The following is a 72,089-nucleotide window of genomic DNA, read 5'->3' as shown; positions in this document are numbered from 1 at the left end:
TTTTAACTCTGAAAATTAATTTAATGAAACATATTTTTTTGTTTTAATTAATCAACTCATCCTTATCCTGTATTCTCGATGGGTGTATGAATATATTTTGCGTGTGTGTGTGTAGAACGTATATCTTTTATATAACTATGTTATAAGCTTAATGTCTTAAAATGTTGGATTGAAATGAGATGACATCGGTAAAGCTTGGACTTTGTGAAATTAAAGTCCTAGTTAAATGAATCGTGCGTGCAGGGTCTAAAATCTAAAAGGATATATAATTCAAGCCATTTGACAGCATTGGATTCTCTAGATTCACGATGCGTACCAAATTAGGGCCTTGAGTCCTATATCAGTAATTTTTTTTTTTCTTTTCTTTAAATAAGTACGGGATGGGACATTGCAGCTACGTCTTAATTTTTTCCCCCAAGTTGAATCACAATAAATGAAAGAAGTCAAGATGAAAAACCAATAAAAATTAATCTCATTGCCAATGTGACTACATTATTCATAAGCAATATGTAAGTATCATTATAAGTATTTTTTAAATTTGGATGCATGCTATTGCTCTAGTAATTTCTGAAATTTAACTCACATAAACTTTTTATTATTAAAAAAAAGTCAAGGGAGAATTAAAAAAGATGGGAAAAGCGTCATATTTTATTAATATAAAGAGCTTATAATATATAAATAAATCTAATAATAACTAATAAATATCTTTATACTATCTAATAAATACAAAATATTTTCTAAATATATAAAAAAAATCTGGTTGAGAGAGAAATATAGAAGGCTGGAAAAATATTATATTGTATTGATATGAAGAGCTTATAATATACTTCATTAATAAATATAAGACATTTTTAACTGAATCACATTCTCAATAATGTAGTTAATTATATTCAAACTAAAACTATATTTCTATATTTATCCCTAATTAGTAAGGTGGTTTCATTTTTTTAAAAAATAATGTGATTTATTTATTATGTGCACTTTTGAATAAAACACATCAATTACATTTTAAAAATATCTTATATTTTTAAATATATAACTTCTTAAAAATACTTTATATTTTTTAACAAATGAAGTATAGCTGAACATAATAATAACTAATAAATATTTTAATAATATATAATGAATACAAAATATTCGTATGAAAGAAGTAAAGAGAAAAATAAAAGAGACCAAAAAAAGTGCCGTCTTTTATTGATATGAAGAACTTATAATATATAGATAAATTTAATAACAAATAATAAATATCCTAATAATATTTAAGGAATATAAAATATTGTCTAAATATAAACAAAATAAATTTTAATAGATATAATGAATCTAAACAAATTAAATTTTTATAAATAATATATGCTAACAACATGAATGCAATAACCTGTCTGGTTAACACACACACACACACACACACAGAAATGTCCAAATGTGCAGAGTGAATTCAGATTAAAAAAAAAGCATTCATCCTCTAAAAAAAAAACAGAAACAAGAAGAAGCAATTCATTTCTTTTACCAGCCAGCAGCAGTCCATTTTTTAAAAATGTAATGTACTGGATGGATAGAAAAAAAGGATAAATTAACGTGAAAATGATAGATAGATTTTTTTAAAAAAACTATATGTAAATGACAATGAAATTTTTAAAATATCAAAATTCTTCTCAAATATTTAAAAATATTCCAGAAATTAATTATATTTGGTGAAATTATTAAAATACCCCAGCTAAAAAAATTCTATTTGGAAAGTTGTAATTACTTGCTTTGTTTTAATTATTGTAAGAAAAAAAATAGTCACAAATATTTAAAACCCTTAAATTTTGTGAATCAAAATTTTGTATAGAGAAAGTTATAATTGCTTGAAGAAATTAGTCATTATTTAAATTAAAATAGTTATGGATATTTACAACATTTGAATTTCGATAAATAAAAAATTTATAAATAGAAAGTTATAATTTCTTGTTTCTAGTCATTGTCAAAAAAAAATAGTCATTATTCAAACTAAAGTAATCACAAATACTTACAACACTTAAAATTTAAAAAAATAAAAGATTTACACATAAAAAGTTGTAATTGATATTGCTGTTACCTTTTTTTATTTTAAATTATGAGAATTTTAATCATTTCATAAAAAATTATTAATGTTAAAAAGATATTTAGGAATTTGAGAAGAATTACAACATTTTATAGGACCTCATTATCATTTGTATATTTTATGAGGATCTTTTTGTCATTGTTCCTAAATTAATAAGGAAGATTAATTAATTTTATTTTTGTTGATTATACTGATAGCTAGAGATAATATATGAAATATGATCAATGATTTTGAAAATTGTGACGGTTAATGTAACGTGTCAAACGCTACACAACAATGATATCTTACAAGGTGCGCCGCCATTAGATCTAATTCATGCTGGAATTTGTTGATTTGATCTAGACATCTAGCCTGTTGTCATGAGCCACACATAATTTGGGATTGATAAGTTTAAAAAGTTCTCCTGCCCAATCAACTAATCTTTTAAAATGAAAAGTTGGATTTATGATTTCAAAAGACTTTTCCATCAAACATGTTAATATTTTAAGACGTGTCTACGCTTTAAACTTGCTCATAACATAATCATGTAATTTCAGGACAAAAGATTAAAAAAAATCTAGTCAAGTAACTTGTTTGAAAGAAACAAGTACTTTTCAAAATGTTTAACATATATCTGATGAGATATGAACGTCAAACCTTACAAAATTAAAAATAGATTCAAATGATCAAGTTGAATTAATGTTGTAGGTAGCTTCACGTTATATAAAGTTGACTTTTGTTAAAAATGCCTTCTTTTTTCCTCCTGGGGTGTTGCCTTTTCGTTGTTGGAAATTTTTTTTTTCCTTTGAAATAATGGTTGGCTCGTGTCAATCATGATCTCAGTAGCAATTAGTTGTACGGAATTCCCGATGGGCTGCGCAATCCGGAAGATATTAGCAATTAGTTTTGAAATATGACCGGCCAATGAAGACAACGTTTAGCTTAACGTAACAAGAAAAATAAGAGGATTTGATTTCATCTGCTTCATATAACTTGAACGTTCTCTTATGCCAAACCAGTATTTCTCCATTTTGGTCTTCACTCATATCGACCGTACAAATTTTTATTTAGATTACTAAATTTGGACAATTGAATTTTCATATATTTATTCAATTTTTATTATTTTTTAAATAATTTAATAGTTAATTAATTTTTTTTATATTTTTCCATTTCTTCTAAGATATTAAAAAGCATTAAGATGCGATGAAATCATATATAAAAAATATCTTTGGGAAACTTGCCCAAAAAGACTTTACCATGATGTTTATTGTTGCAAAAAACTTGGGATATTAGGTCCTTGACTGTCAATAATTTTAAGATTTAAGCAAGGTCATTTACTGTTAATATGTCACACAAGGTCATTTGGTGATAATTTATCGAGCATTAAAGCACAAGATCCTTTAGTGTTAATATGTCAAACAAGGTCTTTTAATGTTAATATATCATAAGGTCCTTTAATGTCAATATATTTGCACCTAATGTGTGCCCACAAAAGTTTATTGCATATCACATAAGAAACATTGAATGTCATGGAAGAAATCTACATCTGCAGAAGAATGTTGCATATGAAGAGAGAGGGTTGCATATCATAAAAGAAAATTGCATTTGCAAGAGAGTATTGTGTATATGGGAAAGTGTTGCATATGATAAAAGAAACGTTGCATATCGTGGAAGAAATCTACATTTGTGGGAGTGTGTTGCATATTATGGGAGAGTGTTGGTTATACAAGAGAGTGGTTGCATATAACAGAAGAAACATTGCATATCTTGAAAGAAATTTACATCGACAAGAGAGTTTTGCATATACAGAAGAGTGGTGCACATAATGAGAGAGTGTTGCTTAAAAGGGAGAGTGATTGTATATAATGAAAAAAATGTTGTATATTGTGAAAGAAATTTGAATATGTGAAAGAGCATTGCATATGATGGTAGAAATCTTGCATATCATGAAAGCTTATTACATATAGCTAAAGACATTATACATTAACAAAAGAACCTTGCATATCATGGAAGATTTTTAAATATGGTGGAACAAAACTTCCACCTAATGATAGAGTTATGTATTTTAAGGAAGAAATCTTACACCAGTTGAAGAAATATGCATCCAATGGGAGAGTTTTGTATATGGCAAAAAAATTGCATATAACTGAAAACATTATGCACTAGGAAGGACCTTGTATTCTATGAAAGATTCTTACACATTGAGAAAGAAAAGTTACACCTAGCTAAACCGTGGGAAAATATCAGTTTTCTTGAAATCTAATTGTTAATTATATCCTAAAAAACAAGTTTAACTCATATATAAGAGTCTTTTTTTTTCATTTTTCATGAAAACATATTTAAATAAATATACTCATAAGCAAAAAAGGAATTATAGTCTCTGATTGTATCATTTTTTATGAAAAATTATATATGACAAATATACTCATACAAATTTAGAACAATTTATTGAAATGGCAACATAACATTATGGAGCATTTTTTTTTTGGTATTGAACATTGAGTCTAACAGAAGTGTATATCATAATTTATAAACTTAAGAGCATTTAAGTTGTGCATCTTTGGAGGATCCTTCTTTTTCTTTGAACATGTTAATCAGTTTTACCCACTCAAACAAGGATAAATCTTTATTGACTATACCTGTCTTAAGTTCCTAGTTCTCAAAAGTACTCCCTTTCAATTTCTTCAGCAAACCTTCAACAACAACATTCAAAGAGCATTTCTCCTCCTTATTATTTTTATGTCCATTAATATGATTATGGTCACATGAATTTTGATTGCATTCAGATATAAATGCTGCTTTTATCTCACATGTACTTTGATCAAAGACTAGCTAGCATAGTGATGTAATATCTTTCTTATTACCTCAATTACTTAAACAAAACAACCATAATAATCATGGGGCAAACCCAAATGGATTATCATATTACCATATAATAGTTAATTGCAATTAAAAGGAATTTACCATAATAGAAGGAAAATGGGTTTGCAATAAAGATCTATTATGGTCTAACCCTTTAAAACTAAAAATATTGAAAAATCAATATTCACTACCATAGTAAAATAGTTCAAAACTAAAAATATTAAATCATTTGGAAAACCAAATAAACAACCTCATCTTTTCAAACACAAAATATAAAATGGGATCCCAAGCTTTGATACCTAAAACACTTTAAATTAAAGCATAAATAAGTTTAAATTAGAGTAATAATGTATATGGAAGCATGAGATACTAATTTAGTCTTTAAACAATTGCGAATAGATTGAAACAAAATGAAATGGTCTTTGTTGTGGTTGAAAGGAGTGCACCACAACTAATTCCTTTCTATGCCATGCCTCGTGATGCACTATTACACAATAAATGATAACAGAAGTTGTTAGTTTGATAGCTCTAGGAATAAACTTTCAATGTGCTCCAAATCTCCTTTCGACGTCCTATTGAGGTGATTTATTTGTCTATAGAAAACTCCTTCCATAAACTAGTTAATGTTACTAGTTTTAGTCCAAAATTATTTCATACTAAAAGGTAAGAAATCCAAATGTGTTTAAACCATATTTTCACTCTAAACATAGTTAGGGTGTCACAAACCCAACAAATGTGCCAAAAGCTCAATTTGACACTTAAATTACATTCAAAAAACTTAGAACAATTAGTGTAACACATCACAACATTCATAACACGCATTATATCTCATTTTCAAACCCTTGACCCCTTAATTCCAAAAATGATAGGGGAAGGTTATTAACATTAAATGGTAACATAATTCAAATGCAAACATCTATTTATTCAATGTCATATTTTCATAAGTAGTTTGGCCTTGAACAATCTACTCAATCATATTACATATGACCTGAGGGTCAAAATAGAATCAATCAAAATAAACATTCTGTAACATCCCTGTTTTTAATTTTCTAATTTACTAAGATTAATAAGGACAATTAAGTAGGTTGACGTGGCGTGTGGTTAGAGGAGAATAATAAGTATTTTTAGTTAAAATTTCAGGTATAATATGAGTCTAAAATGAAATTGGGTTATTTTAGGACCAAAAAGTTGAGAAAAACAAGCTAAAAAGCCTCTGTGCCATATGTCACGGCGCGTGTGCGGTGCGCCGTGACGCACGAGGCCATCAGACAAGAACTTCCTTCTCTATATCACATGTTGTGGCATGTGGGGATAGGCGCTACGGCGCACGATGTGAATTTTACAAAATTAATACGCAATCTGATACGACAAACAGAAGGGAAGAAAAGGAAAATGGAGGAGACACATATTTTCTTTGCTAGAGCATGATCTAGGGAAGGATTTGAGAAGGTTTAAAGATCCAAATCATCCAAGGTAAGGTTCCTAAACCCTTTTTCTCCTTTTCTCTTCCATTTTCTCAAGGATTTGAGTTAGGGTTTAGATGTGGATAGTGATTTCGGTTCATATAGGATATGGGTTTAAACGCATTGACTCAAATAGAGTTAATGAGAGTTGTTTAAAATATTTAAATCTAATATAAATGATTTTAGTGGTTATTGGATGATAGGCTCCATTAATGTCCAAAAATGGACATTAAATTTGTTATTATTATGGTTGTTGAGGTATTAATGGCAATTTAGTTGTTCAATGAAGTTATATGATATTATAGATAAATAATGAATCCAATGGATAGGTTCTAACTTATGTAAAGTGAACATTGGGCAATTTAAAAGTACAGGATTAAGGGTTTAATACTCGAATTGATAATGTTGATAAAATTCAACTTAGTTGATTATAGTTTTTAGCGTCACCTATTTGGCTTGAGAATTCAAGCTTGAAAGCTCTTGTACTGAGGGTAAACCGTTGACCTATCAAAGGTTTGAGATAACCTAGGGAAACCTTACTTTGGATAGTTATATGTTAATTTATTATAAATTGACTTCTAAATGTGAATGTTGTATGCATGGGTTGATTTTCAATGTGAAAGCCTATGTTAGTTTCAATGAGTGTATGAAAATTTAATGTGCCTAATGTTATTGTGGTTTGAAATGAAAATGCCAAATCAAGATATTTTTAAACTATGAATATGTATATGTCTTTAGAAAGATGAATGTGATGATGTGTTGTAAATGAGTAGTGAGTGATTGATTTGGTAAAGATAAGAAATTAAATGGGTGTATGTGATATAAGTGAAAGATAAGAAATTAATGTACACTTGGGTAGTAATTGGTCGTGAGCCTAATATATTAATTTTGATAATGAGAAAGAAAAAAGTGAAATAAGTGAGTATTGATTATGGTATGATCAGCAGGGGGAGCTTACCTAGGGATTGGGAGTAGAGAAAAATTTATATGATATTTAGGTTGCCCTTTAGTGCATGAGGGTATAGCCTTGTCCCATAATTTGTCAAGGGACTTGTCCCAAAGTTTGTCGAGAGACTAGAATCTAGTTATCTCCATCGGTTCAATAAGGAGAATAGTCTAGGGTATGCGACACCTTAGATATTCGAGAATGAGGAAAGCTGTGATCCGAGAGTGAGTCATATGATCTTTGGTCGGGTCACACCTCACGATTGTAAGCTTGGGTATTCCAGTCACACTAACGAAGCTCTAATCAATGTTATAACCCACGATTTTAGTTTGAGGAAATAAGAAGGGTATAAGTTTAGTTGATCATTGCCTAAGTAAACATATGACGTGTCACATGAGATAAGTTATGGCAAGTCACGTGAATAATGGATCATGATCACATATTTGAGAATATGATTATAATACGCCTAGTACATGTTAGATAAAGAAGTTATTAAATGATAAATGACAAGTTATGATATGTGTGAGTATGTTTCACTTACTTGGTTTCTTATGCATGTATTTGGTTTATAATTAATATATAACTATATAGGGTAGGTTTAAGCTTAGTTACTGAGTGGCTAGCCTCACCCTTTTCATTTAATACTTTTCAGGCTCTAACTCTGGTGCAGAGAGGGAGAAGGCTTAAGAGGCTAGGAATTAGCATATTTCTTTTTGTATGCCTTTAGCTTAGTTTATTTTGTGTAATAGTATATAATTGCCTATTCTATATTGCATGTTTTTGCATTTGCACTATTTTTGTTGATACAAATGTTAGATTTGTATTTTGGATCCTAAGTATTTATGTATGTTGAGTTATATATGGTTATAGGGCTAAAGTACTAATGCAAGTATAAAAATGATGATTTGAACATGTGTGGATTTAATTGAATTCAAAGTAATGACAATTTACCTCCCCCTCTGTTTTTGATAAAATGGGGTTGAGGAGTGAATTTTTGTTATATTTGGTTTAAATGTGGGTGACATGTTGTACTGATAGTTCTAAGTTTAATAGACATAGTTTAGGTGTTAGGAAAGGCTTTTGGCACAGGTTGAGAGTTTTGGTCACCCATTTTAAATAAAAGTTGTTAAAAATGGTCAAATTATATTTAGGTATCCAATTTCTTGGTGTGACTTAATTTGAAAGTGAAACCTGTACTACTAGTTAGTTCATGTTAGGAGCTTTTCGTAGACACCTAGATCTCATCATTCGAGCGTCAAATGAAGAATCAAGGTGTATTGGAAGTTCCCTAACTCTACTGTCAAATGACAGCAGAATCAGCTAAATTTTCTTCCAACATGTCGTGGCGCATGGCACTTAAGCCGCGGTGCGTGGCATAGAGAGTAACACACCGTGGTGCAGTGTGCATGAGTCGCGACGCATTGCTTTATCACATATTAAAGAGTTATCTTTTTTACTTGTTTTTGATTTCTTTCACTCTTCTGAAGTATCCCGAGCTTTTGAAACTTGTTTTTACTCTGATATAAAGAATTTTGATTAATTTAAATTCATTGATATTTAAAAATTTGAGATCCCTTGAATTTGAACTAAAACTTAGTAATCATCTTTTTGAGTTAAATCTTTGATTACCATAAGTCTTCATGTTAATTGTATTTAATTAATTTGATTACCAATTAATTATGTTAATTGTCACATATTAAAGAGTTATCTTTTTCACTTGTTAATTGTATCTAGTGGAGTGAAATTCTATACATTCAAATGGTGCAAGTAACGCCAAAATGAATTCTTTGTTAGCAATATCAATTTAATTACACATATAGGAAACAAAGACATTGAAGGTGACAACTCGAAGGATAAAACCACAGCAGGGATGAACTCACGAATACAGAAAGTGAATGAGGAACTTGGAAACAAAATGAATAAGGAAAATGGAGAGGATAGCAACACAGTGGCGAACAAAAAAAAGGAAGAATGAAATTTCCAAGCAAAGTTATACAAAAATTGAGACGAACAACAAATAATGAGTGTTAATAAAATCAACAAATTGCAATCTAAACAGAAAAATCAAACCAATTATTCATAAATCAAAACCAAATCAATCGACTAATGCATTAAAAAAGAAAAACACATTAGGATTCACCCTTTTTTTTTTACAGTGGTGGCATGATTTTTGTCAACGAAGAACTCAGGTTTTGGTCTTGAAACTGAGGGAGCATCGACTTATAAGATTGAGGAAGGACGAGGGTGATTGGTAATGTGAGGAATACTAGGGGTGTTCAATCTGGACCCATCCCGATTGGCCCGGTATCGTCCCGATCATATCGAGACGGGTCTTGTCCCGGCCCGAAAATAATCAGGACAGGACTTTACGGGACGGGAAAGGAAAGGGGTTCGGGATGGGACGGGACACGAGATTACCATCGGGACGTCCCGTCCCATCCCGAATATTATATATATTATTTTTTATTTTAAATATATTAATTATATTAATATAATTTATACTTATATTAATTTTATCAATTATAATTTTAATACTTACAATTCTTATTTAAAACTAAAGTTTTTTTATATTGATAATTTTAATGGCATAGAGTAAACATAGCGATATCTTTTTTATAATATATTAATTATATTAATATAATTTATTCTTATATTTATCTATTTAATAACTTTTATTTATAACATACTTCTTGCTTATTTTTAGAAGAGTAATTAGCTTAGTATATCTTCACTAAAGTAAAAGAACAATTATTTGATGTTATATTTGACTTGCCTGTTGTTGTTAATTTTATAGCATAAAGATCACTTGTATTTTTTATTATAATATGTAGTTGTGATTAATATAATTCAATAATTGATTTTAAATTATTGTTATTTATGTACTTATGTTATTTTGATTTTAAACTTAATAATTTATATAATTTAAAATTTTAATGAACATTATTATCCGAATCTTTTTTCGATATTATTTCATTTATCGGGACGGCGGGACATCCCGATCTTGTCCCGGTCCCGTCCCGACTCTTAACGAGACGAGACGACTTTCGAGACGGGACGAGACATGAGACCAAAATTCAGTCCCGATCTTTTTTTCGGGACGGGACAAGGGACAGGGGTATCCTGGTCCCGTCCCGTCCTGTGAACACCCCTAAGGAATACGGCGAGAGCAATGATTGTTGCTGTGAAGGAAGAAGAGCATTTTGATATTTTGCTTGTCTCATTTTTTACTAGTGAAGTACCTCATATTTAGAGTTGGAAATTCAGGCAGGCCGGGCCTATTCGAACTTGGCCTAAATAATCTCGACTCGAACAGGCTCAACTCTCTAAAAAGCCTGAATAGCCAAGCCCAGCCTGAATTCTTTTAGGTTTCGAGCAGCCTGAATACCCAAATTTATATTTTTAAAATTATTTTTAATTAATTTTTTCAAAAAATTAATTATTTTATTTTATAAAAAATATAAAATATATTTTTTAAAACTTAAATGATGTATAGGACTCAAAATATGATATTTGAGTATAAAATAATCTAAAACTTAATTAATTAATAAATATTTATCATATTTAATATATTTTGTAAAAATAAAATATTTTTATTTGGGTATTTGGGCGAATAGGCCCAAACATAAAAAAAATTTATATTTTTTCTAAGTCCAATCCTAATTTTTTTTGAGTAGGTTTAAATTAATCCGTTGGGCTCAATTCGAATTACCAGTTCTATTCACGTTAGAAAAGTTTTCAAATTCTTCTCTACAATTAAATTTGTAATGAGATCTTTTTTAACAATTTTTTAAAGATTTTTTCCATATCAAATTTAAAAAGTAGTGTGGGTCATGTGTTGTATTGCTAAAAGGTCCATGGGCCCCTCCTCTGAATATTTTATATTTTTTGACCGGACCTCTGAATAGATTGATATCTTGCATTCCTGTGTTAATCTCAGGAATGGTCAAATGTCAATGTTCATCTTTAAAAAAAAAAATTGAATTTATTGAATTTAATTATAATAATCTATATATGTTTGAAACTTTTATTTTTATTTTTAATACAAATATTATTATTTATGAAATTAATTGTTTATTTGCCTCGTACTATTTTTTTATAAGTGCCTCGTACTTTTTTATTCAGGTCGGAAGCTTTTAATTATCCTCTTTTTGGCAGACTTGCACTTCGATTGCATCCATTGTGTTATATTTGCTTAATGGTTCTGCTAGCTGGTCGCTTATACTGATATAACTTTGCTAGTCGTCATCGACGTGTCTCGCTTTGATTCTAGATACATATATAACGCACATTATTGTATCGTCATTCTTTGATAATTTATGATATGATGAGTTCATACTCTGACTAACTGGACATTCATGTTTGCAGTCAAATTGCTCCACCCTCTCATTTCCCTTGCATTGTCCAAAATCTCTCTATATATAACACGCATATCACAGCAGGCATGCTTCACCAACAATCAAAGTTCACAAACAAAAGCCAATTTTCAACCATGAAAATGCTTAAATCCGTTCTCATCGTCTTCTTCTTGGTTTTCTTGAATGGGGCATTTTCTTCTCCTCCACCTGATCCCATCAAGTGCAAATCCGGCAACACAGATTGCACCATCACAAACGCCTACGGCACCTTCCCTGACCGGAGCACCTGCCGAGCATCCCGAGTGCTGTACCCAACCACCGAGCAAGAGCTTATTTCCATGGTGGCTTCAGCATCAAAATCCAACACCAAAGTGAAAGCAGCCACCAGACATTCCCACAGCATCCCCAAGCTTGCTTGCCCTGGAGGCCAAAATGGGATCATCATAAGCACCAAAAAGCTCAACCACGTCGTGAAGGTCGATGTGGAGAGCAGAAGGATGACGGTAGAGAGCGGCATTCTTGTGAGAGACCTGATAAATGAGGCGGCGAGGAATGGGTTGGCTCTGCCGCATACGCCGTACTGGTGGGGATTAACGGTGGCGGGACTGTTGGCGACGGGGGCTCATGGGAGCTCGCTGTGGGGAAAGGGAGGCGCGGTTCATGAGTATGTGGTGTCGATGAGGATTGTGACGCCTGCGACGGCTGAAGAAGGGTATGCCAAGGTGAGGAGCCTATCCGAGTCTGACGAAGAACTCAATGCCGCCAAGGTTTCCATTGGGGTTCTCGGGGTTGTTTCTCAGGTACTGCTTCCATTCCACGCTTATCATGCAACGAACTTTTAGTGCTCTTCACGCTGATCTTACCAATTAGTGTGATGAGGTGTGAATCATCCAAATTTAAAATGTTACTTTATATTTTAATTTTATTTTGATTAAAAAAATTTATAAAATTTTTTATTATCAATATGCTTTAAATTTAATTTAAGAGATTCAATTTAATATTAATAAAAATATAAAGTAATATTTTAAATTTAGATCATTCAAATTAAAATTCAAAGCCCAAATTTAGATCATACTTATTATATTAATATTTAGATATATATCAACACATATAACTCTCAATTATTAATATTTTAATAATTGATAAGTCTCAATTATTACAAAGAAGTAATATTTTAATTTGCAGGTAACCTTACAATTAGAACCATTGTTTAAAAGATCCATTACGTACGTGATGAAGAAGGATTCAAATTTGGGAGAGGAAGTGCTTAGATTTGGGAAAGAGCACGAGTTTGGTGACGTGTCGTGGTATCCTACGCAAAAGATGGCAGTGTACAGAATTGATGATCGAGTGCCCGTTGATAAATACGGAAATGGTCTCTACGATTCCATCGAATTTCGTCCCACTCCCTCTGCTCAATTAGCTAAAAGCAGAGTCACAGGTTAGTTAATTGCGTACCTTCCCTTTTCATTTTCCTACAGATTCGAGTCAAGCTGTACAAGGACTGGGGTTCATCAACAGCCCGAAGCCCGGTTTGAGTTTGATCTTGTCTTGCCTCAGGTTCAGTCTCTGAATCTAAGACCCGGTCTAACTCGGGGACCATCTGGTACAAGACTAGACCGGGTTGAACCGATTTCTGTCATAAGGGGTTGGGGGAAAAAAACGGTAGAACAATCCATAACTAGTTGAAGTCAAAGAGAGAAAAAAAAAAACAGATCAACCCAAACCCATATGCTTATCAGACTGGAATCCATCCCAAACCCACAACACGGTCGTTGAGACTGCAGACAGAAGAGGCAGCCACGTGAGGAAACAAGCTAGTTTTAAACTTTTAGTTTACCAACAAATGTTACTCTAATTAATAAAGGTTTGATCTATAAGTTATAAGGTTGTAAGTTTAAGTTTTATTACCGAGATGAAAATTTTATTGATGGACGGTATGTAAATATATTTGTAAACACTTTTTGAGCCTTGGCCTTGACAAACCTCAAAGCTTGACTTACTTAAATTTTTTTTTTTTGGTAAAAAAAAAATAGAGAGGAGTCGAGCAGCCACGAGCGCATTTTATACATATATAATAAAACCATTTGGTTGGGTTAGACCATTTGTTCCGATGCCTTCCAAACAGAGGAACTAACGAGAAGTCGAATTGTCTATAACAGAGGAACTTCAAGAAGCAACAAGGGATGCTAAAGGAAAATGCGTGGATGCAGAGTCAGTGACTATGACGGATTTTACATCTGCTTATGGTTTGACTAACAACGGTAATCATTCTTTTTCTCACTTTCTGCTCACACATTTTGACAAACACCTTCATGAATATTTTTTGGTCCGCCCCGACTTGATTCAACCGACATTAATATCATAACTTACTAGTTTCTGTATGCATAAATAGGTACAATCTTTACTGGGTACCCCGTGATTGGACAGAACAATCGCATGCAGTCGAGTGGGACATGCCTAGATAGTAAAGAAGACGCATTGCTCACCATATGCCCCTTTGATTCCAGACTCAAACTTCGGTTCTTTCATGAAACAGCCTTCACCATTTCCTTGTCCAATGTTCCAAGCTTCATTAAAGATGTGGAGAAGCTACTTGAATTAGAGCCACAGGCACTCTGTGGATTAGAGCTCTACGGTGGCTTCCTCATGCGCTATATCAAAGCTTCAAGTGCTTACCTGGGAAGAACAGAGGATTCTCTGGATTTTGATTTCCTCTACTATAAAAGCAAGGACCCGTTAAATCCTAGGCTTTTCGAGAACATTTTTGAGGAGATTGAGCAGATAGGGCTGTTCAAATATGGAGCGTTACCCCACTGGGGAAAGAATAGGAATGTAGCATTCAAGGGAGTGATCAAGAAGTATCCAAATGCTGACAAGTTTTTAAGTGTGAAAAGAAAGTATGACCCACAAGGGATTTTCTCTAACGAGTGGACAGATCAGATTCTAGGGTCAAAAGAAGGCGTAATGATATTGAAAGATGGGTGTGCTCTTGAAGGTTTGTGCATTTGCTCAGAAGATCGTCATTGTGCTCCAGCCAAGAAATATTATTGCAAGCCTGGCAAGGTTTATAAGGAAGCTAGAGTCTGCACTTTCGAAGTCTGAGACTGATGTAAAGGAAAAGCTTTGATGGAAGGATGCTTCAAATCAAAGGGCTTTTCATTGTGTGATATTTCATATTTGAGATATTTCTGATCATCTTTTGTTGTGGAATAATGCAATGTGGTTTCTAATATTGCGTGTTAATTCAATAAGAGAACTATACATGATTCTCTGTAATTTGCAATGCGACATAATTATTGCTTCTTTTTATGGTATTTTCTTAATTTTAGTCCCTAAATAAAAGTTGCAATTGCAACGTATAAAAAATAATGTAGGTTTTTTTTAAATGAAATTGTGAATGTGCTGCATTAGTCCTTAATATAAAACAAGGTTAACAAGTGCTGCATTTATTAAGCAATATTATTTATAACCTTGAAATTGGAAGAATGAGTGTAACTTTTCAATTTTTCTTTTCTTTGTAATTAATAATTATAATAAGTAATTCTTTAAAAATTCAAATGACAATAAATAAATAAATAATGGAGGTAAAAAATTAATTACTATGACCTCGTCTTATATTTAAAATCAAAGAAACTTTCAAACTTTATCTTATATTAAAAACTGAAGTAGTATTTCTCATTTTAAAATTTAAATAAACTCTGCAAATTTTTCAAGTACTTAAAAATATGAAAACTTTTTGTAATGAATTTATTATTAACATTAATACTATTGCGTGCTTTTTTTCATCCCATACTTATGATACACCCCAAAATTATAATTAGTGATGGAGCCAAGGCCTGGAGGCAAGACTGCAAAATAGTTTAATTTAAAATTTAATCATTATTTTAAAATAATAATTACACCAAGACTAAAATTACAATAATATAAATAGATTGATTATTATTTTCTTAAAAAAATTATATTAAACGGATTGATATGAACTTTTATGTAAATATATTCTTTATATTTTATTTTGATCATTAAAATATTATATGTTTAATAAGTTTGAGTTTAAATACTTTTATATAATCCAGAGGATACAAAGTATTAAAAGTAGGGTTGCAAAATTACAAACTTACATACCTTACATGCAAACTTTTCCAAAAGTGAGGGGTCGCTGTAATGTGATTCCGCCATTAATTATAATAATTATGTATGGGGTTAAAGATTATTTGACAGAAACCATAAAATTATGGATTATTTGAAATTGTCATTATTCATGTTCCCTAAAGCTTTAGCATGCTAGGACAGCTGCACAACAAGCAGACGTCTTGATTCTCGACCGAACCTCGTGGACGGGGAAGGTTTTGAATCTTAGACATGTTCCGTTCCGAACTTGAGGGGGAGTGTAGTGTGTGGAGTGATGAATTTAGTTCAAGATTGGATTATTTTGATTTAGTTCTAATTTTGTGTTATTGATTATGACACACAGTGTTTGTGTCTGTCGTTGAGCCTTCATGAGAGTTGGGCCCAGATAAGCCTATTAGCAGCAGGGCGTGAATTGATGTGTCCGTTGAACCCATCTTTTATGAAACAATAGAATGTTTATCATCAAAATTAAATGATAATTGAAACTTTGAATTGACAAGGAATGGTGCAGTGCAAAGCGATAAAGATAGACATTTAAAGGCAAATAAAGCTCCACACCTCATGAAAGTCCAAATTAAACGCATCATATCATGGATGGATATTACCCTGCTGGCTTTTGTGTTTTGTGGTTCATTGCTTCACATTGAACTACTTAGATACAGGTTCAAATGCTGGTAGACCCCAAAAAAAAAAAAAAGAATATTGAACTCAAGCTGTTTGATAAAAATGGATATTTTAGAAATTCAAAATCCATCGTATCAAAGATAAACGTTCCAGGAATATCCGTTCTCAATTCCGTTGTTTACCCTCCAGAATAATTCTTTTTAAAATAATTAAATTAATACGGCCAGGGACTTTGTACTTTTGTAGGCAAGAGGGTGTGCTTGCCAGCTTGTCAATGTCTTTTATTCTCTTTATATATATATATATATATATATATTTGTTGTTATTCATCTATTGGTGATTTAGTATCGATGACTTTTCTTTATATTTTATATTTGAGGAGACACAAACTCGAAACCTTGCCGGACTAAAAGATGGATTCGAATGATCAAGCTGACCATGAATGTTGTAGCTTGCTGTAACTTCAGGTAATAGAAAGTTTGACCTTTGTTAAAAATTCCTTCTTGCTTCTTTCTGGGGTGCTTTTCATGGTTAAAAATTATAATAATTTTTTTGGAATGCTTGTTAAAAATACCATGTAAGAGAGTGTATCATTTGTATCCTGCAAGGAAGAAAATAAGAATGATCTACTTCCGTCGACTTCAAATCCTAAATTTGCAGAGCAATATTTATTTCTTCAGATTTGATTTCACTGATCTGTACCGTACAGATTTTATAAAATTATTAAATCTGAACAATTGAAATTTTATATTTATTATCATTTATAAATACTTGATAACTAGATTTATTACGGGAATATTTCTATATTTGAAAAATAAAAATTTTGAAGAATTTATTTTTTTATTTTTTGATAAGATGATTTATTTTAATCTACTAATAATTTATTATCTTATGTAAATTAAAATTTAAATAAGAAATTATTTTATTTTAAAATTTACTTTGTTCATGGATATTAAATATATAAACAAAATGACTTACTTTTTATTAGAATGTGTTGCCCTAGCAATGCTGACTGGCCCTTATACTTGTATTCTTTCTTCGATTAACATGAGGGGAGATTTTAAAATCGTGTTAAAAATAAACTTAATATTAAATTATAATTAATTAAAAAAATTAATCCACAATAAATATTTATGGATTCATCAATTGTTGCCCATATAAAATCAAAATTTAAGTATCAACTTTTATTATGTGATGTGTTACTATTACATTTAATTTATGCATATTATAAATTAAAAATTATTTTTATTTTTAAATTTTCTTACTTCCTACAGATTTAAATACAATTATCTGATTTTCTTTTAAAAATTTGTGCTCAAGCATCACCTTAAAAATGAAATATGTATTATAATAAAGCATATACTGTTTTATAATTTAGTATTAGTTATTATCCTTATATTTTATTCTATAATTTATTGGCTTGCGTACACACAAAATAAAAGTAATAAAATATAGGTCTCATGTTTATTATTACTATTTTAAAGCAACAAACGATGACCTTATATTGTATACCTACTTTATTATGAATCTCACACTTACCACGATTTTTTATTGATAATTTTATAGTTATTTTTACAATGGGCCTCACATGTCTTTTTCAGGTGTAGATATTTTAAAAAATTAAATAAAATATCATTTTATTGTTCATCCAATTATAGGTGAGCAATAAGTTAATTTACTTTATTATATAGTGAGATAATATAAGAAGTAAGACAAGAGAAGATTAAGAAATTATTTTTATTCCATTTTTATTTCTTTTTTAAATTTTAAAAATATTATAGAGTAAGAGAATTATGTAAAATATATGTCTCTTCTCAAATCAAATATAGATCATGTGTATTTTCTTAAAATCATAGTATAAGGCATCTTTTAAAAATCTTACCTGATCTAAAATATAGGGCATTTAATAATTTTTATATTCATTTTTTAACTATACCTCTACTTTATTAATTACTCTTTTTAAAAATTTATACTTTAAATTTTTAATTATTATTATCAAGAATCTTATATAGAATATTTAATAAGAGTATAAATAAAAAATATTGATATTTTTAAAATTTTAAGATTTTAATTAAATTTTTTTATAAACTGTAAATTATTTAACTATAATTTAAATTATAATTCGAAGGTAGTATTTAGGAAAAATTAATCTTTTAATTCTTCAAGTTTTAACTTAATTATAATTTAATCCCTCAATTATAAATTGCATATGACTCAGTCTCTCTATTTTTGACTCACTTTTAATTCAATTCCTCAATTTTTATTAGCTCTATTTTTTATGTTAGTTTAGATCCCACATTAAATATTTTAAAGCAAAATATGAATATTTTTTTATTTCTTTTATTTGATATGAAATTTTTTTTAAAAAATAAAAAATAAATATTAAATTATAAATGAGATAAAAATTGAAGAATTGAACCACAGTAAATTATAATTAAAAAATTAAATTATAGGTGAATTAAAAATTAGAGGATTAAAATATTAATTTTTTTAATATTTATTATTGAAAGCAGCGAAAGATCCTAAACTGAACATCACAAGAAGTTGAAATTTTTACATGACATGTTGCGGTGCGCTTCTGTTTCTATAGCATTACAGCTGGCTAGGTAGACCACTATGAATGGACTGAACTCCTGTGGCAACTTCAAGAAGAAGCACATGCGTTACTGTTCGACTTTAAATTGAAACTTGAACAGTTTAAATTAAACTTTAATAGTTTATGTATATATTGAATTGTATTTTTTTACTTTAAATATTAATGTTTAAAAAATTAAAAATTTCAATTAAGAAAAAATATAATAAAGCAAGGAAATTAATATTTTAAAATTAAATTTATGGATATTATAAAATCCTTTTTTGACAAAGAAGAATTTATAGATGAAATTGTAAAATAAAAAAAATCTTGTTTTACTAATTTAAATTTTTACAGAACAGATTTCTGAGTACACGTTTTCCATATTAATAAATAGATGAGCCCCGCATTTAATTAATCGTTCGAGCACTCAAATAGCCTGGCCCCGCCGAGAGAACTGCGACCATTTGCTTTATCAATTCTTTTAATTTTAAAATGAAACTCTAAATGACTAAATCCTATTAAAAAAAAGTGTCATATTTAGTGTCAATTATATTTCGAATACAATTAATTTTAATAAAAATATACTTATGAATGACAAAAAAATTATGTTATTCTTTAAAAAATTAAATAACAGTTAACATAATTAAAAATTAATTATTTTTTTATCTATCTTTATTTAATAAGCTAACTTAATTACAAATAAATATGAAAATATCATTAATTTTAAATGTTACTATTTAAATTTATTTTTATATTACATTTTGTGTCCTTTTTTCTCAAATAATAGATATATAATTAAAAATAAAAGGAAATTATTATTATTATTGGTTTAATCACAGTTCAAACTTAAACTATTAATTCTTGAACCAATATTTAGACTAATTTTATCATGTGTCCAATTTTTAATGCCTAATCATTCACATCGGTTTTAATTATATTTCTGTTTCGGGTCTTGCACTTTGTCGGCATTATTATACTAATTAAAAAACTTTGCTAATCAACGCGTGCAGTAGGCTGGCTTTGATTCTTGATAATTATTAAGTATATGCTCTTTCAGCCTTACTATTTTATTAGACATGTGTTTTTATAAAAATGAAAACACGAATAAAATCAATGAAATAGATTTTGAATGTTATTTTTTTAAAATATAAAATTTTAAAAATAATCTTCAGTCTAATAAAAGATACTAGAGAAAAAAGGATATTAATTAAAGAAGTGAAAAAAAATCAGAGATAATATAATTTTGAAATAAATTTCATTAATGAATTATGGGTAAAGGGGTAAATACTTATAAAATGATCATCAATCTGGAACACCTAATATCCTAAAGCAAAGAAAAAGGCAAAAATATCAATAACGTTACATGAGTCAGTACAAAAGTAATCAAATTATTAACTTTAACATAACGTCGTTAATTTTAACTATTAAATGCTAACTGTACATGTCATGAGTCAACCTTTATTGACCTGGACTAATAAAAGAATAAAAATACCTATAAAATCATCGGCTAGGAGCAAAAATACTCATAATATTACTAAAATTGTGCAAAAATGATCAATTCATCAAATCTCTTAAATATTGACTATTTAATTGATACCTAAGCAAAAGTTGACCATTTTTCGCTGACACAAACAAAAAATATTTTCAGATGAAATTCTTTGGAGGTTAATTAATCATTATATGAATATCATGTGAGAAAATGTCGTCTTGACCGAATATTAAATTAAATTACTTTTTTTTCAGCAGTGGCAAAAAATCATTTAAATTTTTTGAATATATCATAAATAAAATTACTTACAATTGTGACAATATTCTTAAGGTAACATGGTATAGGAGATGTATTTAGTCTTGATATTCGAATGTATATAACCTATCTTAATATGTTGAATATCAGGTTTTGCAAATAAAAAAATGAATGAAAAGGGAAAAAGGAAAGGGGCGGGATATGTGGCGATAAAAAGAAATCATATTACATGAATTTTAATTGATTGGTCACTAATTATGGACACTTATATGATGATTGATTAACATCCGTAAAAATTCATCTAGGAATATTTTTGGTTTACATAAGCAAAAAAACAATTAACTTCTGCTTAAATGTCAGTTAAATAGTTAACATTTAAGGGATTTGATAAATTGATCACTTTTGTATAAACTCTAGTAACGTTATGAATATTTTTACTCTTAGTCGATGACTTCATAATTATTTTTGTCCCTTTATTAGTTTACGTTACCAAAGGCTGATACGTAGTATGCACAATCAACATTTAACAATTAAAATTAACGGTTTAATTACTTTTGTATCTACTTATGTAATGTTATGAGTAGTTTTACTTTTTTTTCTTATTTTAAAATATTTAATGGCCCTAACTGATCATTTTGTAAGTATATTTACCTATTTACTTTTAAATTATTATTTTAAAGTATGTGCCTTGTGAAGTATCAAATCAATCATAAAGACATGTTATAAGATCAGGTGAGGAAGTGTGTGTGTATATAAACGGATTATTAAATTGATGCCAGTTGTGGATTATGCGTAGCCATCAAGAATTAAACATGCACTCATCTTTATCGTCAAAGGCTCCAACTACAATCTATCATAGCCGCGCCAGTTGCCATTGCGTATGATCTTGTACTGTCACGCAACTGGCTAGGCCATATGTGTTTCAAGCCAAATCTCACCACCCAATAATTTCTCCTATCAGGGCGGGATCAGCATTAAAAAAAATGTATATTTATTTTTTTAAAAAATAATTTTATCAGTTAGAATATATTATTATACGATAATTATTCATAAGTACAATTATATATATGTATTTCAAGAAAATTGAAAAAAAATACAAGATACCATATATCTATATATTAATTTAAAGAAAAATTTATATAAAATATATAAAAATGCTTATATTATTTTATTGATACCTTTTCATTACATTGATGTTTTGAAAAAAAATTAGGATAGAAAATAATAAAATTTTATGAAAAAAATAAACCAATACATGCATTAAAAATTAAATGTTTCAAAAATTTAAATTATTATTAATTGATATTGTGTTCAACTTGAATAATAAAAATATTTTTTTGACTGAAATAAAAAATTAAATATATACTCATAGAAATAGAAAATTTTTATGATGATTAATTCAGTATAATTTAATTAAAAAGACTAACACACACACACGCTATAAATAATTAAATATAGAGCACTTTTCTTTTTATTAATGAAAAGTTAACATTAGTTAACAAATAACAAAATATAATATATATATTATTTTTATTGAAATATACAGATAAAAGAGATGTATGCATATTGTATTATATAAATTTAATATCTATGAATATATTAGAATAAATAATAAAGATGCATCGTGTCATTTTGTTTTTGGAGGGATTGTCTTGGACACTTTTTTTTTTTCGGGTAAAAATATTTGCTTCGACACTACATGGGTATGGGTTTAGATCTTCTTCATAGCCTCTCTCAATACATTTCTCAATACTCAATCTCATCTATTAATTTAATTATTTATTTGATTTAATGATGTCATATTGTTAATTATGGCAGTAAAATAAACAAATTATTCACTATTATCTCTTGAATGCTTTTAAAAAAAGTTTACAATGCTTATGTATGATCATTATTAAATGAATAGTAATTTATTTTAATACCATAATTAACAATATGTCATCATTAAATCAAATGAATAATTAAATGACTGGATATGATTGAATATTGAGAGATGCATTGAGAGAGAGAGTAAGGAAAGGATCTTGATCTACATGGGTACCATATCCATTAGGGCTGTGCAAAAGTCTCGTGGTCTCGTTCGGTCCGGTCCAACCCATGAAAATCCGATCCTGTCCAATCCTGTAAAATGCTGGTCCTATAAGACTAAAAAGACAGGATTGATTTTTCGGGTAAGACCAGACTAGAGACCAAGCATCTGGACTAAGTGGTCCAGTTTGGTCCTATATAATTATTTTAATATAATTAAAATTAATTTATAAATTATTAATTAATAAGCCTTAGAAAAAAAAGTCTTAATCCTGCCTTGCACTTTGCACTCTGATTGAAAAAAAAAACCTCAACACTGTTACTCAACAGCACTTAGCGTCTCAGCCACTCACTCAACTTTGCTCTCATTCTCAATTTCTTCAGTGCGCCAAAGCCCTAACCCCTACCTTGCACTTTGCACTCTGATCTTGATCTGTTCGAACTTTGAAGGAACATGTCTGTGGGCTGATTTTTATTACTTCTGTTCTTATTGATTTTTTTCCTCTAATCTATTTTCGGTCTTTCCTCTAATTTTTTATTGAAGTTATGTATTTAAATCATTTGGAGTTTGGATTGTAACTAAAATATTATTTTCTTGGTGTTAGAAATTATTATGAATTTATTATGATTATAAGTGTTTTTATTATCTTAATTGAATTTGTTAAGTTGAAATAGATTATTGGTCATCACAGAGAAAAAAAAGAAAAAAAAAAGCTAAGTGAGTATTGGACTAATAGGACCAGTCTCCCAGTCTTATGGATCAAGTCCAGTCTTGTTAATTTCCAGATTTTCACAAGACCAGACCGGACTACGGGTTACCTAACCTAGTCCTTTTCATGAAAAAGACCAGACTCTGGGTTAGGCTAAAGTCCAGTCCAGTCCAGTCCCGTCCAATCTTTTATACAGCCCTAATATCCATATAATACTGTTTGTGAGGTATGAGGGGTTAGGCCTCCAAGGACCAACGTGGGTCCGCCCTGTCTCCGATCCCCACGTTAAGCTCCCACCTCTAAAATCAACATGATACTAGGAGTATATATTAATCCCACGCTACTTCACCAGCGAACAAAGTTTCCAGACAAAAGCCAAGTTTCAGCTGTAAGAAAATGCTAAAACCATCCATTCTCATCATCTTCTTAGTTTTCAAGAATGTGGTTTTTTCTTCTCCTCCAGATGACCCCATCAAGTGCACTTCCACCGACACTAACTGCACCATCACAAACTCCTACGGCACCTTCCCCGACCGGAGCACCTGTGGAGCATCCCGAGCACTGTACCCAACCACCGAGCAGGAGCTTATTTCCATGGTCGCTTCGGCATCAAAATCCAACACAAAAGTGAAAGCAGCCACCAGATATTCCCACAGCATTCCCAAGCTTGCATGCCCCGGAGGCCAAGAGGGCATCATAATAAGCACTAACAAGCTCAACCATATAGTGAACGTTGACGTGGAGAACAGAAGGATGACGGTAGAGAGCGGCGTCCTTCTGAGAGACCTCATCAATGAAGCGGCGACTAATGGGCTGGCTTTGCCTCATACGCCGTACTGGTGGGGACTGACGGTGGGGGGACTGTTGGCGACGGGGGCTCATGGTAGCTCTCTGTGGGGAAAGGGAAGTGCGGTTCATGAGCATGTGGTGTCGATGAGGATAGTGACGCCGGCGACGGCAGAAGAAGGGTATGCCAAAGTGAGGTGCCTAAGTGAGTCCGATGAAGATCTCAATGCAGCCAAGGTTTCTCTTGGCGTTCTTGGGGTTGTTTCTCAGGTATGTCTTCATCTTTATCCCGATAATACAATAACAGCATAAAGAGAGTACTACATGAGTAAATAGGAATTGGATAAAATAAAGAATAACGTACGTTCATGCGCTTCTAATTTCGTGTAATATATGGATATTGATCAATATTCAAAACTTTTTCAACCAAAAAAAAAAAAAATACGAACAGTCCCTCATAAACATCATTTGCAGGTAACCTTACAGTTAGAGCCGTTGTTTAAACGAGCGCTAAAGTACGTGATGAAGAATGATTCAGACTTGGGAGAGAAAGTGATTAGATTTGGGAAAGAGCACGAGTTCGGGGATGTCATGTGGTTTCCTGCGCAAAAGAAGGCAGTGTACAGAGTTGACGATCGAGTTTCCAATGATGAGTCTGGAAATGGCGTCTATGATTTCCTGGGATTTCGGTCAACTCCCTCTGCTGTCTTAGCTGCCAGCAGAGCCGCAGGTTACCCGTCTTCCCTGTTCATTTGCTTACATTAATTACAACAGAATTTATAACATTAAGTAGAGGAAAAAAAATTATTCATCACATTTATTCCAAATTTGAAGAAGTATTTATAGGTAAAAATGTAAATTTCAACAACCATTTATTATGTTTTTTTATAATTTTTTCTCATAAATGAATTGCATCGTTAAATTTAAAAAAGGTAAACGCTAATTACAAGAGCAATTTAGTCCAATTTTTTTATTTTAACATGATTATTAGGATTAATTAAATTTTTAAACTATGTGAGTTGGTTATTTTTCTCTTATATTTAAAAATAGAGTAGTTAGTTCAACACACATTTCATTAATGTGCAAACTTCTTAGGTGTGGAGAATCATTAATTTTAAAGTGAAAATATTTAAACAAAAAATAATAAAATTTTGGCTGCCTAGATTAAATCTGATAGATCATATTAAAAGATGCACATATGATCAATTATATTAATCAATGGTTCTCCTTAGCTAGTCCCTCCGTCCAAATGCATAAGATTTTTCTTTTGACAAAATAACACATACTAATGAAATTTATTGAATATATCTTACGATCTCAATTTTTGATAATTTTTCATTAATAAAAGATAGGAATATAACTTTATTTAATGAGTGAAACAATGAGAGGTGATATTGGAAGAGTATTATCATTAATAAAACCTTTTTTTAGAAAAATATTTTAAAATACTAAATTACCTATAAAAATGTCTTATATAATGAGACTAAATAAGATACCGAAACATTATTTGGTCTGGAGACGTCACAGTTTTGGACCAACTTAATGGGCTTGATATTTAATGGGAGGATTCTTTCACGGTCTAGATATTTAATATTCTCTTATTGTAACCACTACTTTGGATTCTTTCATGTCTTAATTTCTTATATGACCAAATAGGTAAACAATTACAACTTCAGCATTCAAGATGGGTAGAAGTATGAAATATACATAGACTATGTACCATTCTTTCCAGAAACAAAGTAAAGGGAAGTTGTATTTTTCTGTAACAGAGGAACTTCAAGAAGCAACAATGGACGCGATTGGAAAATGCCTTAGTGCAAAGTTGGCGACTGGGACGTCGGAGACATTGGCTTACGGTTTGACTAACAATGGTACTTGTGAACGCATTTTAACAAGCACCTTGTGAACACCTTCTTTCTTCATCCATAGTTGATTTAAACAACATTAATATATTCATCGTATAATAAATCATTTGTTTCTTTTTGCATAAATAATAGGCATACTATTTACTGGATACCCCGTGATCGGACAAAATAATCGCATGCAATCATCGGGGACGTGCCTAGGAAGCAAAGAAGACGCATTGATCAACATATGCCCTTGGGATTCCAGGCTCCAACTCCTGTTCTTTCACCAAACAGCATTCAGCATCTCCCTGTCTAAGATTAAAGGCTTCATCAAAGATGTGAAGAACCTAGTTGAATTAGAGCCACAGGCACTGTGTGGATTAGAGTTGAACAATGGCATTCTCATGCGCTATGTAAAAGCTTCGAGTGCTTACCTGGGGAAAACAGAAGATGCTATCGATTTTGACATCACTTACTACAGAAGCAAAGACCCATTATCTCCAAGACTTTTTGAAGACATTCTTGAGGAGATTGAGCAGATAGGGTTGTTCAAATATGGAGGGCTACCTCACTGGGGAAAAAATAGGAATTTAGCATTCAATGAAGTGATTAAAAAGTACCCAAATGTAGATAGGTTTTTAAGTGTGAAAAGTAAGTATGATCCACAAGAGATTTTCTCTAATGAGTGGACAGATCAGGTCCTGGGGTTAAAAGAAGGTGTAACAATACTCAAAGATGGGTGTGCTCTTGAAGGTTTGTGCATATGCTCGGAAGATCGTCACTGTGCACCAAGCAAGAAATATTACTGTAGGCCTGGAAAGGTTTATAAAGAAGCTAGGGTTTGCGCTTTTGAAAGTTGAGACTGATTTGAAGTCAAAGGGCTTTTTTATAGTGTCGCATTTCATGTTTCAGATGTTGCCGTCCCTGGGTTGCAGAAACTCAATTCATTTCCGATATGTGTGATATTAATATAACAGAAGTATATATGTGATCAGTAGTAGTTTGTAGTGTGAAAAATTGTCTTTGAAAGTTAGCATGATCTCCCGAACGTTCATTGTAAAATCTGGATCCATTACACAATTTGATCTTGAAAGAGGACAAAGAATATGGGAATAAGAAAACGAGGAAGATGCTAAACCTTCTGACCAGAATTCTATCGATAAGTCAGAGGTTCTTATATTATCCTCTTCTATGAGAAGAATAGTTGCTGGTTCCTCCGAGAGATCAGTTAACGATTCTACTTATCTACAGTGCATTCCACATGGAGAATCGACAGCTCAATGATGAAATGAATTGATGAATATTTCAATAAAAAAAATATTCATAATCTATATACTTGTTTTATGAATGTTGAAAATTAACTTTTTTATCGAAAGCTTTTAAAAATTGTTATTGTATTTTTTAAAATTAAAATCCAATTTTCTCAATGTTACATGTGTATTTTGCATTTGTAATGACTATACTTTTAGATAGAGTTGAAAAAACGGGTTGGCCTGATCCTATAGGACCGGCCCTTAACGGGCTCGAGCCTAAAAAGGCCAAGTTGTTTAAACTCGAGTTTCCTTTAGAGGGCCTATATTTAGAGCCTGGCCTTAAGTATAACGGGTTTAGGATTGGCCTTGCAAGCTTTGAGTCCTTTTACTTTTTTTTTTTACTTTTTTAAATTAAAAATAATTTATTCATTTTATTATAATATAAAATCTTACTTCAATGTTAAATCACATAAGCAACATTTTAATTCTTAATATCAACAATATATTGATTATACAAAAATTCCCATATTTCAAATAATAAAACATTAAAATTTATAAATTTCTAAATCAAGTCATACAATACAAAATTATATAAATATAAAAATAATCCTTTTATTAAAAAATATAATTAAAAATATTAACACACATACGTAATATGAATCAAATTATTTTCTAGAATCTAATTTAGATCAAATAATTACTTTTTTGTCCAAATATATCATAGTCTAGAATTAAACAAACCAAACTTTATCCAAAAAATATTAAGCCAACCAAAGTATTATGTAAATTTTAATTTAAAAAAATACTATAACAACTAAATATTTGAAAAATTATCAAAAATATCAATAGTATTATCATAATAAATAATATTTTAAAATATAAATAAATAAATGGGCCTAAATGGGCTAGCCCTTGACTCTACAGGGTTAACCCATTTAGGCCTTCGGCCCATTAGGGCTGAGTCTTATAAACTCGAGTTCTATTTTGAAGCTCTAAAACTTAAGTCCGGCCCTAGTAATTATCAAGCTTAAATGAGTTAGTCCTATGAGCTTAGCCCGTTTTCTTGACTTTACTTCTAGACAACTAACCCACTTATGATAAATGAATGCAAATTATATATATTTTTTAAAAAATTTATTTTACTTCTTCTGATCTTATTTATAAGTTACTTCCAGCATATTTTACTAAAATAAAAAAAAATCTTAAACTTTATTAAATTTATCTTAAAATTTAACAAGTTTTCACATTTATCCTTAAAAAATATTTTAAAAACTCATTACTGACATTTTTATTCAAAATATTTAATAAGGACAAAAATGTAAAGAAAAATGTTAAAAATTAACAAGTGTCTTATAAATAAGTCTAAATTTTTTCTTTTCTCTATGCCCTATAAATAGGGCCAGAGAAGTATAATTTTAGAAAAAAAAATTAAAATTATATTCTATTTATAAAATTAAGAAAATTTTCTATTTATAATATTGTTCAGTTTTTTTTTTTGAATTAGTTACATGGTCTTGATATTATTACCCTTAGTTTGGATGGAGAAAAGGACAGGGAAGAAGGAAAGTTAAGAGAGAAAATTTAAAAAAATAGTAAATAAATTTGTTATTTTTGGAAATCCCACTTCCTAGTTTTCTCCCTCCATTTTCTTTCTACCTTTTCCTCTATCCAAGCCAAGCTAAAGGTTCATCCAAGTTGGATCAAGTTATTGACCAGGTTTTTCTTTTTGACTAGAAGTTATTGACCAAGTTAATTGCATGAACAAACCTTAAAAAGTGACAACGTGATCAATGACTTTGAAAAATATAGTTGTTAATGTAACGTGTGGAGAATTACAAAAGGATGATGTAACTTTCTTGTATGGAATATATACATATATATACACAAGCACGTCATTATATTTAATTGATTCTGGAATTCGTTCACATTTTTAATTTGATCCAGATAAATACAATTTGATCTAGCCATCCAACTCGTGTGAAGCAAATATATAGACGAATTTTCAAAATACTCGTGTCTATCTGATGAAATATAAAAGTGAAAGATTGCAAAATTAAAATTTAATATATATTCAAATAATGGTCAAGTTGATCATTAATTTGATATATATACAAAAAATAAAACCGTTTTCGTAGCGACGTAATGTTGTAGCCGCGCAATTGATAGATAGAATATGATTTTGATTTAGTAAGTAACTTAAATTTACTTATTCAATGAGTGTCTCGATTATAATCATTGAATTTTATCAATACTTGAACATTATCAATATATATTTTCATTCAAAAATTTAAAACAATTTCCATGATCAAAACACTTCACATTCAAAAATTTGAGATTAATTTGATGATTTATGAGTATTATATGACAAAATATATTATGACTGTTAGATTTATTTAATCTAACGATTTTTATCATGTCACAAGAGACACTTATTGAATGAATATATTCAAACTATTCACGGAATTCAAATCTAGTTGGAAAGTTGACTGTGTTATAGTTAAAAGTTCCTTGTATGTTATTGCCTTCTGGTGTGTCATTTGGTTGTTGGAAATTTATGTGAAAAAAATGAATTGTGCTAAACCGTGTTCTTCGTAATAAGTTGCGTCGTAGAACGAAATTCAAAACTCAAGTATGAGCGAATGGCCAAGTCATCCAGGAATTTAAGACTAATTAAAACGCAAGTAAAAGGATAAGGGATTAAATTAATTAGAATGAAAGCAATGTTTAATTAGCTAGAAATGAATGCCACAGGAAACACGAGGATTTAAATTAAAATAATGAAACGAATATTTTGATTAATGGAACACCAGAACACCGCGAGGATGATTATTAATTGTGTTCTGATTACTTCGATTATATATATTCTTAATGTTTTCTGGATTTGATATCTAATCTGCCACTGGTGATCTCATCTCAGCATTCAGATTCCATCTACATTAGTAATAAGTTTGTTTGGTTCACATTTATATTTTAATTTGATTATTGATTATTATTATTTGAAAAGTTAAGTTGATAGTTCAGGGATTTTTTAGTTTTTATTTTTTTGAATAAAATACTAAAAATATAAATAAACATTAGAAAAAAATTTCTATCCTGATTAAATCTAAACAGCTAAATTTACTGTTGAAACTTGAAACCAGGTGGCAGATTAACAATGAAGAACCTGTTATATGTTTTTCAGCAATTACAAGTCAAAACAGCTAATTATTTGATCATTAATTATTTGATTATTAATTATTCAGCTAAATTCGATTATTAATTATTTAATCGACCCCCGAGGAGGTTGCGAATAATTGAATATTAAAGAGCAAGCTGTCTTGGTAATCCCTTTCCTCTCTGAATGTATTGATATATGTATATTCATTTAACCTCGTTAAACCTGTTTCCAAGAATAACGTTTAATATGTAGGTATAATTAATATTCCTTCTCCTGAATTATAAAATACTTTTAGATAAAATTTTACGTATTAATAAATCTCATTAAATATACTTAACAATCTTTTTTTTCAAAATAAAATTATAAAATTTCACAAATGCCCTTCATTTAATATCTTGAAAAAAGAGAGGGACAAAAATTAAATAGAGAGAGATAAAAGATAATATTAAAATAAGTTTATTTAATAAAATTTTAATATTCTCAAAGTATTTTATATTTTGAGATATCAATTTTCCTTCAAAAGTGCCTTATAATTTAGACTGAAAGAAGTAATTATTTTTTAAAATATACTGCTTCTAAGTGTAATTAATATATTTGTTTCAAAGCATTTGAGGACTTGAGGTTCAAAATATTGTGGCATCAAATAGAGGCTAAAAATAAAAAGGGAAAACTAAATTTCACATAATAAATAAATTTTGGTACCTCCTCAGTTTATGTTTGTCAATAATAGGACTTGTATTTAGCAACAAAAGAAATATTATTTCCTGGATCTCAAATATAAGACACCAATACCTATGTGCCAATAAATTGTTTTTTGGCCGAACAATAAAATTTATTAAAGTTAGTTAAACATATTAAATTTGTAACAGAACATATTTCTTATATCTACCCCTTAATTAATTATTGGCCTTTCCTGTTTATGAATCCCATATTTCTTTCTCATGTTTTGTTGAATCCCATTTTACCCGCATAAATATAAAGCATTGAGTGCCTGGACACAATAAAGATATAGTAGAAAGAAGAAGAAAATGGATAGTCTAATGAATAATCATGACTTATAAGTGATATTTTTGTAAATAAAGTATTAAATATTAATAAAAAATTTTGTAATATTGTTTCCATTTTGGTAACAAAAGTTTTTTCATTTTTTATAAAAGAAAAATTTTCATCCATTTTATTGCTGGTGGCAACAAGGAAAGAAAACAAAAATATGTGCTGTTTATTTATATAAATGTATACCTAAAAAAAGCTCCCATATATATAAATTTAAAAAATTAAAAAATATTATTTTTAATTCATACCTAATCTACTTTTAATTTTTTTAAAATTTATACCTATGGGAAGCTTTATGTACTTGTTATTTATTATTTATTTTTTTAAGTATATATGAAAGCATTTTTATTTTAAAATGCTCCTATATAGTTAACATACCGGAGCATCTGAACTTAAAAACACTTAAAAACACTTTTTTAAAAAATGTATAATATATTTACTTACAAACGTTCCATTATGAGCGCTTCGATTGCTTATTTTATAGTAGTGTAGTCTATTCATTAAAAAATATTAACAACTGGAATGAAAGTTTTAATTTTTTTTTATATTTAGGGACAAAAGGGGTATATTCATTGCTTGTAATCATGACGAGGCTGCTAATCTTTTGTGGTCCTTGATAGAGACGAGAATGCTAAAAATAGTTATTAAGATTCTTAGGTTCAAATTTCTTGTCTAATTGCGTGTCTATTTTTTCAGCCACTATCAACACATCAACTTTTCCAACCTTCCAACGTGTAGTCATCAATCAAATAGGTCCACGGTGCTTCGATTACGCCACGTGGAAACCGGGGGGAAGTTACAGGATGATTGGACCAAATTTAACGCCGACAGAGACAAGAAGACACGAAACTCGGCTTAGCCGATAGTCTCTCAACTTGATCGCTCGTGTTATTAATTTTTTATCACAATTTTTTATTTCACTTTTTATTAAATATTAGTAAAAAATATTGTTAATATATACGTACACACTAGATTTTACCGTGTGATGCATGAAAATATTAACACTCAATTTTTTTTAAAGAGAATACAAAAGAAGAGAAAATTTTAATGAGTTCAATTTTTTTAAAAAACTAAAAAAAATATATTATAAATTTTTTAGAGAGAAGTCAAAGAAAAAAATATAAATAATCAATTGAAATAATCAACTAAAAATTTTATTTGAAAATTTTATAATAAGTAATAGTTTATAGAAAGTGTGAAATAAAAATTATGTGGATCGTTGCAAATAAATAATTATAATAATAAAGATAACTATATGTTTTTATTGCCTGTAATATTTGTGATTAGAAAATAGAAATAAAAAATAAATTGTTTTATTGTAAAATTTTTTATCTCATGTATAATCAAATATAGATAACAATTTATTTTAATCTATGAATTGTTATATCCATATAAATTAAAATTTTAAAATATATATCTCGTTTTATATTTTTTTCCTTTTTAAAGAATTTTTTTCTTTAAATTGCATGAATATCTTATTTTGCTTTAGCATTGGGCATAATAACAATAGGAGGATAAAAATCAATTCCTATTGCAAGATATACCTACACTTAGTGTCCAACCATGACTTGAATAAGACTGTATCTAATAGAAAAATACATTTAAGAAATGAAAAAATATAAAAAACAATTTGTTTCATTCTTACACAAATTATTTTAAAATATAATATCATGTGCATGTAAAAAATATAAAAAAAATTTTATATGTGATCCCCACATTAACCAAAATTTAAACAACATACTAGTTAAAAATTTATTACTTATTTTATTTAAGGATTTCGTATCCTTATGCACATAAAAGATGTAAATAGTACAATTTTTTTTTTGGATACAGTTATCTCACTAAGTTAGATTTGATTATTGTTCAGTACAATTTAATGTAGCTCTTTTGAAAATGTTTTTTGCATTCATACAATTTTTTATTATACAATGTTTCACCTCATCAACATCTTTCTATTTTATAACTTGTCATTTTGTGTATATTAAAATCATAAATGACATATTTTATAAGCATAATTTATGACCATTTCACTTTGTAATTAAAATTTAAAAATTAAAAACTAAATCAGAACATACATAAATAAAAAATATGTTAAAATACCATCATTCAATATAGACGATAGTTGGTTCTACTTTAAAATTTGTTACGTAATGCATGTGTTAAAAAAGGATGGCAAAACTTTAGTCCCTTAAGTTTGCTTCAGTAGCAATTTAATGTTTCAAGTTTATTGTTTAAAAAAAAATGTAACATATTTCTCCGGTCCTATTTATAGGGCAGTGAAAAAAGAAAAAAATTAATCATATTTATAGAGCACTTGTTAATTTTTAATTTTTTTATTTATATTTTTACTCTAATTAAATACTTTGAAAAAAATGCCAATAATGATATTTGATAATATTTATTAGGGGGTAAAAGTAAAAACTTATTAAATTTTAAAATAAAGTTAATAAAGTTTAAGATTCTTCAAAGAAATATATTGAAAGTGACCTATAAATAGAATTAGAAGGAATACCATTAAAATTTAAAAACATATATAAAAAATATAAAATTGACAGCCACATAAATTTATGATGAAATCAAAATGACTTGACAGCAATTTTTTTTCCATTTAGCCATTTGTAACATATCAAGTCATTAACATACTCTACATGTCAGATTATTTCAAGAGTCCATTTGTGTTTCAAAACCTAAAAGATTAAAGTGACTGTTTAAAAAAATGTAATGAATTAAATTTGATAAAAATTAAACTTAAGAAACTAAATCAATAGCTAAGCAAATTTGAGGGATTAAAAATTTCATTATTCTTTAACAAATAAACAACATATTTTATTTTAAAACTTGTTATCCCATGGATATTAAATATATGAAAACCAACTTATTGTAGTTTAAAATTTATTGTAATGGGTAACAAACTTAAAATACATCTTATGTGTAAATATATGAAATTTATTTTATGAAAATTTCTTTTATCATTTAATTTATTACCTTGTGCAGGTAGATCAAAATTTTTATAATTTGTGAAAAATTAAATTTAATTTTTTTTATAAGTTCCCCGTTTACATTTTTATTATATGTTCGAAATTTACCACTTACTTTTTTATTTTGGTCCCTCATCACATTTTTTAAACCAGCCTCCGCATTCTCTTTTAACATAGAAATTAAAATAAAAAAATTACTGGGTTTTACAGTACCCAAACCACATTTACAATAAAAAGTAGAGACATTAAAACATAATTTTAAAATTATAATTGATTGTACTTGTCTACAATATTTAATGCAGGCAACTTTAATCTTTTAAAATAAAATTTTAAAATTTTACAAAAATAGTTGAATAATGGTAAAATTATAGCAATTTACTTTAGATTTGAATTCAATAAACGGCTTAAATTCACTTATTCAGCAAGTATATTAATTATATCTATTGAATTATATTAATACTTAAAAATTATTAAGATATTTTTTTAAAAAATTTCAAAATAACTCTATAATCAAAACACTTCTCACATATATTGCCCCCTCCAAACATTTAAGATTTATTCATTAAATACATGATAAAATATCTTAAAACAATTCAATTAAATCAAACAATTATTGTCATGTCATGTGTGATACTCATTAAATGAGAAGATTTATGTTACTCATTAAATCTAAATCTAATTTATTTTACAAAATCATTGTAGTTCTATTGCAATACATTGACAAATTTTACTATATATTTCCTCTGTTATTAAATATAACCAAATTTTCATATGCGTTGTTGTTATTTTTGTAAGCAAAGCAATAATTAAAAAAAATTTATGATATATTTCCTTAACTACTCTTCATTAAATGATAGTACCATTAAATTAGGACAAAATAAATTATTAATCAAAAGTATATCTTAATCCATCCCTTTCAATTTTAGACATAATTATTAGGATTAATCATTTTTAAACTATGTAAACGGATTATAATTTGCTCATGTATAAAAAGCGGAGGGAATAAGTTGATTGATTAAAATAATAAAACATTCTATTTATAATTTTCTTTTTAAAATTTTTATATACACTTGATTATCCTATACACATACAAAATACAACCAACAAATGACAAGTCTCCTACCTTTAAAAAAAAAAAAATAGGTCTCATACATATTATTTTCATTAAGAGTCTCATATCTACAAGCATTTTTTACAACTATTTATTATTTATTATTTAAATTTTTATTTTATATTCAATTAATGATCTTATACATATATAAAATATAAGCAACAAATGGAAAGTCTCCTATATTTACAAACAAACAAAAAATAGATCTCATACATATTTTTATTAAGAGTTTCATATCTATAAGCATTTTTTAGTATGGGCCACACACGTATTTTTAAATCTTCATTATAAATCCCACATGAACTATAGATATGCAATGATTAATTTAAAAAAAAAATGATTACTGTTCATACAATATTAAACGAACGGTACCGTGATAAACTTTGCAAATATATAAGAAAAGGTATAAGGTTTGGGTTTTAAAAACTGGGACCTTTTTCTATAAAGTGGTTTTTTTTTTTGCTTTTAAAAAAAGGCTTGGACCATGACCCGTATTTAAAATTTCCCTAAAAAATGAAATGTTTTTAATTTATAAATTAAATTTGGATTTTAGATTTGTATTTTGTATCTTATACTTTTCTTCTAAAAGTGTTAGATGTCCTGTATTAATATATAGTAAAATAAGTAGCACTCTTCGAAAGAAAGTATAGGAAAACAATGCACTTTAACATTAAAATTTAATAAATATTATTAAAATATTTAATATTTTATTAAGAAAATGATTTTTTAACAAAATTAATATCGATTAAGTTTCTTAAATTTTTTATATTATTCTTTATAATTTTTGTTTGTTAACTAATGATTAAATTAACAAGGATTAAAGTGTATTTTTTGCTTATACTTTTTTGAAAATGGTTTAGGAAAAAAAAATACCCCACTTATTACCACATCCTGCTAATCGCTCCTTGAAAAAATATACAGGAAAAGAAATGCACTTTTGCCAAGCGTGGCTTGAGATCGATGCCTGATTTCTTGAGCACAATGGAACCCCCCCCTTTCTTTTCCGGAATTAGTTTGTGTTTTGGCTAGGGACTGGGATAACGCCAGTAGCAATTTAGGCTAGCCTGGTACTGGCTTCGTTTGTATAAAAAAAAAAGAAAGAAAAAAAGAAATGCACTTTAATGTGATTGTGTGGAAGCCATTTGCTTAGTATATGTAGAGAGTGTGACCATGCTCATCCATTTTTTTGACATAATTGGGGAAGCACGCCTGATGTATCACAGAGACTAGGATGCAGTTCTATATCATTAATTTTCTTAGGAAATGTAATATTTATGCCAATTGTTTGCTTACTTTAGGCTTCTTTTTTTTTGTGCTTTTAATCATCTCTGCCTTTTCATCAAGAGGCAGCGAGTGATGAGAGAGATCTGTTGAACTATAAATATTTGTAATTTATTCGACAAGTAAAATAGTTCCATGGACCATACCGTCCCGTTTACTGGCTAATATCATATGGGAGTGTAAAATGGAGGGTTGTGATGGATTTCATTCCCATCTTTTAATGATCATCTTTGGCAGCCTTGTCGTTTTATCTGCCCCTTGTGCTTGTGCTTCTCTCCCTTAGGTTGTGTTTGGTTGGGATTTTTAATCCCCTTTAAATTGGGTTTTCTTTTTTTTCAAGAAGAGCCAAGTATCTTAACTAATTTGACCCCAGTAATTTTCTTATATTCCATAAATACCCATCAGTCAAAAAAAAAAACAAACAAACAAACAAACAAACAAACTCCGTCTCCTGTGCTCGACTTCCCAGCCTCTTGTCATTCTCCATCAAGCTTTCTCCGACGAGTTTCCCTTCATTGTCATTCATGCTGCAGTTGAATCCATCTTAGCTGTTGATATAAGTCAAATCAATGGCAACACCCCTCCCCTATTCTCCTCCATGTAGATGAAGGAGGTCGCCATTGTGTTGCGGTTCAATCTGTACGAGGAGGAGAAAGTGGCCGTCCCTCGTTGCAGACTCTGACTCTAAGCTTTAGTTTGGCCATCAACAGAGTGAATAGAGAATGAGGAAGTCTGCACTTTGCTAGTTTAATTTGGAATTGGAAGTCGGTGGAGGCTAGCTTGAAGGAAGGGCAAAGGCTTGAAGTGGAGTGATTAATTCCTCTGTCCGTGTGGTTCCAGTGATTAGAAACATGCTTTTGAATTTTGGAAAATTCAATAAACACATGGCTGGGAATTTATTTATTTTTTTGTTTATTTAAGAATAATGTTTTTGCATGTATTTTTAATTACTGATCTGATCATCTAAACAATCCAGGTTCAAACGATTGTCTATTACAAAATTCTTTTGTGGTGTAAATTAATTTATATATACAAGATAGAAGTGAAAAAAATAAAAGATAATATATATGTGTGTGTGGGTATAATAGTAAATTAATTATTATGCCTCCTCTCTCCTTTCCTTCTAAAACAAACAGGGATCATTAAAAAATCCTTCCCCTCTTCTACCCTCCTCTCTAATAAAACCAAATAAGTTAATATAAAGACTCTCCCCTCCCCTCCCTGCTCACAGACCAAACACAGCCTTAAGTAAACTAATAAAACTCTCGTAATCGACGTATGTCCGACCTGGCCTTGATACACACAAACACGCACGCACTCACCGAACTTCTTAGGTATCTCGAATATTAAATTGATACAGGTTGAAAAGTCATGGCTTAGAACTAACATTAATTAAGCACGCATTAGTCTTTATTGATAAGTCCGATCATTAGGCCACTGGTGATAAAATATTATATGTAGACATTCGCATCGTCGTTAAGATTTATGGCACGTGATCATGATTTTACACGATCGATCAGGCCAAAATATTCAGCTACTTAATTTGAAGTCAAATTTCCACCACCCTCTCTTTTCTCTCTATATAATGCTGCACGAACAAACAAACTTTACATCGAAAAAGAAGACTTTCAACCATGAAAATGCTTAAGTTATCTCTCATCGTCTTCTTGATAGTTTTCATGAATGGGGTTTTTTCTTCTCCGCCAGATGACCCCGTCGAGTGCGCTTCCGGCAACAAAGACTGCACCATTACCAACTCCTACGGTGTCTTCCCTGATCGGAGCACCTGCCGAGCTTCCCAAGTACTGTACCCAACCACGGAGCAAGAGCTGATATCCATGGTGGTTTCGGCATCAAAATCCAACACAAAAGTGAAAGCAGCCACCAGATATTCCCACAGCATCCCCAAGCTTGCTTGCCCTGGAGGCCAAGACGGGATCTTGATAAGCACAAACAAGCTCAACCATATAGTGAAGGTGGATGCAGAGAGCAGAAGGATGACGGTGGAGAGCGGGGTCCTTCTGAGAGAAGTGATCAGTGAAGCGGCGAAGAAAGGGTTGACTCTGCCGTATACGCCGTACTGGTGGGGAATAACGGTGGGGGGATTGTTAGCGACGGGGGCTCATGGGAGCTCGCTGTGGGGGAAGGGCAGTGCAATTCATGAGTATGTGGTCTCGATGAGGATTGTGACGCCGGCGACGGCGGAAGAAGGGCATGCGAAGGTAAGGAGCCTGAGTGAGTCAGATGAAGAACTGAAAGCAGCCAAGGTTTCTCTTGGGGTTCTCGGGGTTGTTTCTCAGGTATGACTCCGAATAATAATAATAATATATGACTGGCTGAATATATTAGGCCTCAATGAACCGAAATAACCAAGTTCTGCGGTAATTTTTTCAAGCTTCGAATTTACTCGGGTCGGCCCAAATATTTAAATTATCAATTTTTTATTTTAAAATTAATTTTAATTTTAATTTTTACTTTAAAATTAATTATTTTTATTTTATAAAAATATAAACTATATTGTTTGAAATACTTAAACAAGGTAGAATACTCGAACTTTTTAAAAAAATATGCAGGTTTTAAGATTTAAAACAATATTGAAATATATTTTAACTATTAATTTGAAAATTTTATAGATTTTTTCAAAAACAGATTTTTTATATTAAAAATAACAGAAATATTACAATATAAATATTTTAATTTTTTTAAAAATATTTATAATAATATACTCAAATATATATTTTCTTAATATAAAATGTTCTAAAATTTTGAAAATTAATTAATATTTAATATATTTTAAAAAAAAATTTAGTCAGGCCAAGCTCGGAATCAATCAGCTTGACCCAAATTTTTTTAGGTCATTCAGCTTCGTTCAATTAGGTCTGAACATAAAAAATCGTTTTTTTATCAAGATTAGTCTTAAATTTTTTTAGACTAACTTAAATTACCATATTTAATTATAGATGGTCACGTGGGCCATATTGGACTGCTATTATCAAACGTCATTGGCTAGCCTTCCCAATCGTGCCCATTTATTTTTATATACATAGTGATCGATTATATAATCAGTAATTTTTCGTTTAAGAAATTCCAATCAAATCTTTTATGCATAATTTGTCACTCATCGAAACGAAATAATAATTTTTTACCTAAAAAATATTTTTTGTGTTGAATTAAAAATATATATTTTACCAAAAACTAATAAAAAATATGGTTATTATTCAATACTTAAAAACAATTATGAGAATATAGTATGCTACTCCTTCCCATCTTTTTTATAATTTATAGAGAGAAATATTTTTTTATCCGATTTATAAATCAAGGTAATAGTTTTTTTTCACAAGTTTCTCTTTTAACACGTTATTAAAAAATATATATATATTTAATTAATAAAGATAAAATTAAAACTTAATTAAAATTTTTGGCGTTATCCATTTCAAACTGACTTTTTGCTTAATAATTAATAGTCTCTCGTGTCATATTTATAGAATAGAGAGAAAAAATTTTCTTTCTCATTTATAAGTTACATTATTAAATTTTCATAACAATTTTTTTATCCTCTATTGAATATTGGAAAGAAAAAAATATTGTTAAAGTATGCATATTCAATATGAACAAATTTGATAACTAATTATTAAATTTTTAGACAAAGTTAATGTGATTTAAAATTTTTTTTGATACTAATAAAATATATTAAAAGTAACTTATAAATAGGATTAAAATAGTATATACTTATATTGCAGAAAACTTTGAAACTTTTTGATTCGCATATGTACTAAGAATTGATCAAATGGCCGGCATTCTTTTGTTAGAATTCTATGTCATCTTGATTGTCATGCATTCCTTCCTGTCCATAATATAAGTACTTTTCTTTCAGCTAATCTTTGATCAAAATTAAGGAACTTAGTATTTGAAAAAAAATTACTATTTTATCCTTTCTATTTATTAATCTGGATTTTTGTTTCTGTGAATTTATAACCTTCTTTTCACTTATTATAAATTGAAATTAAAGGTTAAAAAGAAAAATAGTATATATTTTACAGAAAATAAGAATTTTATTTGTATGTGAATTTTTGTGAAAAATTGCTTATACTTTGGACAAGAGGGAGCACAAAATATGCCTTATATAGCTTAATTATTACAAAGAAAGTTGACTTTACTAAAATAATGTAACAGTAACAAAAATTCAAATTAAATTTGTGTGGATTATTATATTGACACAACTATATATATATATATATATATATATTAGTTTCCAAGTTGATATGTTCTGTCTTTGGAAAATTTCCCGCGAAGCTACAACTCAATTGAAATAGATTGGGCGAACTATTTTATGTAATAAAAAAATATATTTAAGTTTAATTTAACTGGCCAGCTCGGGACACATTGATTTGGAAGATAGGAAAACATTACATAAAACAACTTGTGTTTTGTTCCTATCCTAAAGTTGTGACATTGACCCTGCAGCTTCTTCGTTGATCCTATTTTCTACACACGTGAAGGCAAAACATGATGAAATATAAAAAAGGAGAATTCCATACAACTCCCTCAGAACATATTTAAATACTAAAAAATCTATTGACAACTTAACAAAACTATATATATATATATGTATGTATGTATGTATATCATAGTATTTAATTGTATTGTGTAAAAGAGTGGTTTTGACTGTATTGTAATAATTATATGCATGTAATCGGTGAATCTGCAGGTGACCCTACAGCTAGAGCCCATGTTTAAACGAGCTCTTACATATGTGGAAAAGGATGATTCAGATTTGGGAGAGGAATTGGTGAGGTTTGGAGAAAAGCACGAGTTTGGTGACGTAGGGTGGTTTCCATCACAGAAGAGGGCATTGTATAGAGTTGACGATCGAGTTTCCTTCAATCACTCTGGAAATGGTCTCTATGATTTCATCCCTTTTCGTCCCACTCTCACTGCTACTTTAGCTGCTACCAGAGGCACTGGTTAGTTTAATTTAGCTTCCATTTTTATCATTTTCTTGCATATTCTTTGACTCTGGTTCGATAATTCACATATTTCACAATGCTTAAAATTGATATGAAATACATAAATTTACTAGCCTTAAAGCAGTCTTCCCAAAGCTAAGCTAGGTAGAACTTGAATCTTTGCATAACAGAGGAGCTTCAAGAAAAAACAAGGGACGCTAATGGCAAATGCGTTGGTGCCAAGCTGGTGACTGGAACGCTCAAGACCGCTGCCTATGGCTTGACTAACAACGGTACTCAATCTTTTTTCATCTACACATTTCAACAAACACTTTTAGAACACTCGTTTCTTCGTTCGTCCTTATATAGTTACCTCGAACCATATTAAAAATCATGACCTTTTGGATTCTTTCTGCTAAAACAGGTATACTCTTTACTGGGTACCCCGTGGTTGGACCAAACAATCGCATGCAATCATCTGGCACCTGCCTAGACAGTTTAGAAGACGGAAAAATCACCATTTGCCCTTGGGATTCTAGACTCCAACTCCAATTCTTCCACCAAACAGCCTTCAGCATCTCCTTGTCTAACATTCCAGGCTTCATCAAAGATGTGCAGAAGCTAGTTGAATTGGAGCCACAAGCACTGTGTGGATTGGAGCTCAACAATGGAATCCTGATGCGCTATGTCAAAGCGTCGAGTGCTTACATGGGGAAAACAGACGACGCTGTTGATTTCGACATCACTTACTTTAGAAGCAAGAATCCTTTATCTCCGAGGCTTTTTGAGGACATTTATGAGGAGATTGAGCAGATAGGGTTGTTCAAATATGGAGGCTTACCCCACTGGGGAAAGAACAGGAACTTAGCATTCGTTGAAGCGATCAAGAAGTACCCAAATGCTGACAAGTTCTTGAGCGTGAAAAACAAGTATGATCCTCAAGGGATTTTCTCTAGCGAATGGACAGATCAGGTTCTAGGGCTGAAAGAAGGCGTGGCAATATTGAAAGATGGATGTGCTCTTGAAGGTTTGTGCATTTGCTCAGAAGATCGTCACTGTGCACCAAGCAAGAAGTATTATTGCCGGCCTGGAAGGGTTTATAAGGAAGCTAGGGTCTGTGCTTTCGACGCTAGTGCTAAGTTGAAGGACGAGCTTTGAAGATAGGATGCTTCGAATCAAAAGAGGGCATTTCATAATGTACTAATAATATTTTGAGACGTGCTGATCTTTTGTCGTAGAAACACTTCCATTTATGGTCTCTGATATTAATTTAATAAAAGGAGTATGATTCTTGTAATAATTTATTTTATGTCAATGCCATTTACTTTTTTCTCACAATCAGAAAGTGAAAAACATGATTTGGATTTTTTCTTGCAAAAATGTAAATTTACTCTTTATAATTTCACTTTAAAATATAATTTTACTAATAAAACTTTTATATATTTTATATCAATTTCCAATCAGCGTCTCTTGATGCTACTTCTTGAAGTTCCTCTGTTACATCAAGATTCAAGATCTGCTTAGCATGATTTCTGGAAAGACTACCTTTTTTATTTTATTTTATTTTTATAAAAGACTACGTGTGTGTTTGGATAGGAATCAATTTTTTCATCCAATTTATCCAAATACTCAAAAAAGCTCGAAAATCAATTATGAGGCAAGACACACGTTTTTCCGTAAGCTCCCTCCACGGCTTTCTGCCAAAAGTTTGTCAAAAAATGTTGGAAAAAATTACAAAGAAAGGCCCACAAAAAAATTACAAATAAAACATATAATTTAATAAAAATAAAATCAAACTCTCTTCTCTTCTCTTTTTTTTTTCTTAATAAAATTTAAATTTTATATCCTCAAAAAATTAATGTTTGGTATTTAAGAATTAAATTATATAGTAATTTATATAGTTAAAATTGATTCTGATTAAATTATTCAAATATTTTCAATTCTGTTAAAATCAATTTTAGAAAAACAGTATCTAAATAGATTGCGTTATAACATAATCAATTATGATTAAAATCTATCACTTAATTAATTATTTTATAATTTATTATACTCAATTAAAATTCAAACAGGTGCTACCTTTATTTTAAATATCAGACAAACTTGTAATTTTTACCAATGTGGTGGATACAGCATTTATAAACGATTGAAACTCAAGGCGATGAATCCAATGACAGACTATATATGTTAGGCTTGTTGGGGGTGAAAAGTGTCATCCTGTTGCTGTTTTTCCACATTGAGTCTGGCCCAATTCAAAATTGTTTTCATAAAGAATAAGACAATATTTTTGTCAAATAAAAGAAAACGAATAAGATCATTTTTATTATTGCACGTGAAAGTTTATCCACACTTTACAGATTTAGGACTGCATTGTTATTTGTGAATTTCATGAGTAAAGATGGAAATATGGCCAACCTAAATAATATAGGTTGATCTCTACAGGTTTGGAAAAATGTGAGATGTGTTGGGTTGAATTGGGTTCAGCCTATTTTCATATGGATTAAAAAATTTCAACTCAATCCAACTCAATTCTTAAAGATTAATGGGTTAACTTGGTAGATATTTTAACTTATTAATTTTTTTTTAAAAAAACATTACTTTTAATCTTTGTACTTTATTTGAGTTTTAATATAAGTTCTTGCACTTTATTTTTAGTATTTTAAGTACTTACACTTTTTTCGTTTGCAACATTGATCCTTTAATTTTCAGAAGGATGTTGACATGGCTCAAATAGTATTAATAATGTAGACATGTCAATTAAAATCATTAATTTTGTGCTTACATGTCAAATTGATGTTGGCATGAAATTTTTTAATAAGCAAAAACTTAAAAAAAATCTACATCAAATGAAAGAAAAAGGCTAACCTAGACTTTTTAAATGATCAACAAAATGTACAAATTTCATGTAGGCTTTTTTTAAAAAAAATGTTATTAAAATTTTCATGTTAGCATCAATTTGAGATGTAAGTACAAAATTAACGTTCTTAATTGACACATCAGTATTATTAACACTGCTTGTACCATATCAATGTCCCTCTAAAAATATAAGGACTAATGTTGTAGATCGAGAAAAGTGTAAAGACTTTGAACACAAAAAACAAACTGTATGAACCTAAACTAAAACCTAAGCAAAGTGCAAGAATAAATGTAGTATTTTCTTTTTTTTAAAAAAAAAAGTTGGGAGAGAATATTACACAAAAAAATGAGAGGGAAAATGATGGAGGGGAGGGGAGGGGAGGGAGGGGCAGGAGAAGGAGGGGATGGGAGGGGAGTTTAGAGGAGGGGCTGGGGAGGAGAAGGATGGATTTCTCCAATTTGGGGGGGGGGAAGGTTTTGGAGGGGATGAAAAATTTTAAAAAATTTTTTTTTTTTTCCCTCCCCTCAACCAAACAGTCCCTTAAGTATTTTTGAACTTATAATTTAAGTATTTAATTGCTTTTTAACCCACTTATCTACTAGCCTATTTTCACTCCTTGAACTAGATCTTTTAATGTGCCCTCACATAACTACAACAAAAAGTATCAGTTATTAAAAATCTAAACCCTCTGAATCAAACATGATAAATCTATGATCAAGGGTGGAATTACTTAGGCCAGTCCCTCCACCAACAAAAACGGCATAAAAATACCCAAATACTGTTCCTTGTGCGGGTACTTTCATATGCATCACGATATTCGCCTGCCAGATTGTGGTTTTGGTACTGTCTCTGTTTTATGTGGACGGTCCATATTTTAAAGTTTTACTTTTATATTTATATTTTATATTTATTATAAAAAAAACTATGAAATTTTAATAAATTTATTTTATCATCAATTTAAATAATACATCTTTAATTTGAATAATTTAATTTAATATTAATTTTTTTATAATTTTTATAAATTAATTATCTATATGTATTATGGACAATTTAAATTTAATAGTAATTTTTTTAAAATTTTCATTAATTTTTATTTTAATAAATTTAATATTAAAAATATAAAAATGAAGATAATTTTCAAACTGACGCTTTAAAAAAATTAAGAAAATTTTACAATTTAAAAATTTTAAATCTAAACTATTCAGAATATATATGGATAATTAATTTATAAAAATTATAAAATATTTAATATTAAATTTGATCATTTAAATTAAATTTTCAGTGTTTAGATTGATGATAGAATAAATTTATTATTATTAATTAAATTTGTAATGTTTAGATTGATGATAAAATAAATTTATTATTATTTAGAAAAAATAAAATGAAACATAACATGATGAGTAAATTTATTATTCCTTCGTTAAAAAATGTATGATATTTTTTGAGGAGTTAGATGTTAAAAATGTAAGACATTTTTAATTTTTTAAGGTATAATTATTATCATTTTTTTAAAGTGCCCCTATTGAATCAAGAAAAAATGACAATAAAATTCTTCTAAAATATATAAATGACAATTTAGTCATTTAAAATGTCATAATTTTTCTGAAGTCCCTAAGCACTTTTCTGTTATTAATAAAGTTATATAAATTACCAAATTACCTTTATTAAAAATAAATGATTCATAATTTTTCTTTTTATATTCGCAACAATAAAACAGCAAATAAGGAATTTAACATACAAAGTTGTGATTTATTATTGTATTATTGTGAATTTAAAAAGAAAAGTTGTGAATTATTTATTTTCAATAAAGATAATTTGGTAATTTATATAAATTTATTAATAATAAAAAAGTCTCTAAGAATTGTAGGAAAATTATGACATTTCGAATGATGAATTGTCATTTATATATTTCAGAAGAATTTTATTAAAAAATTATTATTTTTTCAGGCTCAAGTTTAAATTTTTTAGGCTGGTTTAGTGGGCTCGTCGAACTTGGCACAAATTACTGAATCTACTCCCATCCCGTCTCCATCATTATTATTATCCCTACAATACACACACATTTCAACAGCGACACGTGCGCGCGCGCGCGCAGAGAGGCAATAAGGAGATTTCAATGTTTAGGATTTATTATCAAATACATTAAAGATTATATGAAACTTTTTAAAAATGGGTAAGTATTTTAAATATTTCATTCTATTTGTTTATCTTCTTAGTTTATAAATTCTTGAGGGTAGAAAATTTACAATGCAACCTATTCAGAACTCTTGAAGTCTTTTTATTGATAGATGATTTCTCTAATAATATATCTAAGTCTATTTTGATATTTTAAGTTGTTTAATCTTTAAATAATTATTGTTCATCGTCTTTGAGGACTTTTAGAATAAGGATTTGAGATAAATATTGGCTTAAAATTAATGCATTAGTGTTAAAAAAATTATTAGAGTTATAAATATTAAGAAAATTTTTTATGAAAAAATATGCATTTTTCTTAGATACAAAGGCAAGCAAAAGCTTGAAAGTAAAATAGAAACCAAGTTCCAAACATTAAAAAGCTCAACTAGTGAGTCGTCTTTGGTCTTCAAGGAATCTTTCCAAACGCCAGTATTATTCCAGGCATATTTGAATAAGCATTATTTGCCATATAATCAACACACATAATGGCCTCCCTGTTAGAGTAGTAGAGTGAAACATCTCTAGCATCGTACAATAGCTCACGGATCTCTAGTACAAGATTTCTTAGGGGATGATCTATTAAAGAAACTCGATGTACGAGATTAAGGGGATCCAAAGAATAAAAAATATGCATTTATAAGAGAACTTTGAGTTCTCTAAACTAGCTTCAAGGTCTTAAAATAATTTTAGAGTAATTGTAAAGTAGTTTTAGGATAATCATTTAGCATATTTAAATTGTCTATTAATATTGTTATATGTGTCTGCTTTTGTAGACTCTTTTTAAAAAGTTTTTACTGCTTGGATTGATATGTGACTATTTGTAAGCTAAAGGAGAACAGGTAACTTAGAATTTTCCCACCTATATTTGGTATGGTAATTTATATAAGTTACTTACGTATAATTTTATCTAATTGAATATGATAACTGCAAACTATATATAAAAATATGACAAATTGTTGAGAAATTGTACAAAATGTGATTATAGAATTTAATGAATTACTTTAATCCTACCAAGCGTGATTGTAACTTGTTGCCATTCACTGAGATATTATATTTTTTTTAAAGCTTGCTTGTATATACCATGATCGTTGTATGTGTATGACATGCATCGGTGACAGGCTGAGGAGATGATGATGATGATGATGAGAAGGATGTTGATTTGTACATGATTGTAACCATGTGGTTTGCCTCCATTGCGCGCACAGTGGTTGGCCTTTTCTTTGTAGAGCCCTATTCCTCAATACTTACTTAGTCAGATTTGTAAAGGGAGAATGTGGGATAATGACACCTTCTGGTTAAGTTCCTTAAGGAGGGGAGCTATAGTTTGGAGCTTGGGCTCTATACCTTTAGCTTGATATATTTCAAGCTTCGAAGGTGCTTTGGTTAGTCCAACGAGTAGGCTAGACTATTGATAAGCCGATGGTTTCAATCAATGGTATAAGGTGGGATGAAGCAATAAAGGGCATTTTTTGCATATGATCATATGTTACATATAACTATTATAAATGATAGCCTGTAAATTATTTTGCTCATAATTTAATAAAGATAATGAAATTATATGTATGTATATATTGTTAATTGTGTGTAGTTGTTAGTTTGTACATATATGGTGGAACATTGGGTTACTGAGATGTTAGTGCTTACCCTTCTCTTTAACATTTTAGGTAAACTTAGTGGAACAAAAGGGAAGCGTCTAAAAGCTTGGGTTTAGCTTGAGTAAGCTTTAAATCCTATTTTAATTTGTAGAACAATCATTTACTAGTATAAGACTCATTTGTCATTTGGATTGAATTTTAAAATTGTTTATTATTTATTGATGATAGGAAAGGGTATATTAGTTGAGGCTTAAGGCCATAGAAATTGCTTAATAGATCTATTTAGAGTAAATATTTTAATATAAAATTTTAAATGTCAAGACATTTATTGAAATAAATATTTGAGTATTTATGGTGGAATGTGACGCACATGTTTGTGGGCTTTAGTAAGCCTAGACTTATGTTGAATGAAATATTTATTTTTAGGTTTTTTTTATCTATTATGGTAAACTCTTTTCTACTATGGTAAGGTGTTATTTATAATTTTAAATAGTAAGTCCAAATTTTTATAATTTCTAGCAAGGTTAGATTTTAAATATCTATTTAGTAAATGAAATTTTTGTAACCATAGTAATTCCCTAAAATATAGACTAACTCTTTTCTATCATGATCATCTATTTAAAATAAATTTGAGAATTGGCTTCAAATTTTTATACCATGATAATTATTTTTATTAGTTTAAATCTTTTTATTATCATGATATTTGGTCAAGTTTTTAGTTAGTCAAGTTAAGGTGTTACATAGGCTGGCCCAATTGGTCTTAGCCCTAGGTCGTAGATGTTCTGTATAACGTTGCTTAATGCATCCACTATTACCAACTGATTTCTTGGAAGTGGCTCATTTAGTCTTTTTAGGAGTATCTTTATGCCCCTCAGGCCACCAACAAATAATACAAAGGGTTATTCATAGGGTTAGTGTGTGCAAAAGCATGACGTGTAGGATTGTCCTTTACGTACATGTGACCTTAAGGGCCTATGTCCTTTACATACATGCGACCTTAAGGGCCTATGTTTGGACTGCTTCTTAAAGGTTGCCCCTTGTGCAGCTAAAAAGTTGAGCCTGCTTCTATGGGTCCTCCTTTTAATAATGCAGCTGTGTTTTTTATCCCTTTATGAAGGGCCTACATTGTTACCTACTGACACTCCCTTTTTCTATGTTCAAAAGCTTTGAGAGAGAGCGTATAGAATTTTTGATTTTCCTCTTGCTGTTTTATACATTTGATCCTGAATCCAACTCCATACCTCTGAAACAGGCATGTTAGATACAATAAGAGGATTTATGTTCTTGTTACCAACCTTTGAGTTAGGTCTTGCACTACTATTGCTCATGGTCATCAACACTATGTTCTTGCGATGTGCACTTATCCTAGCATTGTGCACTAATGGTTCTCACATCCTTGTGTGTGCTCACCCTCCTTTTGGTTTCATAAGAACTAAATCCTTTCTTAGCAATCTTTTTGTCTTTGTATGTCTTAGGCATCTTTGTCACACAAGTCCCACTAGGCCTGCTATAAATTATTTTTCACAAGTTGAATGTTGTGTCTGAACAATAAGACCAGAAGTGTCAAAGACGCGAAGTCTAAAAGATAGAGTCAGGAATAAAGGTCGGGCTTAAAGGATTGCTCATTTAAGCCCATTTTTATAAGGTTCAGGCTTGAAAAAATGACATTTTTAAGAAAATTAGGCTTTCAAGCCTGACCCTAATAGGCCTTGAAAAAATGGGCTCGGGCTCGAGCGGCCCTTTATGCCCGTTTTTATTTTTTCTTAAAAAATAAAATATTTTTAATTTTTAAATTGAATTTAAACTTTAGAATATATATTTACACTTTAAAATTAGAATTTCTATTATTTATTTTAAATTTTTAAACATTATAATTTATATTTTTAAAAAATATATGAAATATTATAATTAAAAATTTTAATTTTTAAAAATTTTAAAAAATAAAAAAATAAAAAATAAAGGCTTACGGGCCTAGCCCTAAGCCATTTATATAAGGGTTGAGCTTTAAAAAATGAGATATTTTAAGAAAATCGGGCTTAAGGGCCTAAGCCTTTTGGGCTGGGCCCATATAGGCTGGGCCCGCCTGTTTTCCAACTCTACTCAAAGATGAATGCAAGATCCTTAAGCTCTCTTATCTTAGATCACGCAAATATTAAGATGCAAGGAGATTGATATAAAGGGTGTTTTTGATTAATAGAAACAAAGTACAAAGTTGAAGTAATTACAACTTGTAAACTGAAAATAAACCTAAGGTTAATTGTGGATTACAAGGTAAATGATTTGGAAAAGTAAAACTGAGACTAATTCTGGTGTAGTTTGTGTGTATTTTGTCTGTGCTTGTCTATCTGTCGATTGCATTAGTGAGTCCCTTTTATAATCATAAGCCTTGAGACCATTGTGTCTGAAGAATTCAGAGCTCGTATGCTGATTATCCATGGTCACTCAGCACTGCCCTACAAGATTCATTGTGCATCAAATAACAATCTTATGTCCACTTAGTGCTCTTCAATATTCAGTTATTCTAAGTCTTAAAGGTCATATTAAGTACATGTGTGTCACGACTCCTTCTGAGAATGGGTCAAGCCTTGTCTTCATTTGGGCTTGTCATTTCAATTTTTCTTTTCTTTTTTTAATTTTTGGTTGACACTTGATTTTAGGCTCAAACACCTCTCCAGCAATATTTTCCTTCATATATACCATCCGAGCGTGGGCTATAAGAAAAATCTCAAAAAGAAACACTTCTTCTTCTTCTTCTTCTTCTTTTTTTGGCTACCAATCGATTAGCCAGTATATTTTATTGCTTTTGCTGTCGTATAAATTTACTGATCTTAAGGTAGTCTTCCCAGAAACTAAGCTAAGGATCACTTGAATCTTTGTGGAACAGAGAAACTTCAGGAAGCAACAAGAAACACTGATGGCAAATGCATTGGTGCCAAGGTGTTGACTGGAACGCTGAAGACCGCTGCTTATGGCTTGACCCACAACAATACAGGGTCTTTTTTCAGGTAATCATTTCAATGGACACCTTTCAACACTTGCTTTCTTCCTTTCAACACTTGCTTTCTTCGTCCATGATGACTTTCGAACACATTATAAATAATAATTTTTTTGTTTCTTCTTGCTGAAATAGGTATACTTTTTACTGGGTACCCTGTGATCGGACGAAACAATCGTATGCAATCATTCGGAACGTGCCTTGACAGTTTGATGGAACACAGAAAGATTACCATATGCCCTTGGGATTCCAGACTTCAACTTCAGTTCTTCCACCAAACCGCCTTCAGCATCACCTTGTCTAACATTCCAAGCTTCATCAAAGATATGCAAAAGCTAGTTGAAGTAAAGCCACAAGCAATGTGTGGATTAGAGCTCTACAATGGAATCCTAATGCGCTATGTCAAAGCTTCAAGTGCCTCCTGGGGAAAACAGAAGATGCTGTTGATTTCGACATCACTTACTCCAGAAGCAAGGACCCATTGTCCCCAAGGCTTTTTGAGGAGATTGAGCAGATGGGGCTGTTCAAATACGAGGAGTTATCTCATTGGGGAAAGAACAGGAACTTGGCATTCAATGAAGTGATTAAGAAGTACCCAAACGCTGAGGCTCTTGAGTGTGAAAAATAAATACGATCCACAAGAGATTTTTTCTAGCGAGTGGACAGATCATGCTTTAGGATTGAAAAAAGGTGGGGCAATATTGAAGGATGGGTGTGCTCTTGAAGGTTTGTGCATCTGCTCAGAAGATAGTCACTGTGCACCAAGCAAGAAGTATTACTGTAGGCCTGGGAAGGTTTATAAAGAAGCTAGAGTTTGGGCTTTCGAAGCTGAGACTAATTTGAAGGATGAGCTTTGATAGAAGGATGCTTGAGTTCAAATCAATGATATTTGAGAGTGCTGATCCTTCGTTATAGAAACACAATTCCATTTATGAAATTTTAATATTACCAATTTATTTAATTAAAGAAGTATGATTCTCATAATCGGTTGTGTGATAAGTTGTTTAAAGGGAGAATTGTACCTAGGATTATCAGATGAAGATAATTATTTTTAAGACTCCATACAATCTATAATATTTTAGAAAGCTGAGATCTCATCTGCAATTAATTTCAAAGCTCAAAAACTCAAGGGCTTTTATATATATAGTCAATGTTATAAAATTCAATTAAATAAATAGCTTAATATTTATTACATTTTACATTGTGATCAATTTATTATATTTGTTAATAATATACTATTATATATTAATAAAAAAACTCTTTGTAAATTTTTTAATTTTCAAAGATACATTATTTAGACATTAATAATAAATTTTTTATATATCAATATGAGTCGACTATACTCTCAAATTTTTAAAAATTGATCCATATTTCTTGGGAATTAGATTTTTTTTGGGCCTGAGTTAATTTATCCAAAACTCAATTACCCCTGGAGGGGGTTGGAAAAACCATTTTCTCCCTCTCTTGAACTGGCTGGTTCATCAATGCAATAAACAAAAAAGGGTTGATCAAAACACAAGATTGTGTTGAGGCAAACGTCAAATAAATGTAGGTATCGTGCATCCTAGTTGGGAAATTATATTTTATTTTTTATTGTCGTCCAATTTGCATGCATTTTCAAGGACAGTGAAGTGAAAATCTAGGCATTAGACCATCAAATTTGCAGCAACGATGATGCTAAACTTGCTCAAAGACACCTTTCATGATGGCTACTTTTGGAGGCTTGCTTCATGTATTTTTCTAATTCTCTTTGCTTTCGGAGTGTAAGAGGCAGATTCATGAACTGGATATGTCCTTTTTGTTCAAATTGCTTTCTCTTAGCTTTCCGATCAAGCACTTCCCCAAACCCCAATATGCTCGTACTTCCATGCTCCCCCTTGCTTTGCCGCACCTGCCACAACATCCTCAATCCCTTTTGCATCGGCAATTTCGCTACCGAGATCTGGATACTTTTGCTTTCAGCGCAACCACTTCCCTCGTCAGTATGCTTCCATCTCCTATGAAAACATTCTAATGCCGTCCTTCTGGTTCCTCAAGTGCTCACCGCTCCTACCGGTGCTCGCTAAGGCATATGGTTCCTGATTCTTGTGAGATCCTCTTGGCATCCACGGTGCTCACATTCCCACATTGATACGAGCCCTTGTTGGGTGAGGTTGGTAGGGAATTGAGTCTTGGATCGGAGGAGAAGAAGCAGAGGCGCGATGGCACGGCAAAAATGGTGAATGACAGAGATGGAAGATCAGGTACAAGAATGAGGCCCGACCACGTTGAGTGTTGGCGGTGGGTTCGTGAAGCTCGCGCTGGGGTTCCATTTTCCAGATCAGGGGAAATTGAGTCTTTTGAGCTTTAAAATTAATTGCAGATGAGATCTTGTGCTATTGGGTCTTCAAAATAATTATCTTCTATTTGAGGGCCCTGCATGTGCCCCTGCCTGCTCTGCCGCCTTACTCCATCCATTGAGAGGAGAGAGGATTGTCACATATAAAATCCAATTAAAAAAAAAACATAAAGAAGCAAATTTCAGAAATCTTCATCTATACGGCCGATATGCAAATTGCAAAGTCACCCCTTTTCTCCATCCTCGATGCCTCTCTTTCATTTCTTTTGGGTGGGTGGAGGGGCAACTTTCTAATTTTGTCCCATTTGTTATTTTCCCTCTTTGTTAGGATTTATTTCTAAGAATCATCACAGCTGAAATTGACCCCTTCTAGCAAAAACAAAGTAAGAAAAATCTTTTCGGTGGGTCACCTTTACCGGTTCTTGTTCTGCGTTCGACTCGTTTCCGTGTCATGTCTATGTCTTAATATATTTTTGGAGTTTTTGTCGCATATTTCCAGATGATAAATTTAATTTAAATTTTGAAGGGAGATTCTCTATGGCATATTAATGTCTGGATACTTTTCCAGGTTACTTAAACGGTTTGTTTTCAAGTACTCATCAGTCTCCTTTGACAGTCCTCGTTTGATTGTTGGGACTCGGTGAAATAAAAATGAAATGTTGGATGTGAAAAATTGCTAGATTTGACAGTGTGCCGATTCAGTTTTTCAATGACCAAATGTGCCATGTGGGGATGTCGTTGGGTGTTCTCTGTAATGACTTCGTGTTTAACAGTTTAAGGTCTTAGTGGGACTTTTTATTTCCTATGCATCCCGGTTCTCAGTACCCCATGAAGTATATTTTCTTTTGTTCTTATTTGCAGCTTTTAACTTGACCATGATTGTACCTGACTTTGCTGATTTATTGAAGTATTCAGTACCCATTCAAAAAAAAAAAAAAAAGGTTCAAGACGTCCATTGGTGCATTGCATCGCTATTGACCGTGTAGACTCCTTAGGGCTCCATTCAGCATTCTTGATTCTTGTGTGAAACCCGCAGTTATTAATAACAAAGCCCAGGTTCTACGACAATAAAGTCAGAAGGTGCAGAAATTGATGAAAAGGTGGACCTTGATGGGGAAAATTACACGGAGAAGATGGATGATGGTGTTAACGAACGTGTGGAGTTAGTGATGAAAAATTAGAAGGGAATTATTCCAAAGGGCATGAAGATGAAGACCCTGCTGCAGCAGAGGCTAGTGGGAAAGGTCAAATGCATGAAGCAGATCATAGAAGTAGCAATGTGATTGAATACATAGAAGAAGAGGAAACAAAAGCTATATCTCTCATTATTGATGATGATGATGATGACGCGAGGAATAAACACGATGAACTTCTTGCCCTTCCTCCTCGTGGTTCTGAAATCTTTCTTGGTGGACTTCCTTGGGATGCCTGTGAAGATGATTGGAGGGAGATGTGTGAGCAAATGGGTTATATTCTTGAAGTAACAACTAACAAGTATGACATCTTGCATTAATAATATTTGTCTATTATTAATAATTTTAAGGTGGGGAGTTAGTGTAGCACAGATTACAATTAAGAATTTGGTTATATTCTGTTCCCTTGTAGGTGAGGTTGATTAAAGATAGGGACACTGGAGGAGGTAAAGGTTATGCTTTTGTGGCATTGAAATTTAAGATCAAAGGAAATTGCTCAAAAAACTATTGAAAGATTACATAATTGTGGGTTTCAGAACATTCAGCTTTAAGCCAATAAATTAGGCCTATTTACAGGAATAAATCTCACAGCTAAGGTCATAATTCATCTAATAACTTTTAAAACTAACTTGAAACCTATCCATATTCATTCTCACAAATTAAATAATCATCCATTTAATCACATTTTTATTAATAAATTTAATTAAATTAATTCTTTAAAAACTGTAATAAATTCACCAAAATATTGGAAATCATCACATAACAAGGAAATTAAGGTATTTATGATGCTGTCTGAAAATAGTATTTTCCTTGGCAGTGATGATTTTCAAAGTAACATTCTGCCAAGAATCTTCATCTGGTGTTTAGTTGTTATTATTTGTTCGCCATGATATCTGGGTAAATCTTTAAGGTGTTCGCTATCTGAAAAACAAAAAACAAAAAAAAAAAAAAAACAGATTATTCATTGGTGATGTTCCAAAAAGCTGTACAGAGGATGAGTTTAAAAAGGTCATAGAGGGTGTTGGTCCTGGAGTTGAAAACATAGAGCTTATAAAGGTACTTCCTTGACTGATTTGTGCTATTAGCTTATGTTATAATGTTGCTGGACCTACCTTTCTAGTTTCCTTCCTTTACAATTGTATCAGGACCCTCAAATCCAACTAGAATTCATGGATTTTCTTTTGTTTCCTCAACACATATTAAAAGTGTCGTAGATATGTATGAATTGTTTACATTACCAACATTTCAGGGTGCTGTGTATGCTAAGCAGCTAAATAATATCTTGCTTTTTCCAGAAAAATGGCTTCAAAATAGTTGCTTCTAATATGGCGGGAAAATTCCGAAGAACTTGTTGGTGGATGACACAGAGTTTAAAATGTCCACTGTGTTTTGTCTTTAAGAAATTTTTTTGGGGGGGGGGGGATTAGAATGATAAGTGGATAAATTCTTGATTACACCAAAGAACTGTACTGAAATTTCATACTGTTCGAAACAGGTAATTATTAATTTTACAAAGCAGCATTTGAATGCCTTTTTTTTTTGTAAAAAAAAAAATTGCGGGACTTGGATGTGTGGATTATTATTTCTGTAATTCTGATAGAAATGTGGAGCACATAAACGAAAGGGTGTACCATTCTATCCATGTCATTTCTTAGATCTCTTGGTTGTGTAGGATTATACTCCTAAGGTCTCAAATTACAAGATACTTTTAAAATAGATTTAATATTTCAAAATATAAGATACTTTGATAAAAGTAAAATTTCATTAATGATACTTTTTTAATATTACTCTTCTCATATATTATATTTTTTCAATATTCTTTCATCAATGAGATATTAAATAAAGGGTATTTTTAAAAGTTTAAAATTTTGTTTTGAAAAAGTAAAGTTATAAAGTGTATTTAATAAGTTTTATTGATACGTGAGATTTTATCTAAAAAGTGTTTTATAATTTAGAACAGAAAAAGTAGTGAAGAAGTGTTGAAGCAAAGTGGAAGTTCAAGATAAAATGACATAGAAGTCTGAGTCTGAGACTGTAATGATCTCTTTAGGGATGCAGGCAGGGAGAGAATGACCAGGCACAACGTTTATGATTTATCAGTTATGCTGTTAAAACTGTTTCTGTCATATTCGGTCATAACTAACTAATTTTTCTGCCCAAATATTAATTTTTATGTTCTTTTTGCAAACTATTTTGGTATTTTCAGGTTAAAGCTCTTTACATGAAGAACAAACCTGAGAGTGCTGCAATTGAACAGCTAAAGAAACTACTCTGTCGGCATGGGGAAGTAACCAAAGTGGTCGTGCCACCTGGCAAAGGAGGAGGGAAATGTGATTTTGGTTTCATTCATTATGTGGAGAGGTCCAGTTTATTGAAGGCTGCAAAAGATACAGAAAAGTATGAAATAGATTGGTACATTTTCTACATAACATAGACTGGCCTGCTCTCTACGGAAATCTATGTTTTGTTTTCCTGTTCCTTTTTCTTGTGCAAGTATCAGTTGAATCTGTTGGAAAAGTGACTGGGGGATGCAATGTAAAAGTGCAACCATCTTGCTTATTGTACATTATTTTTACTTTGAGACAGGCTCTTCATTGTATTGGAGAGGTTCACTTATGCTTGACGACTTTAAATTGCAGGCTAAGCGTTGGAAGTTGTTCTTGCATAGCCTCGGTCCCATGAGGACTCTGATGGAGCTTATGCCTGTAGCTACAACACCAGCCTTCATCTGAATCATCTTCCCTCCACTTCCCTGGATTTGGCAACTTTTCAGGAAACATATATGGCTCTTTAGGGGCTGGATATGCTGCCAGCATTGGTTATCAACAGGTATTTAATTAGTGACTCAATCAGCGTTAAAATGAACATGTCGAGTTTTGTTTGCTTTCTTTCTTGCTTCATATTATTGACAAATCAGCAGAAGAAGGTGCCAATTTTTTCAGCTTCAAGGTAGAAACACTCTGCTAGAAAATCATATCGGAACCACAAGCATAAGGCTAGTGAAAAGGCAGTGATATTTCCAGTTCTCTTACCCCTGCTATTTGTAAGTTTTCCTTAATGAAGGTTCAATTCAATTATCAACATATAAATCATCTGTTTGTTTGATATATTGGAAGAAAAAGGACAAGAGGGTAATATTTACTCTGAGAAAAACAAAAGTTATTATAAAGCAACATTTTAGGTAAGATAAGCCGTAAGAAAGCACCTCAATCTTGCCATACATTATACATAACCTTTCTCTAAGGTTGCAGTAGAAGGATGATCTGTCAATGAAAGTGATTGGTAAGATAGATATCTCTGTCATCTTCAATTTGTCACCAGAGGTCAAAAACTAGTGAATATCTTGCGCGTGGCTTCTTTGGCACAAGCTTGTTAATGCTAGACGTAAAGGTTAGCGAAAATGACAATTGAGACACGCAATTATTTCTTTTGAAAGTAACCGCGAATGTAAAAGACTGAAGGCTCAGTAACAGGCTTGTTTTACCACGAGTATTATTGAGAATCTAGACCTTCAATGGTACAACATAAAATTAAAGTATATAGGTGGATAGACCGTTACTTTCTCGATAGAAACACGTTATCGTTAATATTTATTTCTTCAAACAGAAGTCAGAGAAGTATTTAATGGATAATAATATCATAATTATAATGTGTGTGTGGACTATGAAGTGAAGAAGTTATGCATGAGATTTGAACATTGAATCACTTTTTTCATGATGGTCTGTCATGGCGATATGGTTATGCAAAAAAGTGAAATTAGTTAAAAGTCAATGCAATAATGAACAATGGGCCTTACAATTTACACTTCTCATTTTGCATTTGTTAAACAAGCATAAAGTATGGGCTGGGGCAAACATCAAATAATAAAGAATAAAGAATGGTTATAAAGTCATAAGTAGAAATGTGATACTTTTAACCTGATGCGTCACAAGATCATATCATAACATAAATTTTTCTTAATAATGAAGTGGTGTTGGAATACTTCCTCTGCTTTTAATGTAAGTCCTGATTTTTATAACATCCTTTTATCCGTAAATATAAATCCCAATAAAAGTTTTTTGATATAGTTAATATTTATTTTTTTTTTGATAGAAAATATATTTTTGTCTTGAAAAAATAAGATTGTAAAATGTATTTAATAAATTTTATTAATATGTGAGATTTTATTTAAAAGTATATTATAATTTGAGATGAAGGCAGTAATAAAAAAGTATTGAAGCAAAGTTGAAGTTAGGGATTAAGTGAGGTGAAAGTTTGAGCCTGCAAATGCAATGATCTCTTTTTAGGGATGCAGGCAAGGAGACAATGACTCTGCACAACGTTTATGATTTACTCGCTCTATTTTTATATATAAGATATTTTTAATCAAATCACGCAAACTAATAAAAGTTGATTATTTAATTACAAGCATAGCAACATTATAATTTTATCCTTAATTATTGTAAATAAAAATAAATTTTTTTAAAGTAAATTAATGAAAGCACTTATTTTTTTTCTCTTTTCAATTTAATTAGGTATGATGATCTATTTATTAAAAAATATGTTAATAATTTTTTATATTTAAGGATAAAAAAATTTAAAAAAACTTTTTATATATAAGGATGAAAGGAATTATCAATTCTGCTATTAAATCTCCTATCCCCTCTCGAGCTTTTTCAAGTAAATGCACTCTTTCTCATGGCCTTAAATAGAGAGTAAAACTTGAAAAGAAAAACTAATTTTTACGCAATATATAGATTTTGGTACCCTTTTTGATTTGTACGTGTATTTTTAAATATTAAGACCCCTGATTTTTGTTATAGGGTGTCTTTTAAAAGAATTTTTTTGTCCTCGATACTCTATAAGGAATTTGATGCTGTATTAATTATCACTTGATGAAGAATATAATACAAATTTAAAATGTTTCATTTAAATGGAGACAAAATTAAAATTTTATTTTATTTTTAAATAAAATTAATAATTTAATCACTTCTTATTAATCCTATGAGATGTTTAGAGGTGCCTTATAATAAAGATAGAAGAGTATATTTCAACTTATTTATGTTTACTAAAAAAAAGGTGTTATAATCAAATACCATAAAAGTTCTATCGGTAGGTTCCTCTTTAATCCCTTAACATAATTACTTAGTCATCCCCCACTATCCTTCATATATTTGTTTAAATTAAAACACTATTAAGCACTTAGCTGGGGGTAAATTTAAAGGGAAAAGTTAAACTTTACAGAATCAACTTCTCAAGAAATTAAGCTCCACGCTCAATGTTATTAATGGATAATGTAAACTCTAATTAATACAGTTGACATTTTTCGTCACATTAGAAAATTTTTACTTAGTACTTATCACCAACATCCCATCACACTTTTACATGAAAGTGACATTTTACATGAAAGTGACATTTTAAGAAAACATTTAAAAAAAAAAATCAATGTACTCCCATTTGATTTGGATTTTTAACCATCCTGGTTGTCTGATAAAAAATAACAACAAGTTGGGGGGAAAAATAAAGGAAAGCGCTGAAATCGGCATGAACTTTGTCATCCAATAACAGCGTTACGCGAATTCAAGCATTGGTGGGGACCTTAACCGGATACCTGTGAACCGAGTCGTCCCAGGGGTTCCCCCGCCAGTCACCGACCGGAATCATCCTCACCGCCTTCCACACCGCACTGTTACACTTAAACCCCGACCCGAAAGCGATCTGCCATACCCGATCCCCCTTCCCGACCCGTCCCTTCGCCTCCGTGTACGCCAGCTCGTACCACAGCGAACTACTAGACGTGTTACCGAACCTGTGAAGCGTCATCCTCGACGGCTCCAAGTGCCACTCACTGAGTTCCAAGTTCTTCTGCAACTCGTCCAGCACCGCCCTACCCCCTGCATGAATACAAAAATGCTCGAACGCCTTCTTGAAGTCTGGAATGTAAGGTTTCACCTTTGAATGCTTCAACACCTTCTTCCTCACCAACGACAAGAAGAACATGAATTGCTCCGAAAATGGAAGGACCAACGGCCCTAACGTTGTAATGTTCGTCTTCAAAGCGTCTCCGGCGACTGCCATTAGTTCTCTGGCCAATGAAACGCCCACCGTTCCTTTCTCATCTTCTCGCTGATAAACGCAGTTGTAGTTTTTGTCGTCTGCTCCTTTGTGGGTTCGAACCGTGTGGACTAGTTGGTATTTGGATCGGACCCTGTCGGAGGATTTGTTAGATAGGAGAATGGCGGCGCCGCCCATTCGGAAAATGCAGTTGCAGAGAAGCATAGAACGGTCGTTCCCGAAGTACCAATTCAGGGTGATGTTCTCGGTGCTGACGACAATGGCGTAGGAATTGGGGTTTGCTTTTAAAAGGTCTTTGGCTAAATCGATGGAGATTAAGCCCGCGCTGCAACCCATTCCTCCAAGATTGAAGCTTTTTATGTTGGTTCTGAGTTTGTAGTGATTGACGATCATGGCGGAGAGAGACGGCGTTGGGTTGAACAAGCTGCAATTCACTATGAGAATATCAATGTCCCTTGGCTTAACACCGGTTTTGTCAAAAAGAGCGTCCAGCGCTCCAAACATGACCTGCTCTGCCTCATAACGAGCCTCTTTCATGTTCAGGTTCGGCGGTTTAGACATAATCCCTCCGGGCAAGTACGTTTCGTCCCCCAAACCTGACCGAGTTGCGATTCTCCTTTGGAATTGAAGGGTCTCTTCTGCAAACCCACCGGTTTCCTCCGTCATTTCGAGGAACGAATCAACTGAGATTTTCCGTTCGTTTTCCGGTTTGTAACAAGCAAAGTCGACGAGGTAGACCGGTCTTGACCGGCTCGCCCTGTAGAGGCCAAAGAAGAGGAGCAGGGTGACCGAACCTGCAACGTGCGCGGCAGAATCGTTACTGTTCAGATGAACAGTATTGCAGGACCAGAGCTGGGACAAGCGGTCGAGCGCGAGACCGGTGAACTGAACCAGGAGGGAGGTGAACAAAGGCGCGACGATAGCAAACATGAGAACAGTGGCAGCGTTGCATGAATAGCCATAGCCTAGTCCTAACCTGACGTACTTGAGCTTAACGGACTTCAAGAAATCCGGGAGGCGTCGGCGGATTTTGATGACGGCGGAGGAGGAGGACTTAAAGTCCATCTCCGCCGTGAGTCTCTCTTGATCCATGACAATGCTATCAGCATTAGTATTATTAGCAGCCATTTGTGCGAGGGTTCGGATGATGAAGGAAGAAATGGTGAGTTTGGGAGGGTTTATATAATGGGCAGTGTAGAGATGGTGAACTAGAATTGAAGGAGACGGTTGAAGCACATGGAGTTAGGATATTAACCGCAAGAAAGCTAGCTGTATGAGAGGGAGCAGTTCTGTTCTTAAAAAAATTATGTACAAATTTTACACAGCAATCCAAAACTTTGCTTTATTGATTACCTTTTAAAAGAAAGTAATAGTTAACTTTATAAATTATTAAATTGATAGTAATATTTTATTTTAAATAAAATATTTAAATTATTTTTAAAAAGTAAGAGAGAGAAATAAAAAAATTTATATTATATAATTTATTTATTTTTTAAAGGTTATATTTATAATTTTTTAAATTTTATTCTTTATATTTTTATGATTTTAATATTAATAAGGTTAATATAAATAATTTATAAATATAACTAAAAGGAGTATATTTTATTGGCACTTGATAAAAAGTCAAATAAGTTGTTATATTTAATTGTGCTGTCTACAACCTCAAAATAATTTCCCCTTCCCCTCTTCATCAATCAAGTTATATGGATATTGGATAGCTCAACCACTTTTGGAAAGCTACGCTCTCCAAACTACATAATTTAAATCGTAATTCCCTTCCCTTGTTCTTTTATTATCTTTCTTTTTCCTTTTGATTTTATTTTCATTAGATTATAATGAATTTCTCTCTGACATCATCAATGTTGATATCCATTACAAATTATGCTGCTCTGGTGTTTTTTTTTTTAATCATCTTCTAAAGGAAAAACCGCCTAACATATGTGGGACTTTGAGTGGTAACACATTCTACTTATTTACACTACTCTCACCACACGTCTTATAGATGAAAATTGTACTATACCAAACAAGATAAGAATATTGTAACCCATCATTCAAATATCTTTAACTTGTAAAAATGTGTTTCGTTTGAAAATAAGTCAAAGAAGAGATAATGAGAAGAATAAGAAGTTCCTCATAGTTTTAGGTAATATAACCATGTATCAAACATAATTAAATAATGACAACAAAATTATAAAATATATGTACATAGAGTTTAATCACTACACGTTTTATTAATTCTTTATACAATATCTCTCTCTCACACACGTATATAATTTTCCTTTAAATTTTAGAGTTAATATTTGGTATGATTGTATAACTTGAAGAAATTAGCTTAGGAGAGAATATTGACTAGAGGGGCTCATGAAATCTTCGCTTGTTTCCATTTGATGGGTCATTGACAAAAGAAGGCATGGATTTTCAGTTTTTCACATGCAACTGTAAACACACAAGTGGGCCACCACCAACGTTTCTTGCGTGATTCATTCTAAAATAGATGGTAAAATAATGTTACGGGGGAACATATTATGGCATAATACACACTGTTTATTACTGTATTTACAGACTATATTTATATGTCACTTAATAAAAAAAATTAATCTTCACGATTCTTTACAGACTATATATATTATCATATATAATTAAATGATATGAAAGCTACTCAACACATTTGTATTTATAACTATTACGAGTCATAACCGTTGCATGAAATTTAAACAATGAATTGTTATATATATGAATCGTGTAAGACATACGTTTTGCTAGAATTTTTATATTATATATAAATAATATAAAAATTCATGGAGTTTTATAAACTTATGTGAATTATTAACAAAAAATATTTAGTTAATCACGACATGACAATTAAATTATATTATATTATTTTAAAAGTTCCTCACACCTATATAAATTTATTATTTATTTTTAAATATATGCAACCATAAAAATAAATTTATTATCTATTTTTAATTTCATCTTTTATATTAAAAAGAGATTTACAGTATTCGTTTTTAAATGGATTGAAATGAATTTTAAGAATTTTAATAAATAAATTATATTGTCCGTTAATAACTTGGAAAGAATATGTTATTATAAATTTTGTATTAAAGAGATTATTTTTGTTCAATTTATTTTTTTGGCCAAACTAATTTGGAAAAAAAAGGGAACGGTGGGCGAGGGAGAAAAAAGGCAAAGGTGGGACCCGAAGAGGCCAGGAACTGGTTGTCGTTGGTTGCTGGCCATAAAAGAAAATTTAATGATCTAATCGCTGCCCGTTGCTCCTCCCATATATATATATAAACGATTTAAAAATAAAATGATTCCACAAAACCACGTTTTTTAAAGCTGCTAAACACTTTTACCAGATATGGTTAACAAAAATACTTTTACCAGACGGCTTTTTCGAAGCACTTTTTTCACTTAATCCTCTAATTTTATATAAAATTTTATTTTAACTTTTTAATTTTAAAAAATATATTTATAATCATTTAACTTTAATTTCATCATAAAAAACTTTTATATTAAACTTTTAAATATTAATAAAATATTATTAAATATTAACTTATTAAATTTAATTTTTTTAAAAATCACAGTAATCGATATAAAAAATAATCATTTAAAACTATAAGTTTAAAAGTATATTTTTTAAAAATTAAGAAATTAAAATAAAATTTGATGTAAAATTATAGAATCAAAAGTATATTTTAGCATGTATTTTTATTGTTATTCAATATCTATAACTTATAAATAAGGAATTTTATAATGAATAGTGAATCTTCTATATTTAAACAAATCCATATGCGCATATCCATATGATTTGTACTTTCTAAAAAAATTATTTGATCCTCAATGTAAGACATTAATTAGAGTTTTTAAATATTATCTCTATTTAGATTTATTAATCATGAAAAAGAATGTAATATAAAATAGAACATTTTTCATTTAAATAGGAATACAATTTAAAGTTTATTATATTTTCATATAAAATTAATAATTTAAGCACTTCTCTTTAATGATTAATATATTCTTTTTTTTTTTTGGTTATTTGACAGCATATAGTATGTAATATATGCGGTTTAATGTCCTCTCAAAACAATCACATATGGATTAGCTTAAATTAGAACAGGTTTGAGGCTAAGAGGACAAATTATTGGCTACGTATAATAAATTAGTAGAAATTAAATGAATGAATGCGCACACATGCTATCAAGATTGAAGACCATAAATTCGGATTAAACCTGGACAATACAAATTTATATGCTGATCATTATTATTATTATTATTGTTGTTGTTGTTGTTGTTGTTGTTGTATTTGAGCTAACCCAGTTTTGGAACGAGATAAATTAATTAATTAAAAGTTTGGTGATAGATGGAGGAGGGAAACTGGAAACTTTTAGATCTCCTGAATTAGACCGAGCGATCATGTAATTGAAGTCAAGATGGATTGGCCAGAAAAATATAAGTAGAGATGGAGAGATGGCCTTGGGTCAACCAATGGACGAAGCGTCGCCGATACAGTTTAATTTAGATCACCTATTTTTTTGGGTACAAATATTAACTTTAATCTTCCACATGTTTCCATACAAATTATAAATAAACTCTACTTGAGACTCTTTGACTAGTAAAAAGTTCAATTCATTTTGCAAGTGTAAAAAGGAAAAGAAATCAATTTGGGCGTTGAAGGACTTGAAGGAGTGGGCATGGTTAAACAAGGAATAACGATAATTAGATTCTAAAATGATAAATTAATACCAATTAAACAGTCAATAATTTATTTTAAAAATAAATTATAAATATTAATTCAAACAGTTATAAATAATATTTTTTATTAAAATTTAAAACTTATATTTAATATTTAAATATTTATTTATAATTAAAACTTTTAAATTTATAATAATTTAGATGAATATTTTTAATTTATTTTTTTAAAAAAAATTTATTAAATACTTAATTTATATTTCATTTATTTAAAAATATAAGATATTTTTAAAAAATTAAATATTTAAAAATATAAAATATTTTTAATTTTTTTTAAAGTGTAATTATTATTTTTTTAAATATTTTTATTGATAATAATTTTATATTTATTATAGAGTATTTAATAAAAATAAATATAAAAAAATATAGTTAACTTAAAAATAGATAATTATTTTATTGGGAGATAAAATTTAATTAAAAATCTCTTAAATAAAAAATATTAATTTATTATTTTAAAATTTAACTGTCATTCCCCGTGAAATAATGGCGGGAGTCAAATACAGTCCAATTTTATGGAGACCGAGCGCCAAACGCAGGAATCTGCGTCCGTGAAAATTGCCTAGAATATTGAATCATGAATGGTATGGTTCAGACTTGAATTCAATTCTCTGACATGTACTTTCAATTTCACTGAACCTATTTATTATCTACACTTTATTTCTCGTCTTGCGACTTAAGGTAACATTATCTTCTTAACAATTCAACAAATTCAATTAGTAGTACTCTTAAAAATTTATTTTTTAAAATTTCATAAGATTGTCACATGGAACATACTCTAGTCTTAACTAAAAAGGAAAAAATTAAGAGTTAAAGAATAAAAATATCTTAAAAATTTATTTTTTGTAAGAAATGCTTGGTATTTTGAATTTTCATTTGGTATTATATCACTTTAATTTGAAATTTTTAAAAATGACACAATGTTACCCCATCATTAAATGGAAACCATTGATGGTTAAGATAAAATTTGACCAAGAATATTTCTATATTTTGAGCCTCCTTCCTGAATTCTTGTGGGGTTTCGGTCTCCAACTCTCTTTTTTTATTTCTTCCTTTTTCTCCACCTCCCATCTCCATCTCTTTGAGATTTTTCTAGGTTCATTCTCATCAAAATCAAATTATGTATAGGATAAGTATCTCCAAGTGTAAGCCAGAAAATTCGAAAAGGACAACGCATCCCTAAACAAGCATAATTGAAATTTTTGAAATCAAAACATAAAGAAATAAGTTTCTCACATGGTGTAAACAAAACTAATTAAAATTCTATAACTGCTTTCCAGTGGCAAAATCACAAGGAACCTCTTGATTGCCTTGTCCTTTAGACAACATTTACAACAGTTGGAGCATCGAATGAATTGAACATGTCCACGCCCATGCTTATTGCATCCGCCGTTCCTTCTCTTTTAAGTAGGCTCGACTTAAGCTAGACCACTCTCTAGAATGATCCCAACCTCCTCTTCGAAGACAAGGCTCCTCCTCTCAATCTTTCCTTTGTCCTGATCTCCTGCTCTGTATTATTGTTTTGACCCTTTTTGCATTCATCTTTTGTGTAAAATTATGACGACGTTCTCGCTGCTGAGGAAGGGAGCAAGCAGGGGACCCAGTGAGGCAAAGGACATAGCAGAAGCGATGGACAAGTCCAAGACGAACCAAAACCTCCAGATCTTTGTCTTTCTCCTCCCTCCAATTTCTACCTCTGCAATCCATCACCATTTCTCCTCCCTCTCTGATTCGCCTCCAACACCACACCCATGGGTGTGTCGTTCGAGGTTGCAAGAGTGGGTACAAGGCACAAGCCTAAGCTACTTCCAATTGACAACAAAGCCGACGATACTCCGTCCGCAAATGATTCTCACCCCAGCAGCATCTGAGTATGTGTTCGTACAGACTGAACATAGAAAAAAGGAAAGTCAAAATAGTAAAATATCATTAGTCAAATCTCATTTTAATGGTAAATTTTCTGAATTTAATGATAAAGTGGTGTTGCACCTTTTTTCTAAAATTCTAAAGGATATTGCTCCAAACAAAAATTTAAAGTATCAGAGGGCGAAAATGTTTCAGTATATTTTCGCCTTTTAACCCAAAAAAATTAATTACTCCCTCTACAGTACCCCTCTCATCTCAAGTTATAAAATATTTTTAAACAAAATAGACCAAATCCATAAAATTTTATTAAATATATTTTATAACTTTGTTTCATCAGGACAAAAGTAAATTTTTTTACAAAGATTTTTTATTTAATACTTCAATTGTGAAAGAATATTAAAAAAAATAATATAATAAGAAAGATATTATTAAAAAGTATTATTAATAAAATTTTATTTTTATTAAAATATTTTATATTTTAAAACGTTACATCTCTTCCAAAAATTTCAAAATACAAGACATTTGAATAAATATATGATCTTTATTATGATACAAGACATATATTATCTCTACTTCTAAGCCAAATCTCTCCCAAAATTGGGACGGAAAGAGTACAATACAAGACATTTTATAAAAGTCTCACTTGGCATACAACATAAAATATTGGATAGGTTATATATATATATATATATATTAATTATGCCCTTACTATATTATAGGATAAAGGTATAAATTTGGTCACCAATTATTTTTTTAGAAGAACTAGGCAGCTTATACTATAAGGTTGTGTAAAATAAAAGTCAATAATTTGGGTCAAGTTCTATGAACTAGCTCAAATTTGCCTAAAAAATTTAGGATCAAGTCCAAAAAAATATTACTTTTATAATGTTTGGGCCTATTCAGGTAATCTAAATAGGCCTAAAAAAATTTGGGTTTAGCCCAATTGAGTTTGAACTTGGCTTAAGTACTCAAATAAAAAATATTTTTTGAAAAAATGTATAAAATATAATAAATATTAATTAATTATTTAATTTTTATATCATTTTATACTAAAGTAATATATATTTGAGTGCATTACTATAATTATTTTTTAAAAAAATTAAAAATATTATATTTTCATAATTTTATTATTTTTAATTAATAAAATATCTCAAAATAATAGTTAAAATATATTTTAATGTTAATTTCTATATTTAAAGACCCAATTTTTTTAAAAAAATTCTAAAACCTATACATTATTTGCATATCCAAAAAATATATTTTATATTTTTATAAAATAAAAGAATTAATTTTAAAGTAAAAATAATTTTAAAAATAAAATTTAAGCACGTATGAGTTCCTAGCTCTACTATTAAATAAACATATTATTGAATAATTATTTAGCTGTTGTCTATTCTATATTTAGTTAAGAATTAGGAATAAACTAGAGTAAAAAAAAATTTTGTATAAAAGTTAAACAATATAAAACATAAAAAAATAATTTTCAAAAAATAGTATTTTACTCATAATTAAATAATTTTTTTATATAATATAATGATGGATATTTTTTTATATTCTTAAAAATAAAAAATACAGTTTATGCAAAAGTTATTAAAAATTTTGAACTAATTAGGATAATAATTTTAAATTAGTAGCCTAATTATGATTGAATTGAGATCAACTTGATCATAATTAAAAAATATAATTTAATTAAAATATATAAAATATTTATATATGACCATGTTAAGAACATTATTTAAATAACTAATATATTAATTTAAAAGTAAAAAAATATTTATTAATAAATTACACATAATACAATAAAATAGTAATAGAGCTATTTAAGTATAAAGTTGATAAGTTATTATTTTTTATTTTATTCTTTTAAATTTAAAATAATATTTTATGCTTAACAGAATTATTTAAAAATTAAAATTAGTTCAAAAAATAAATAAAAATATTTTTAAAAAGTTTTGAGTATTCAGGTCGGCCCGAATAAGCCCGAAGCTCAAAGATGTTAGGGCTAAGTGTGGCTATATGGGCTTTTTAAAAAGAATAGGATACTTTAAATTTAATTCAAAGAAGCTCGACTCTAATTGAGCCTGACTCAAATAAGCTCAGCCTACCTAAATTATCGGCTCTATGTAAAATAAATTCTCAACTTTTAAAAAAAGAGCATCTAGTAGCCCCCGTTAATTTCACTTGATGGACATTAAGTGGGGCCTATAAAATTTGATTGAAAATGACACGTAGCACTCCATTTTAGCACATGTAAACACACAAATTTAGTCATAAATTACTTTTTTGAAAAGCAATGGGTAGCTTTTACTATCAAAAATAGACCATCCATCCCCTTCCTATCAATTTTGATTAAACACTATTTATTTTTAAATTATGAGACCCACAACATGTCAGTCTTTTCAATCTTCTTGCCTTCGTTTTTAATCTTAACTCGAGAAAAAGAGATTTAAAGAAGATATTTATGAGGATGACGCCAATAAAGTGAAAGAATAAGAGGAAGGAGACGAGATTTTTTTTTAAATCCCTGTAGCAATTCAAGTGAAGTAGCAGTTTAAATTGTGATGTTATTACGTATGAGAGAAGCTTGATTCAATTGCCTCATTTTCTATAAAAATAATTAATTGCTAAATTAAGCTAGAATCAAACTTCTCCCATGCATAGTGGCATCACAATTCAAAGTTATACTTTACTTGAATTACCACATAAATTTAAACAAAACCTTGTCTTCTTCCTCTTCTTCTTCTATTTCATTAGCATCCTCTTTGTGAATGCCTTCAGATAAGAGCTCTTTCAACCTTCTCTTTTCGAGCTGAAACTAAGAATGAAGGCAAGAAGATTAGAGAAATTGACTTACTGTGGGTTAATAAACTATGTTTGGTCAAAATTGATAAAAAGGCATTAGATGATCCGTTTTTTATAGTAAAGGCTACTAGTGCTTATCAAAAAATAGTTCACACCTAGATTTGATCCTTCATTTGCTTAAATAGAATGTCACGTGTCATTTTAATCAAACATTTGTGGGTCCTACGTGAAAGTTAACATTCGTCAACTAAAAATTAATAGAGGCTACTGGATGCTTTGTTTTTTAAAGTTAAAAATTTATTTTGTACCATTTCATAGTATAAACTATCCCATGGTCCTGATAAAATAGTTGATTGCCAAATTTGCATATTTTTCTCTTTAGTATATTTCACTCAAGTAATTAATGAGAGTATTTTAAATAAATCAAATGTTATATTTCTTCATACAATGTTATATTTATTTTTTTGAAGGCTATAATTGAAAAGATATGAAAATTTTGAGAAGAACAATATTTTAACTAATTTTTCAGATATGTAAATTAACCAATAATATATTGTATTCCTATACATGGAGTAATCAAGATTAAATGAAGCGCATACATTTGAGAATTTAGAATTGGAAGGCTCAATTCAACTCACTGCCGGAATCAGTTTCGGTGCTCATCTTAAGATGAGCACCATGGTGCTCAGCACCTAAACACTACCGTTAGGCAGTGTTTTTTTTTTTTGCTTTTTTAAACTATAAATTTATTATCATAATAAATAAATATTATAAAATTATTATTTTAATATTTAATAAATAAATAAATGTCAAGATGTTAAAATTAAATATGAACAGATTAACTGATTAAAATATGATTTGAACAGTCCATATATAAATTTTAATCTGAACAGTTTAGAACTGTATTAAAAATATTAAAATTGTAAATAAAAATATTTTTTATTTTATTGATTTTGCGCAGTTGTTTATCGATGAGAGATAATATCATTCAAAGCATAGTCAGATATTAAATATAAGTACTTCTCTTAATAAAAATTCAAATATTGATTTATTACAGTGTAAGAAATTAGCTCATTTTACTAGATTTAACTCTTATTTTAAATTATTCATATCATTTTTTATTTTTTCAATACAATTCTCAATGCTCAGAGCAAAATTTTCATTCAAACTATTTAGGTTCAATTTTAACATCTTAATATTTATTAGTTTATTAAATATTAAAATACTAATTTTATAATAATTATTTATTATTATAATAAATTTGTGATTTAAAAAAAGGAAAAGAAAAAAAAATACTGTCAAACGGCAGTGTTTTATTGCTGAGCACCACGGTGCTCATCTTAGGATGAGCACTGAAACCAAGTCCCTCACTGCCCATCATCACCTTTTTCCCCTCATCGTCACCCTCATTCAAATCATGAAAAAAAAATGAATTTACTTGGTTTCGGTTTCATGTGAAATTATCATCCCTATAAGACCAAGACCATTCTTTTAGTTTTATGAACCAAGTTTAGTCTTATTAATTTTTAAATTACAATTGGATTAAATCAGAT

General features: G+C 30.1%; 4 protein-coding genes and 1 pseudogene across 4 annotated transcripts; 4 read left to right on the top strand and 1 right to left on the bottom strand.

Moving 5' to 3' along the window:
• Positions 1–11,773: 11,773 nt before the first annotated feature.
• On the top strand, positions 11,774–14,967 carry LOC129290337 (probable L-gulonolactone oxidase 6). Its single transcript, XM_054927082.1, has 4 exons — positions 11,774–12,488; positions 12,874–13,129; positions 13,851–13,952; positions 14,084–14,967. The coding sequence occupies exons 1-4, from the start codon at positions 11,775–11,777 to the stop codon at positions 14,791–14,793; spliced, it is 1,782 nt and encodes a 593-aa protein (XP_054783057.1). The 5' UTR covers position 11,774; the 3' UTR covers positions 14,794–14,967.
• An 8,888-nt stretch (positions 14,968–23,855) lies between these two features.
• Positions 23,856–27,127, top strand: LOC129291580 (probable L-gulonolactone oxidase 6). Its single transcript, XM_054929034.1, has 4 exons — positions 23,856–24,556; positions 24,761–25,016; positions 26,056–26,157; positions 26,284–27,127. The coding sequence occupies exons 1-4, from the start codon at positions 23,897–23,899 to the stop codon at positions 26,991–26,993; spliced, it is 1,728 nt and encodes a 575-aa protein (XP_054785009.1). The 5' UTR covers positions 23,856–23,896; the 3' UTR covers positions 26,994–27,127.
• An 11,442-nt stretch (positions 27,128–38,569) lies between these two features.
• On the top strand, positions 38,570–43,212 carry LOC129290401 (probable L-gulonolactone oxidase 6). The gene is made up of 4 exons (XM_054927161.1): positions 38,570–39,266; positions 41,675–41,930; positions 42,104–42,205; positions 42,337–43,212. The coding sequence occupies exons 1-4, from the start codon at positions 38,601–38,603 to the stop codon at positions 43,068–43,070; spliced, it is 1,758 nt and encodes a 585-aa protein (XP_054783136.1). The 5' UTR covers positions 38,570–38,600; the 3' UTR covers positions 43,071–43,212.
• Positions 43,213–50,970: 7,758 nt separating this feature from the next.
• LOC129290921 (probable truncated L-gulonolactone oxidase 7, mitochondrial) lies at positions 50,971–52,388 on the top strand (annotated as a pseudogene).
• An 8,081-nt stretch (positions 52,389–60,469) lies between these two features.
• Positions 60,470–62,287, bottom strand: LOC129291103 (3-ketoacyl-CoA synthase 1-like). The gene has a single exon (XM_054928260.1). The coding sequence runs from the start codon at positions 62,242–62,244 to the stop codon at positions 60,622–60,624; it is 1,623 nt and encodes a 540-aa protein (XP_054784235.1). The 5' UTR covers positions 62,245–62,287; the 3' UTR covers positions 60,470–60,621.
• Positions 62,288–72,089: the final 9,802 nt, after the last annotated feature.

This window comes from Prosopis cineraria, unplaced genomic scaffold (genome assembly GCF_029017545.1).
Source record: "Prosopis cineraria cultivar Desert tree isolate PC_DT_omini unplaced genomic scaffold, ASM2901754v1 PC13, whole genome shotgun sequence".
NCBI lineage: Eukaryota > Viridiplantae > Streptophyta > Magnoliopsida > Fabales > Fabaceae > Prosopis > Prosopis cineraria.
This window is presented reverse-complemented; position numbering and strand designations above follow the sequence as displayed.

Excerpts from the sequence above, each read along its gene's own strand:
- LOC129291580 (XM_054929034.1), top strand. The coding sequence starts at position 23,897 with ATGCTAAAACCATCCATTCTCATCATCTTCTTAGTTTTCAAGAATGTG. Across the intron at positions 24,557-24,760 it reads TTCTTGGGGTTGTTTCTCAG|GTAACCTTACAGTTAGAGCC; the intron begins GTATGTCTTCAT and ends CATCATTTGCAG. Across the intron at positions 26,158-26,283 it reads TTACGGTTTGACTAACAATG|GCATACTATTTACTGGATAC; the intron begins GTACTTGTGAAC and ends CATAAATAATAG.
- LOC129290401 (XM_054927161.1), top strand. The coding sequence starts at position 38,601 with ATGAAAATGCTTAAGTTATCTCTCATCGTCTTCTTGATAGTTTTCATG. Across the intron at positions 39,267-41,674 it reads TTCTCGGGGTTGTTTCTCAG|GTGACCCTACAGCTAGAGCC; the intron begins GTATGACTCCGA and ends GTGAATCTGCAG. Across the intron at positions 42,206-42,336 it reads CTATGGCTTGACTAACAACG|GTATACTCTTTACTGGGTAC; the intron begins GTACTCAATCTT and ends CTGCTAAAACAG.
- LOC129291103 (XM_054928260.1), bottom strand. The coding sequence starts at position 62,244 with ATGGCTGCTAATAATACTAATGCTGATAGCATTGTCATGGATCAAGAG.
- LOC129290337 (XM_054927082.1), top strand. The coding sequence starts at position 11,775 with ATGCTTCACCAACAATCAAAGTTCACAAACAAAAGCCAATTTTCAACC. Across the intron at positions 13,130-13,850 it reads AGCTAAAAGCAGAGTCACAG|AGGAACTTCAAGAAGCAACA; the intron begins GTTAGTTAATTG and ends TGTCTATAACAG. Across the intron at positions 13,953-14,083 it reads TTATGGTTTGACTAACAACG|GTACAATCTTTACTGGGTAC; the intron begins GTAATCATTCTT and ends ATGCATAAATAG.